Source organism: Ruditapes philippinarum, unplaced genomic scaffold (genome assembly GCF_026571515.1).
Source record: "Ruditapes philippinarum isolate M1 unplaced genomic scaffold, ASM2657151v2 ctg694_1_1_1_1, whole genome shotgun sequence".
NCBI lineage: Eukaryota > Metazoa > Mollusca > Bivalvia > Venerida > Veneridae > Ruditapes > Ruditapes philippinarum.
Window position 1 is genome coordinate 1 of NW_026854267.1, and position 59763 is coordinate 59763.

The window sequence follows — 59763 nt, forward strand, 5'->3', positions numbered from 1 at the left end:
TTTTTCTAGTTTTAACTGACCATTTACTTGACTTATTGTTTGTGAGGAAATTTTATGATCTCTCTGGGTGAAATTGTGAACATTGATAAGTCATGTATTTCACAAATCACTGAAAGTTTATCCCTGATGGAACACTTATTACTAGTATATACATATAAACAGAAAGATTTTTTCAACCATTTTTCTTTTCGAGTTGTTGAACTTGATAACTTGAATATCAGATTGATAATAACTATAATTCCCATATAATGAGCATGTTTTTTCATATGGCCTTATAAGTAGATGGAAATTATCAATGCTTAGTCATTGGTTTAATAGAGGACTTGTTATCTACTACCAGGCTTCTGCTTCTGTCAGTAGTGTACTCTTAAAATTTATTCAACTTTCAAATTATTATTTTAGGGATATAAAGCAGTTTTGGGGTTTTTCGATCTCAACTGAAAACCACTTGAGAAAAAAATACTGGTTTTTAGTACTTTTGATAAACCGTGTTGTAATTGTTCGATATCAATGATAAATCATCCTGAATTAAATCAAATGGCAAATATTGCTCTTTCCTTTGTACTCATCATTTCCACTTGAATATGACATGAACATTTTCAAAAAATTTGCAAAAAGGACATGATTTGGCCTTTCAAGTGATCACCAGCAATATAATGTCATATAAATTTGTCAGCGCAAGCGACCCTCCAGGTGCTTTCAGTGCTTTGATTCTTGTATTGTTTTGGGTTAGGCGCCGTTTTTTAAAAGTATCTCATGTAACGTTTTAATAAACATCCGTGCTCATATATATGTCACGATGCGGTTCTGGAAAAATCATCATATGGTGGCTGATTTTGTTTCCACTAGTGTTTTTTCGCCTCGCGACCCCCCACCCCCCCCCCCCCCCCAACCACTCCAAAGCGAAAAAGTTAATGGCGGGGCGGCGGAGCAAAAACACGCTAATTAGCGAGAGCGCGGGGCGTAATTTAATAAATAAAACTTCGCAATAAAACTTCATTTTATTAAATTGCGTTGCGTAATCATGTGATCTTTTATTAATTTGTCGTGTGTCATGGCTGAAAGGAAACTACATGACGTTATCAGGAGTCGTGTCGGAAACTTACAACGTGTGTTTATTTTTAAAATTAAAGCGTGACATAGAATTATAACGACACGATGGTTTGACATGAGCTGAAATAATACTACGACAGTACGACGTGTTTTCCCGTCATGGTCCTTCGCAAGGCAAAAACTCTATATATTGCTAATCAAAGGTCATATAGCATTTGTAGATTAAGATATAGACATGCTGAAATGGGTTAATTTGTTGTTATATGCCTAGAATCTATTTGTAAAAATGTCAAATTCGGAACACAGATAATGGAGATGGAATCTATTGAACATTTAATATGGGAATGTCAGTTAACACAATTTTCTGGAACAAAATTCAAACATTTTTATTCTCTAAAGGTTATGAAATACCTCTAAACTTAAGACAGGTGTGTTTCGGTATATTAGGTAAACATAACACTGTAAATGTTATCATAATTCTGTGTAAATACTTCATATTTAAAATGAAATATAGCAAAAATATACCCAATGCCATTTCTCTCTTACAGGATTAGAATTGAAAAAGAAATATCATTAATACAAGACAATCTACAAAATTTTGAAGAAAAATGGTCAAATTTCAATAAAACTTAACTTTTACAGACCCCAAAACCACACAATTTAGACATATCATTTGATTTATGCATATACAAATAGAAAAGGAAACGATCTTCAATTCTTATCTCCGTAAAAGGCGTTTAGTCCATTCCTTATATTTTCTCCATTTTTTAAATATATATTTTTTACTAAGTATTAGCTTTGTCAAATATCATTATGAATGTAATTTTTTTCAACTATCTTTTTAATAGGGACATAACTAATCTTTATCTTTTCTCTCTCTCTTTTTTCCTTCTCATTCTTCATTTATCTTTCCTTTCTTTATACACTTTCTTTTCTCTCTTTCATACTTACTTTGCACTTTATAGTACTATCAGTTTTTCTTAGCACTCATTTTCTTCTGTCAAAATCTTTTATAAAAAGATCTTAAGATACAAATATACTTGTCATAATTTGATAACATTGATTTGTACATCAATTATATGTACTATGATTTGAATGTTTGTATATTATGATTGAAAAATAAAAGAGAAAAAAAAAATTCGGAGCACAGGCGCTAGTCACATAATCAAATATTTTACATAACCGGTCTATATATGTATATATCTTATTTTAGTATAGGCCTATAGCCCATATAAAACTTTAAAAAGTTTGTTTCAAGCACCGGGAGAGTGTAGGACTAATTGAACGGGAAGCTTATTACTGTGACACCTATTGTAATCGTAAAAAAGATGGCGGCTGGTTAGATATATTTTCTCTGCAGTATTATTTGGTAAATAGGAGTATTTTGGGTGATTTAAAGATTATTTAAGAAATATTTATCTATGATATTCTTTTTGCTGTCTTTATTTTGACTTTGATTTTATATGCAATATAAAACAACTGAGTACAATTGCGAATAAACATAGTCGTTGCACAATATCAAAAGTTTATACAGGGGCGTAGAAGTGACATAGCGAAGCAGTGGGGTTGCTGGTGCAAGGTTCAATTAAACAGGTTTTTAAAAGGCATTTAAACATGAGTAATGGCGTATATAATCCGAGCAATAGGTGAATCAAAATGCAGTCATGTTACCCTGTACGTCAATGCCCCAGAGTGGGTTATGTAGAAGATGTTTACACATTAACTGATTAAAGCGAAACAAACGGCATTATAACTAGAAAGCGAAACAAAAGGCTTAATAATGCTTAGTGAAAGTTGTAATTACGCACATCATAACGCAAAATAAAAAGCATTTAATAAACATGAATAAAGGCGTTATAACGCGAATCGAAACAACGAAAGACATGACACAAACTAGTTAAATGATAGTAAATCGCAGATTTACTGATTAAAGCGAAACAAAACGCGTAATAATGCAAAATGAAAAGCATAATTATGCAAATTGGAAACCATTATAAAGCAAAACAAAAGGCATTTAAAATAAATAAATTATAACACTAACAAAACAGCGTAGTAACGTGATTCGTGATCAAAAGTCACAACACAAACCAGATTTAAAGCGAAACAAAATGCATTATACTGGTTGGGGACCATCAAAACCAGACGGCCCCGAAAATGCTTAATTTAGTAATTTCTTTGTTTAATGGTTGTCAATCACCTTTTTATCAACTGTGAACAGTAAATACATGTTTCTTTTAAAATTAAGTAAATAACTTTATTTCAACCTCCGTAAATGGTAATATTTTAATGTCTATTTCAAGAATGTTGATATTGAGATTTGGGGGTCATTAAAGCAATGCCTGACCTCATATACCAGCTATAATCATTTGCAGAGTAAACAAAAGAATATCCAAAACTTCAGCATTTGTTGTTGAAATATTGTATATCATGTTAAAAATCAAAAATCAAAACACCCAAGCTTTTATCTGAATTAAAACATGTCATGTACATATCTGTCCAGACACATGGTACTGTAGTGTAGACAATTTAGGTAATTTTGATACCTTCCTTATGGAGCCTTAGATATAAGTGTCTATACAATCAGAAATAAACAAACTAGTTTGTTAGTTAGGAGAAGAACCTAGCTGAACTGTGTCAAATTTGTTGGTCTCTAGGTTAAAAGTTATGTAATCTGTACAGAAAAATGTTCAAAAAGTGTCTGGTTGATGGTCCCCGACTAGTAGTGTAAAACAAAAGGTGTCGCAAAGAGAATCAAAAAGCTTGATAATGCAATTTGAAAGCAGGGCACTCCTTGGGTAGTTTTTGGGACCGTATATGGGTACCAACTACCATTCCCCTCTCAAAATCATAAAAATTATATATTTTTCCCCTATCTAAAAAAAAATCCCCTCCAAATTCTAAAATAAATCAATTTAAAGTAATTTGTTTGCTTTGTTAGTCTAAATTAAAAAAATATACTTGCTATAATTGATTTCAATGGTAGGAAAATTACAAACTATGGTAGGAAATATTGTAATGACTAAATGTGATAAAAATACACTACATACATCATAACATAAAATTTCGAATTTTCCTTTAAACAACACAAAATTCCCCTTCCTTAAGCCCTAGGTTAGGGTATGGGTACCTGTCCCCAAAAGGTGTCTAGTGCCCTGGAAAGGCAGAATTACACAAATCAGAAATCATTAATAAGATTATATTGCGAAACAAAAGGTGTTCTAATGTGAATAAAGGTTTTACAACCTGAATAAAAAGGCGTAATTAATTACTTGATACATAATGTGAAACATAAGGCAAAAAGCGTTATAATTAAAGGCATTTATAATGTGAACAAAAATATCAAGGCGTTATTACCATAAGGTGTTATATTGCTAACCAAATAATGTAATATTACCCAATTGCAAAACACAAGAAAGATGTAGCTTGTCCTCTGACAATCAAAGCCCTCTATTATTGAATGTTATTACTTAGTTATTTATAGACTTTTTCATACTAGGACAAAACAACACTTTAATATGATCAACACAGTTTATCACATAACTTAAGAGGTGTGCAATGAGTCATTCATTTCACTAAATTTGTAAATTGATCTTTTCTCAAAATATCATTTATATGTGTTGTCTAAATAGGCAAATTTTCAAGAAAAAGAGTTACCTACACAGCTAAACACCAACTCCCATTTTATCTTTACAGCATTTTCCTACATTCCTTTTCATTTCAGAATGTATTTTCTATCTACAGTTTATTCAGCTGGAAGAGTCACATGTATTATAAATTCTTATTGATATAAGTATGAATCAGGATCCAGCAATTTTAAGACTAATAAATACTAATAAATCCCTGACATTTGATAATTTAAGTAATCATTGCAGCCCTATTGCCAGTCCATCTGTACTTCATTACTTTGATTCCTTTTTTTGAAAGCAAAGTTAATAGGCACAGATGTTTATGGCTAAGAGCTGACTAAGTGTCTGGAAGATGTTGTACATGTGACTTACATTTTGTTTGAATCATGTTAAATTTGCTAAATGCATGTATGTTGCTCTTTGTATTTAGATTTAATTGTTTTTAATATTTGTGCAGGTAACTGTCATGAAAATGGAGATAATTGACGTTCCCTCCTACTCCATGCATCTACTTGAGCAGTTGAATCTTCTGCGACAAGATCAAATGTTCTGTGATGTCACAATTGCCTGCCAAAACAGCACAATGTTAGTCCACCAGGTTGTTCTAGAGGCCGCCAGCCCATACTTTCATCAATGCATTGAAAAATCTGCATCTGACCAATGCCACATAGACTTTACTCGTTTTGATGAGAAATTGTTAGGAATTGTAATTGATTTCCTATATTCAAGTAAGTTAAAAGTTTCTAGGGATACAGTAGGAAATGTTATGGAAATTTGTGATGAACTGCATCTACAGTCTGCTGTAGACGCATGTAACTTCTTCATAGAATTCGGAAATCAGAAACAACACACGGAAAACGATACTGAAACAGATGTTATTGAAAATGAAACTGCAAAAGGTACTGTCACTGAAAATCCTGTAAGGAAAAAACGTAAAGCAGCAACCATGCATGAAGAGATTTCCCCAAAACTTAATGCAAAAGCCAAAAAGGTAGCCACTGATAAGCCTAAAAGAACAAGGAAAGCATACAAACCAAAACAAAGGAAAGCATCTTCCAGAAAGGTAGTACCTGTTAAGATAACTAGAGCAGCTGAGAAAAATGTGAAAGATGAATTCAATCTTGTTAAAGAAGAAGAAAATAATCTTAATAATAATGGTGATGAAATGGATTCTAATGAAGTTGAAGAAACTTCTGAAGCTATTGTTAAGATAGAAAAAACTGGCTTTGAACCTGAAAATGTGCTGCAAGAAAATGAAGATAATGTTAATGATATAGATGATGAGGATGATGACGAAGATTGTAATGATGATGATAGTGATACTGATGATTATGATAGTAATATTGTTGATGAGTCACAAAATTCTTTGACCGCTGATGATGGTAATATAAAAAGAATTGATGCCGAAGGTAGAGTTTTGAAGAAAAAAGTTAGAAAGAAAAGAGATGATCCAACAGTAAAGAAATCCAAGAAGAGGAGAAGAAAACCTTTTCCATGTTCTATGTGTTCAAAAACTTTGACTAGCAAGAAGAGGCAAATTTTTCATGAGTACAGCAAGCATGGAACACCAATAGATTTCAAGAACATCACATTTGCTGTCAGTCCTTGCAGTGTTGAGGCAAGTTTGATTTCTCTTTATTTTCCTAAAGAAGTACAAGTACTTGTAGACAGTTTGAGGGATAGATTTAATATTGTGAAATTTATACACATAGTAAGGTATAGCCTTTTGTGATCGCTTTTCGTCCGACCGTCGTCCGTCCGTCCGTAAACTTTTGCTTTAAATGACATCTCCTCATAAACCACTGACCCAATTTCATCCAAACTTCACAGGAATGTTCCTTTGGTGGTCATCTTTAAAAATTGTTCAAAGAATTTAATTCCATGCAGAACTCTGGTTGCCATGGCAACCGAAAGAAAAATCTTTAAATATCTTCTTTTAAACAACCCTAAGAGCTAGAGCTTAGATATTTGGCATGAAACATCTTCTAGTGAGTGTCTACCAAGTTTGTTCAAATAAAAGCCCTGGGGTCAAAATCGGCCCCGCCCCAGGGGGTCATTGATTTTCCCTATATGCATATAGTAAAAACTTAAAAAATCTTCTTTTAAAGAACCCAAAGAGCTAGAGCTAAGATATTTGGCATGAAACATCTTCTAGTGAGTGTCTACCAAGTTTGTTCAAATAAAAGCCCTGGGGTCAAAATTGGCCCCACCCCGGGGGGTCATTGATTTTCCCCATATGCATATAGTAAAAACTTAAAAAATCTTCTTTTAAAGAACAGTAAGAGCTAGAGCTTAGATATTTGGCATGAAACATCTTCTAGTGAATCTCTACCAAGTTTGTTCAAATGAAAGCCCTGGGGTCAAAATTGGCCCCGCCCCAGGGGGTCATTGATTTTCCCTATATGCATATAGTAAAAACTTAAAAAATCTTCTTTTAAAGAACCCAAATAGCTAGAGCTAAGATATTAAGCATGAAACATCTTCTAGTGAGTGTCTACCAAGTTTGTTCAAATTAAAGCCCTTGGGTCAAAATTGGCCCCGCCCCGGGGGGTCATTGATTTTCCCTATATGCATATAGTAAAAACTTAAAAAATCTTCTTTTAAAGAACCATAAGAGCTAGAGCTTAGATATTTCGCATGAAACGTTTTCTAGTGAATGTCTACCAAGTTTGTTCAAATAAAAGCCATGGGGTCAAAATTGACCCCGCCCCAGGGGGTCATAGATTTTCCCTATATGCATATAGTAAAAACTTAAAAAATCTTCTTTTAAAGAACCCAAAGAGCAAGAGCTAAGATATTTAGCATGAAACATTTTTTAATGAGTGTCTACCAAGTTTGTTCAAATAAAAGCCCTGGGGTCAAAATTGGCCCCGCCCCAGGGGGTCATTGATTTTCCCTATATGCATATAGTAAAAACTTAAAAAATCTTCTTTTAAAGAACTCAAAGAGCTAGAGCTAAGATATTTAGCATGAAACATGTTCTAATGGGTGTCTACCAAGTATGTTCAAATAAACGCCCTGGGGTCAAAACTGGCCCAGCCTGGGGGGGGGGGTCATTGATTTTCCTTATATGTGTATAGCAAAAACTTAAAAATCTTCTTTGAAAAAACCCAAATAGCTAGAGTTTAGATATTAAGCATAAAACATCTTTTAGTAAATATCTACAAAGTTTGTTCAAATAAAAGCCCGGGGGTCAAAACTGGCCCTGCCCCATGGGTGTCATTGTTTTTAACTATATGTGTATAGTAAAATCTTTAAAAATCTTCTTTTAAAAAACCCAGTGAGCTAGAACTTAGATGTTTAGCATGAAACATCTTCTTATGGGTGTCTACCAAGTCTGTTCAAATAAACAAATAAAAGCCCTTGGGTAAAAATTGGCCCGGGGTTGGGGGGTGGGGGGGCCTATATACAGGTGAGCGACCTCAGGGCCATCATGGCCCTCTTGTTGTTTGATAAATATGAAAGTATATACATTGCATAGTCATATTCCTCTTGTGGCAGGGGTGTTGCCATCAATGGCTGAGGCATGAAAAATGCTGCCACCATTAATCCCTGTGCCATTGTTAGAGGAAACAAAATGTGTCCCAAAAACTGGATTCTAAGTATCTCTATGCTCCAGGAGTGGTTTTGACCCCTGGTTTTGCTTTATGTTTGCATCATCTGGCCAAAATTATCTTTCACAGCGCCATATGACCTACATGTATTCTATGTCGGTGCACATAAAACCACACAAGAGAACATAATCAAAGATGGAAAAATATGTACACAGGACTAAGCTCCTTGGCTGACCAATTGGTTAAAATAGAATAATGGCTCTCCCCTTACATTGACTTCTTTCATGTATGGAAGATATCTAACTCGCAGAAGGTCAGTGGTTCAACTTCTGCAAACAAATAATTTTGGAAGCTCAGTCTTCTATGAGATTGTGTGATGCATTGAGATGCCTGCTTAATGCCAGAATTTTAGTTCATTATGTAATCAATGCTTTTAAGACTTATTAAAATTGTAATATTTTGTTTTCTTGTCAAGAAATATATAATTTATTGAGGTACATACAATTTACTTCTGTGTAAACATGATTTAATCATTTTTATGCCACCGCAGCATCTGCGATGCGGTGGCATATAGCGATTCACCTGTGTGTGTGTGTGTGTGTTTGTGTGTGTGTTTGTGTGTGTGTTATATAGATTATATAGTGAACTTAAAAAATCTTCTTGTGAAAAACCACTAGTCCAATTTCAACCAAACTTGGCAGGATTGTTCCTTGGGTGAAGGGCTTCCAAAGTTGTTCAAAGAATTTCATTCCATGCAGAAATCTGGTTGCCATGGCAACCAAAAGGAATTATAAGAATAAATTTAAAAAATCTTCTTGTAAAGACCCAAAAGGCCTAGAGCTTAGATATTTTGCATAAGGCATTGTCTGGTAGACCTCTAACAAGATTGTTCAAATTATAGCCCTGGGGTCAAAATTGGCCCCGCCCCGGGGGTCATTGATTTTCACTATGTACATATAGTAAAATCTTAAAATACCTTCTTGTAAAAACCCAAAAGGATTAGAGCTTGGATATTTTGCATAAGGCATCGTCTGGTAGACCCTTACCAAGATTGTTCAAATTATAGCCCTTGGGTCAAAATCGGCCCCACCCCGGGGGTCATTGATTTTCACTATATGTACATATAGTAAAAACTTAAAACACCTTCTTGTAAAGAGTCCCAAAAGGCCTAGAGCTTAGATATTTTGCATAAGGCATTGTCTGGTAGACCTCTACCCAGATTGTTCAAATTATAGCCCTGGGGTCAAAATCCACCCGCCCCGGGGGTCATTGGTTTTCCTTATATGTATATATTAAAAACTTATAAAAAATTCTTCTAGCAATTGACAAATGCTAGAGGTTAGATATTTTGCATGAAACATTGTGTAGTAAACCTCTAGCAAGATTGTTCAAATTATAGCCCTGGGGTCAAAATTGCCCCGCCCTGGGGGTCATTGATTTCAATATAAACATATAGTTAAAAATAAAAAAATCTTATTGTCTGAAGGTACAAGGCTTAGAGCTTTAATATTTGTTAAATAATATCATCTTAAGGTACTCTACAAAAATTATTCAAATTTTGCCTCTTGTGTCAAAATTAGCCCCGCCCCCCGGGGGCCATAGGTTTTCCTTATATGTATATAGTAAAAACTTAAAAAATCATCTTCTCTAAATTTACAAAGGCTAGAGTTAAGATATTTTGCATGAAACATTGTGTAGTGAACCTCTTGCAAATTGTTCAAATTATAGCCCTGGGGTCAAAATTGGTTCCGCCCCGGGGGTCATTGATTTTCATTATGTACATATAGTGAAAAAATAAAAAATATTTTTGTCTGAAGGTACAAGGCATAGAGCTTTGATGTTTGATATATAATATCATTTATAGGTCCTCTACCAAAGTTTAAATTTTTCCCCTGGGTCAAAATTGGCCCTGCCCCGGGGCAGTGATTCTCATTATGTACACATATTAAAAACAGAAAATAAAACAAATGTTTTCTGAATGGGAGAAAGCTATAGCTTAGATATTTGACTTGAAATGTTGTTTGGTGGACCTGTATCAAAATTGTTATGAATTAAACCCTTGGGTCAAAATTATGCCTTGCCCAAGGGGACAATGCAGTGACCTACTTCCTTGTCCTTTGATGTACAGCAACGACATTTTGACCATGTGCACAGTTTTAGTTGTAAAATTGAACTTTGATATCAAGTGACCTAGATTTTGATGATGTGACCTACTTTCTTGTCCTTTGATGTACAGCTATGAAATTTGAACCATGCGGTGGCATAGCATTTTTCTCAAATGCAATCTTGTTCTTTTTGCTTTACTTGAGCAATATTCACATTTATGTATTTTGTGCTAATGTTATTATGTCTTATGGTGATTTTGTCACATGCTTGTTCAGACTGCATGGTTCAGTGGCTACATAGTTATAATCCAATCCTTACAGGGTAAAATAAATTTGAATTTGTAGACCAGTCTCCATCTTCTGAGTTTTTATTGGTTAATCTACCGGACACAGTCTATAAAATTGACCAATAGATATGTATTTAATTAATTGACTGGTTTTCAAATTCATTTGAATTAAAGAGAAATAATTTTCTTTTTTTTTTTTAATTGTCAAGTTAGATTAGATTATGTATCTTGAGTAATTTCAGTGGTCATGTTTATAAGCATAAAACGTAAAAAAGGGATAATTTCGTTGTTATGAGTTCCTTCATCTTTATATCAAAGACTGCAAGTTTGTTTGTTTAGGCTAACAAAAAAACTTTCAGGGTTTTTTTTCTTGAAAGGATTGTGTAACATACTTAAAAGTTTTCTATCATATTGATTGAGGGATATTGAACTTAAAGATTAAAATGCAAAGAATAATTCCTATCCATTTTCATGCAAAGTATAAAAATAAATCATGTAAATGACTAAATGAATATTGAGAGAAATTAAATTGTTATTTTCTTATTATTTGCATAAATTCCATAATGAACTTGCTATGGTTTAAGTTTGGACCAGTCCATTCTGATTTTTAAGGTTAATATAAACCCTGCAGCCAATAGCTGCCTTGAAATCTGAGAGTGCAAATATGTGTTAACTCATTTCTACATTTTAGATTAGGCAATAGGGTTGGAAAAGTTAAAAAAAACTTGCATACTGTCTATGTGGAATAACATAGAGTGATGTTAATTATAATTAACTAATTGAAATGAAAACTGCCATTTTCTTTGCATAGTTTTCTATGTAGGAGACAAATTACAATAAAATATTTAAAAAGTTTACTTCAAATTTTCTGGTATGGTATAATTTATGCAATTCCACAACAAATGCAGCCAGTTTACCATTGGGGAAAAAGCAATCTATTTGATATTGGGAATGCTTCTTTGACATGTATATATGTACATATACATTGTACATGTACAAGAAGTAACTTTGTGGGGGAGAAGATGTGTGTACCACTTTAGGGGCACCAAATTACATTAAGAATCCATTTATAATTATAGGGCTGTAACTATGTAGCTGCTAACCCACACAATCTCGACATGCATATGAAAAGTCGTCATGGTAATGCACGGCCACATATTTGTGAATTTTGTGGCAAAGCTTTTAAGTTACCAAACATTTTGGCGACCCATCTCAACATTCACACTGGCTCAAAGTCATGGAAGTGTGACTATTGTGGAGAAAGCTTTAACCAGCAGAGTGGACTGCAAGTAAGTGTTATAATAATTAATAACTTAAGATATTATGAAGATGAGTGCCCGTAAGCACTGTGCATTGTTTTTAGTCATATTATGTTTCTCTGTTGCGGAAATAGATCTATACTTGGGGAATAAAATTATGTTGGTGATAGTCATAGGGGTTTTATGAAACCAGACTGAAGATAAAGGAGTATCCTTATTTCCTGGTCCTGTGGCAGTAACTAGAGAGATTGTGTCCCTATGTCCCTGGACCTGTGACAGTAACCAAAAGTGTGTCCCTGATTCCCTGGGCCTGTGACAGTATTTAAAGGAATGTCCCTGAGCGCATGGACCTGTGGCAGTAACTAAAGGAATGTCCCTGATTCCCTGGGTCTGTGACAGTAACTTAGGGATTGTCCCTGATTCCCTGACATAGTGATAGTAACTTCAGGAATGTCCCTGATTGTAGTGATTCCCTCGCCCTATGACTGTAACTAAAGGAATAATTATCCCTGATTAATCTATGGGCCTAAGACAGTAACTAAAGGAATGTCCCTGATTCCCTGGTTCCATGACAGTAACTTAAGGAATGTCCCTGATTCCCTGGCCCTGTGACAGTAACTTATGGAATGTCTAAGATTTCCTAGCTCTGTTACTTTAACTAAAGGAATGTCTCTGATTGCCTGGTCATGTGACAGTAACTTAGTAATTTGTCCCTGATTCCTGGCCCTGTGACAGTAACTTAAGGAATGTCCATGATTGCCTGGCCCTGTGACAGTAGCTAAAGGAATGTCCCTGATTCCTGGCCCTGTGACAGTAACTTAAGGAATGTTCCTGATTCCCTGGCTCTGATACTCTTTACTAAAGGAATGTCCCTGATTCCCTGGCCCAGTGACAGTAACTTAAGGAATGTCTCAGATTTCCTAGCTCTGTTACTTTAACTAAAGGAATGTCTCTGATTGCCTGGTCATGAGACAGTAACTTAAGGAATGTCGCTGATTCCTGGCCCTGTGACATAAACTTAAGGAATGTCCCTGGTCATGTGGCAGTACCTGAAGGATTGTCCCTGATTCCCTGGTCATATGACAGTAACTGAAGGAATATCCCTGATTCCCAGTTCATGTGAATTTAACTAAAGGAATATACCACAGTTCCTCATTGTACATTGATCATAATAGTCTAAAACACATTTATATGTTTGTATTATACAAAATGTGTGGAAAAAAGTGCTGATTTGCAAGGAAACAAACTAATTTCATACAAACAGGGAATACTTGTAGTTGATTTTAAAATAAAGACTCATTTACAATTGCAGAAAATGTAACATCTTTAACTTTTAATATTGATAAAAAAAGGTAAATTGGTAAAATGACTAATGTAAGTTTGTGCTGAATGCTGTATTAACATCTTAAAAAATGATTTTGACGTAATATTTTATTGATAATTCTTAATTGTAAAATACTGGTAATATGATAGAAAACTGTTGTCTTTATTGTGTTAAAAACATTTAATTTCAGAGCTAAGAAATCCACCTTTTTGCCAAGTTTTGGTGTGAATTGGTGTAGAATTGATTCCTATTTTACATTGAGAAAAAAAGTTTAAAAAGAACATGTATTGTTAGTTTGTGGAATGCCTAGTTTTATTGGTAGTAAGTTAATTGTATTTAAATGTTTGTGAAAATATAGTAAAACACTATTTCATCATTTCTATTTTTAGGTACATGTAAAGCGGTATCACATGGGAGAGTCATCATGGACTGAGATGTGTCACATGTGCTCAGAGAAGTTTCTACAAAAAGCCGACCTGGCCTGGCATCTGTTTAAAGTTCATAAACAACCTCTACCGGACAATTATAAAATGTATGTTTAAAACATTTAAGTTTTTGAATGATACATATGCATTGTATATAGGCTTACTATGGCAACCTCAATGTATAGAACCAGGTCATGACTAACATTCAATCTACACAACTAGCACTGTCTGATACCTGATTCAGTGTTAATATGAATCATGGCTGTGATTGGTTATATTTATATTTGTAGTTAATGCTTTGTTTACTATATTACTGCTGGTATAGACACATAAATGAATCTGTGGAGATTCTATATTATCATACTATAAGGCTTTATTTAAATAAAGAAAGTTTTCTTATGTGTTTTAAACAATTTATACACCCAAGATATAGTAATCAAGAATTTTTTAAGGCTGTACGAACCTTGTCTTACATAAGAACCATGTGTCATAAAAATGTCAATCTGTAACAGAACTTGGGGCGTCCGTGGCCGAGTGGTTAAGGTCGTTGACTTCAAATCACTTGCCCCTCACCGCTGTGGGTTCAAATCCCGACAGGGACTTTGGATTCTTTCATGTGAGGAAGCTATCCAGCTAGCTTACGGAACGTCGGTGGTTCTACTCAGGTGCCCGTTCGTGCCTGAAATAATGCACGAAAGGGCACCTGAGGTCTTCCTCCACCAGTAAAGCTGGAACGTCACGATATGACCTATACTGTGTCGATGTGACGTAAAACCCAAAACAAACAAACAAACTGTAAGAGAACTTCAGTGGAGAATTTAATAGCATAAGATACTTTCCTGCTTAAGGCATGAGATAAAAGTGTAGTCAGAGCTCTGTCATTATGAGTTGTTTTTTTAGATCAAAACCATCCAGCTAGTTTGCAGAAGACTTTTAGTTCTCCTAAAGTTAACACTTTTGACTAAAAATAATGCAAGATGCATCAAGGTTCTTCTTTGTAAAAACTGGAAAGTCAGTTGCATTGAATTATAAAATCCAACAAAATCAAATTATCTAATATGATGATATTTTTCAAGTGATGAAGCTGTTTTGGTATTTAAGTTGACACTGTTTTGGCATGAGCCTATCTGAGAGATTGCTTAATCATTGTTTTTTTCTCTAAACAGATGTAGCCATTAAAGGTGCCATAATGCTCTGAATTAGATTTGATGTGACTTTAAGACAAAATTACATTTTGACTCTTTTTATTTTTAATATTATCTCAGGTATGTGTGTGATATTTGTGGATTTAGTACCATGAAGTCTCAACAGTTAAAACAACATAGAGAGCGACATGATGGTAGGAACTACTTATTTATATCTGATCATTTAACCCCTCACAGTCCTGGGTTCCAATCCTTTTAGGGATGTTTGAATTCTTTGGTTTATGCTAGCTGTCAAACTAGTTTAGTAAATTGGTTTCAAAGCAGTATTGTCGCCTTGTGGCTGAGGGGTTGCCTTTATCAGTTGAGGCGTCAGAATTGTAGCCAGAGTTAAACCCTGCGTGAATGCAAGAAGGGATTAAATGGGTTCGAATTATTCAAGTATATGCATGTCTTAGCTCCAGCCGGTGGGCTGGTTTTGACCGTCACCCCTGATGTTGTTTCAAGTTTGTAACATCCATAGTTAGGCAAAATCATCTTTCCAGTTTCGCATAGTATGGCCTAAACTGTGTTGGTTAGTGGTTCTTCTCAGGTGATTATTTGTGCCTGAAATAATGCACAGAAGGGCACATGAGGTCGTCCTCAACCCATAAAGCTAGAATGTCACCTTATGACCTTTGTTGTGTTGGTATGACATAAAAACCACACAACAAAAAAATGATAAGCAACAAAAAAATGATAACAATACTTACAAATTTTCAATATATTACTTGATTTATTTTGAAGGTATAAAGAATTTCATCTGCTCAATTTGCTCAAAAGGCTGCAGTACAAAGAGTGAACTTAGGAGACATGTTAGCTTTCATGGAGGTAAGTACAGTTTTAATATCATCTATTATAATAATAAACATTTTTCTTAAATTCTGATGTCATGCAGTTACAGGGTGCAGTTTTGAGTGTAATTTTAGGATTTCATATCACTGACTCCATGACAGTATGTGAGCAGTATCTGAGAAAGAACAGATTAATTTTGGCACAATGCCAATATTCATAGATTCTGTTGAGTATTTTTTGTTGGAGACGTTGGAGACATAATATTAACCATTTTTGTTGTCATCCGGTGGTTGTTCTTATTCATATGGAAATATTTACTGTACCTTATAAAATTATTAATAAAAACGATAGCCATTTTAAATAGAGAGTAAGCTATCACGTCTTACACATAGTATCCCTATCAGGGATTTATTATCCAGTCAAGTTCACATTTTTGCCGATACAATGTTTGACAAGACAAAATTTACCGAACTGTACGCAGCCATGTCATCTAAAATTTGTTACAAAAGAAGTTATAAAACAGAAGTCATGTTTAACAAATTATATAATAACAATGTATAATTTCAGAGAAGAAATACAAGTGCAATTTTGAGGGATGTGCCTATGCCTGTACAGACAATATAGGTCTTGATAAACATATTAAACTTATGCATACTCACAAGGTAAGTTGATGCGTATATTTTACACTTACTTATCTGAAAATATATATGGCAGTACTCATTGACCTGACCAGTCTTGAGTTTGGAATAGTTCATTAATAATTCAATAGATTGTGGTAGGGAATGTTATAATTGATCAGGCATGGTATTGAGCCCAATAAGACTGCAAAGATGTCCAGGCATTGGATAGTTCTTTTCTATTCACATTACTTACTAAGTGGGACCACCTGTCCCTTACTGCCTATATGTTTGAATTCTGTCTGGAATTTTGGAGTTTTTAATATTTTACTTGGAAATCGCAATATGACCTGAACCTTGCTGTGGTTTTTCCTTAAAACTCTGATGAGGACACTGTTTTGTCTTTCTTACATTTATAGCAAGATCACTATTTATTTGATTATGCTTGTAACATGTTACAAATAAAGGGGCTGACTCACTATTGCATATGACAATAACATATACTAGTCTATCAGAAAAAAAAATGAAAAATTGCTCTAATGCAGAATTACACATATGATTTGGACTTAAATGTACATTCAAACAAGAATAGACCAGAAACATTTTCTGAATATTTTCAAAATTTTTCTGTGTACACACCAGTATAAATCGTATGTTATACATACGCTCATATATGCTAGACATAAGCTGAATAGGCAAAACTTTTAAAGTTGTTACACACTAACTATATGCTGATATGAGCTTAACTACGATGAAATAAGTTAACATATGCAAATGTATTTTACACGCTGGCTATACATCAGTTGTACCTTACATACACACTATTCATACGTTATCAATAAGAACTTTATGGACAGCCTTCGAAAATGCTGTTCTTATGGCACAAATATTGTTAATTATAGAACTTTTAAGAAAACTTTGCATACACAGTGTTTTATACTAATTAATATATTATATTAATATTTGTATAAACTTGTTTTTTTTAATCTTCAGGATTTTAAGCCCTATGCCTGCCCAGTGTGTCAGTACAGGACTGGAGTTAAAGGAAACGTTGACAAACATATACGTACAGTTCACGACCTTATCGTTGTAACTAAACATACTGTCAATTTGAAAATGAAGTATTCCAATTTTGACTCCGGTGATGTCATTACCAAAGATGGCCGACTAGTAGCCTCATCAAAGGAACGGAAAGCCTTACAACAAGTTCCGACAATTGACAAGGAAATAGGTCAAGATGGGAATATGTCGATGAACAATGCCAATAATCTTACGTATGCCGATTACAAAGTGAAAGAAACTGCCGATAACACATACTCTTCAATAAAAAAATCGAAAAGGCATAAAAGTTACATGGATCCGCCCAATATTTCTGACCTCGATGACAAACATTCAATTCCGACGGTAGTAAACGATCAAACTGACACATCAAAAATGGAGACGATAATTCATGACTTACCTCCCTTGTCCAATTATGTGTACATTCACGGAGACCTTTCTCGTGCCCAAGATCTCACAGTCTCTGGAATTAATCCAGCAGATGCAGGGTCGCTTTATAACATAGGAAATGCTGAAATGTACTTGCAGAATAAATATTAGTGTCATAAAAGTTAACCTGTAACCTGCTGAATTCCTTAAACTGACTTGTCGAACTTCCTATTTGGAATTATCCGATATCATTTTAGGTTATCAAGGTGAAAAGGAAGTTAGTTTGTCGACAGTGTAGATGCTGGTCAGACTCTACAGAAGTTCAGGCTGCCCTGGCTGTATACTGATGGCAAAGGCTTATCACCTTGCTGGTTAAAATATTAAGCAAAGCTTTAGGTGTAAAAACTAACAACTTATTGAAGGTCACGTGAGATAAACAGTGCTATTATACATCATGTTTATCATCATTTTTGATACTTTCAGATTTGAATTTTTTTATGCTCACCAAAAACGTACGATGAAGCATATAATGGTCAGTTTGTCTTTCTGTCCCTCCATCCTTCCCTCTGTCAGCTTTTTATCCCTCCATTCTCCCATCATTCATTCATAATAATCATTCCCCAAAGTATCTTCCTGCGTTGATTCATATCTATAAATATTTGATGAGTAGGCACCCTTCAAAATCAGGGAGGGTTACAATGGTCATAAAGGCTAAAAATAGATTTTCCCATATATTTCCTCATAGTAAGGTCATTTTTTTACCTTTGTCATAATCAGAAAGCACCTCTTTGATAAAACTGATTTTTTTGTTTTTTAGTGCATTTTGATCAAGTCATAAAAAATGCAATGGTTAAGTGAAAATTGGGTTGTCATAACATACTTCTGTTGCCAATAGTCAACCATTCGCGCAACTAGATTTTGTTAACCTTCTTTTATACTTACTTTGTTAATGTTCATTTTTTCTTTGTTTTCATTTTATTCATTTAGTCTTATTTTGTTACATGATGTTTTTACAGTTTTAACACAGATTGTTAACTTTGCTTTCTAGCTTCACTTCTTTATTTCTGTGTTCATAAAATTTTTATGCAAAGCATTTTGCCATGTTTGTGTATAATGTCGGTTTTTAAAGTATTTTAGATAGTATTTATTAATATTTTAGTTATAATTTATGTAATTTTAGTTACGATCCATGCCAGATACACAGGCTGGCCTGATTTTATACCGGTTATATATTGTCACCTTAGTGCAGTATCGGGTTAAGTCCTTATAAATTTAATAAGAGTTAACCAGTTATTGCACCAAGGTGATGATATGTAACTCTATCTGCTGGTAGAATCCAAATAGTCCTATAGGATGTCTTAATATTTTAGAATACTATTTGTTATCCTTCTATAAAGTTTTAGCTAAATGAACATTTTTAGATGTTATTTACATATCATTTATTTTCTATTGCCCTATTAGTTAATGTTGTTTTTTTTTATCCAAAATGGAGAATCATGTGATCTGAAAAAGAGAGAAGAGTATTTCATAGGGATCAAAACTTTAAAAGAAAAGTTGGAAAACACCAAATAACTGGAATATTTGTATTATAATATTTCAAAATATACTATACTTTTACTGCAGAAACTGTTATTGAAATCTTGGAAATTTTTACTGAATATGTTTGAATAAGAAAATGCACAACCTATGTTTGGGAAGCTGCATTCCCTATTACAGATGAAGTTAGTTTGGTCCTTTCTTAAAAGACTGCCTTTTAATGATGCCATGTATTCATTTACTTAGTGTGTAGAGATAAAAAAACCCTCCTCTGTGTGTACTCAAAAGTTATTTATTTTACATTTAAAATGAGACTGCATTGAAATTATCATTATTTTCAAATATAAAATTTGAACACAATATAAAAGTTACCGTACATATCCTAATTATATGTAAATTGCTCCCTTTTTTACAGTTTTCTAATTTATTACAGCTAATTAGTTAGCACAAAATGGTTTTATAACCTGGAGAATTAGACAGGCCTGGATTATAATATAGATTTTATTACAATATTATCTTTACCTAGTTTGTGAGATATAGATCCGCATTTGCCTTTTTCTCTCCCTATGTTACTGTCATTTCAGGTCACTTGATTGTCCATATTTATTTTAGTCAGATTTTAGAAACTTACCATTTAAAGATTTTGAGATAAAATTTTTATTGATGATTTTTTTTTTGCAAGAAATGAAATATAATATATGTGATATAAATGAGGAATAAAAAAATGAAAAATTCACTTTTTGTCCTTTTTATTAGAATGTTTGAAATAGTGTTTGCATGATGGAAATGCCACTGACAGACAGGCAGGTGGCTTCAGCTTTGTCTGGTCCAAATCTTCTCAAGCATGATGAGATTGAAGTATTTCTTGATATAAATGGTAAGCACAATGAGACAGTGTTGCAAGCTTGAACCTGTACTCGAGGTCAAAGGTCAAGTTCGAAACTGAACATCAAGCTAAACTTATACAAATATACATAACATAGAGGGATTTTATATCACTTGGCACAAATGTTCATCATTGCGGGTTTGAGTAGTACAAACAAAATGCGTGTCCCTGTGGTCAATGTCACATTAAGAGGTGAAAGGATAGATGAAATGTGTGTATGGACAATGTAGTAGTTTCAAACTGACTGATTATAACTTGACATGCAGCATAATCTAGATCAATGACAAGGTGAAGGTCACCACTAAATAAATGTAAAGATTTTGTCCATGGTATAGCTTCTACAAACATGGAAGGATCTTACCTAATATTATTTGATGCAAATGACAAAGTGTTGCACAGGTAAACCAGGTCTCTATGTCAAAGGTCAAGGTCACATTTAAAGGTCAGAAGAACACCATCCAACTTGTACATGCATTGAGGAAATGTTAAATAACTTTTCACAAATGTTCACATTATTAAGCATAGAAATGAAGTGTTGTGGCAAAAGTAAGGTTCCTGTGGTCAAGGTCACATGCTCATATTCACTAAATGCTCACTATTCTGAGTCCTAGATGACTGGCATATTTTGTGACAATGGCGCTCATGTTTATTTTAAGAACCAGTTTGGCTAAAGAGTCGCCAGATTACACGGAAAGTATCTGTATAACCCGCCCATTAAGGCACAAGAAGATTTTATTTCGAGAAAGGACTCGGACTTGTCACCAGGCATATTTTGAAGAGCATAAAGTGGTGATAATTTGCCTCTGTGTAAATTCCACTGAGTATTAGTTAAATAAGATCTTGAACGAGTAGGTCACTGTTCAACGGCGAACGAGGCCAGGAACATACAGTGACATTTGGCAATAATGAAGTGGGTTGCCCTGAAAAAGGGCTGTTGGTACCAAGCAAAGGACGTCACTGCGTACAAGGACTCGTACACTTCCACTCCCCTCCAAATAAAGTCAAGACATTAGCAGCCGTTTCGATAAGAGTATCGTCTATGCTTGTGTTGTCTGCTTAACATCTGATTCGTCTCGTATTTGTCCGTATTGTCTCATTCGTTACTCCTACTGCCTTGTGAATTTCCGGCGTGCATTTTCCGAGGGTACGAGAGAGCAATTACTGAATAATGAATTTGACTTTTTATTTTAGCATCTTTCTGTGCATGACAAAAAATTATTATTTTTCAACCGATCGAACAAGATGACACAAAATGACGGTTAATATTAAGCATTTGCACTAGCAAATAATAAATTGAGAAACACTTATTTGAATTATAAGAACAAGTTCATATCTATTCACGCAACAGATTGATTATTGATTTAATTGATCCTGGAATTGTCTTTGGGGTTTTGTCAAAATAATTATGTTATAATTTCTTGCCCAGGTAACATTGAATTATGGTGATCGTCCATTTACAATATTTTTTTAAATTTTCTTTTGAAATATGTTTGTACTTGTATATTAAAGATTTAAAAGAGCCATTTTCAAGAGCCATTAATCATTATGAATAATTGGGAACTCGCACAAAAAACAAAGATTAATTGTCTGTGAATTAGCTAAACATATATTTGCATAATATATATTTCAAAAGATTGCGTTTTCAATGATGACCGACCAATAATTGATTATGAAAAATGTTAAAGATAGAATATGAAAAATGCCTCTAACATAAAAAGACTGCCCCGCTCTTTTTATCACTTTAAAAATGTATTCTAATTAATATGTATTATTGATGTATATTAAAAAAGGGCTTTTTGCAATAATAATCAGATTTTGCACAACGTCAATAAAGTCGCCAGAGGCTTCCGGAAGAAGGGTTGAAATGTACCTACACGTAGAGGCTCGCATACTATTATTTTATTCAGTATTGAACTTATACTCATTCATCCTCTAGATATTACCCCTTCTACAGGGAGATGAGATTTATTTGAAAACAATTATCAGGACAGTGTCTTTGGTTGTATTTTTGCTCGCGCTTATTTAAATTTCTGGTAGAAGTGCAAAAATGCAATTGCCACTCAAATGAATATACATGTATATAAAGAAAATTCTATTTGAAAGACCCTGATATAATTGAATTTTAAGTGCACGCAATGACCTGTAATGGATTTTGTTTATTCATTACCATGCGGTATACCTTACAACAAAAACCAAAAACAACAAATATAGGTAAAAATAAAAAATCATAATGTTACCATAATTAAGACAATATGACGATAATGACATAATTATTATGGTATACTTATGTTGTATAACTTTTACCCAGAGTGCATCACAAATGTTTCGTCACCTAGGATACCGTTGACAACTAGGCCGTCATGTACATTTCGTAAAACGCAAGTATATTAAATCATTAAAAACAGTGTTACATGTATAATACATATAAATATACATGTAAGATAATTGTTGTTTGTAATATACTGTCATGTTAATGTTAAATAATTATTGGTTTGTTTATTGTATGAATGTTACCTCTACTATTTGGAGTGGGCACTATATAAGCTAGTAAGTTCTGAATGTAGTTACCAGAGGTCCACTGAGTGGTGCATTGAAGGTATGGACAAATATTTTTGTAATAATATTTTTTTTTTGTTAAATATTTTTTTTCTTTTTTATTTCATTCTTTTTCGGATAACAAGAATTACTGCAATTTTGTTTCTTTTTTATTGAGTATTGTAAAAATAGTTACTTTTCATTTACAATGGTAAAAGATCGACATAAAATTATAAAATTATCGAGGACTTAACAAGCTCACCTTGAAATATATTTAACGCATAGATGAATTAAGTAACCATAATTATATAGATATTGGTAGACTTTTTTCAAATTGTATTTTGTTGTGTACCGTCAGTAAAGCATCTTTTTCTTTGGTTGTTGTTATTTTACAGTAAATATATTTACAATACAGTTATAACATACTTTTGCTTTCTCGTATAAATTAAGATACTAAATAGCGTTAAAAAAAGCTCAGCGACAGTGCGCAGTTACTTGACTCGGAAGCATTCACACATATATTCAACGCATCATTTTTCTTTATTTATCAAAAGCTAAAAAAAAACGCATCCGTATAGTAATTTTGCTTTGAAGTTTTATTTTTAATGGCGAAACTTAATAATATATGTATAATATTTTGCAGGATTTAGAGAGGTTTCACGGAGTGATACAATAAATAACAATGGGTGTTTATATGCTAATTTCTGTCGTAACAGTAGCTTGTTTCGTAATGGTCAAAGGTACGTGCATTTTATATTTTGAATTGTATTTAATTTTTGTTTATTTATTAACTTATTTTTAACCCTTAAACCTTAAACCGCCGGTAAAGTCATACAAGGCTCCATACTGACGTTAGCTTAATTTTGATTTTTTTTTTATCTAACGCACTGTTCAAAATTCAAAATTAACGAATCAATTACACAAATCATCATGAACCATTACGCAACGAAACAATGTACATAGAATGACCATCACCAGCATACGCTCGCCGGTTCATTTCATAATAATATAATAAGTTATACATGCACATTAATAATGTTGAGTTTACAAAAGAAAACTAAAGGTAAATAAATGTATTATTGTAATGTTTTACAACACATCGAGTTAACAAAATGATAACAAAAATCATCTTACAGAAGGTCACTTTCCGCCAAATTTTCTTGTATGTATTGCTCTTGTCCTTCGCCATATATTAAAAGAAAATATTGGAACATGCTTTTAAATATACATTGTAAATGTTTAAGCACTGCCTAACACATTTTCGAGTTGATTTTATTGCCTAATCTTATTTGAGTTGATGCTAACCGCTAAATACTGTATTAATAAAATTTGACAAACGAATATTTTGCATAATTTACTCCAAACATACTAGTATTTACAGAATTGTGTCCAAATACACTGGCAACTATGGATGATTCTTTTAAGGTTATTTGTAAATTAATAACAAGTATGTTTTAAAGTAATTCATTGCACGCTCTTGCAGGTTCCTTCGTAAATGGACGGTTTGACAGCAATTATGCAGATAATGGGTTTGACGACTCGGGGAGTTTTCTTGGAGGTATGGATTTTCTTTGGCTTTAAAAGTGCAAAAGTTGAAAGTAGATCTTAAGAAGGTATAACGTAACTATTATAATAATCCGAAGTTTGACGGAAAGAGCCGGGAAGATGCGATTGCAATAAGTTGTTGAAAGGGAATCGGGGTGCTTTAATCGTATGCTCTTAATACTTAGTCCGGGCGTCAAACTTTACATTACTTCTAATGTAATGCCTCTTCAGACTCAGTGGTTATTTATGAACAAGAAGGAGAATAACGTTTATTTATCACCTATACTGTTTATGCAGACAGTCAAGTCAATAACAAATACGCAAGACTTAGTGTGCAAACTGTAAGCTAATTAAGAATTAAATAATTGCTATGCAACTTATGTTGAACTTTTATTATATTACAGGCGGTAGCGGAGGAATTGGAGGAGGAATTGGGGGTGGACTCTCTGGTGGTATGATAGGAGGTGGAATGAGCCATAAATTCGGCGGAGGATCTGGTATCGGTGGAGGTATCGGTGGTGGTATTGGTAGCGGTATCGGTGGTGGTATCGGTAGCGGTATCGGTGGTGGTATCGGTGGAGGTATTGGAGGAATTCAACAAGGACGTGGAGGCGGTTTTGGTGGAATGCAAAAGGGATTTGGCGGCGGTATGGGCGGTATTGGCGGAATCCAGCAAGGATTTGGTGGCAGTTTAGGCGGTGCTGGTGGACTTCAGCAAGGAATTGGCGGCAGATTCGGTGGAATGCATAAAGGATTTAGCGGTGGCATCGGTGGAATGCAGCAAGGATTCGGTGGTATTGGTGGACTTCAGCAAGGAATTGGCGGTGGCATCGGAGGAATGCATAAAGGATTTGGAGGCAGTATGGGTGGTATTGGTGGCATCCAACAAGGCTTTGGTGGTATTGGTGGGCTTCAGCAAGGAATTGGTGGTGGTTTGGGTGGAGGATTAGGTGGAATGCATAAAGGATTCGGTGGTGGCATTGGCGGTATCGGTGGAATGCAGCAAGGATTATCTGGTAAGCATATGCTGTTTGTTGTCAAGATCTAAATTTTGTGATTTGAAGTCTGCAGTTGGTTCCTAAGGACTGGTGTTGAAAAAAAAGTTTTATTATTGGTAAATGTGGTCTAGTATTTATGACTGTCTTCAAGAAAACCGATTTACAATTATTTGCATGTCTTATTTAAAAGTACTTAAGGAATCAAAAATACTGAGTTTATATGTACATGTACATGTAATTATTTGAAAACGAATCTTATTTCACAATACAACTTATTTTCGAAATTGATTATCTTTCTACAACTAGGTGGCTTTATTGGAGGTCGACACGGAAAATTTGGCGGCGGACAAATGTCAGCAGGGCTCGGAGGATTTTCCATGGGAACTAGCAGTTTGGGCGGTATGGGTGGAATCATGGGTGGCGGAAGAAGGTCATGGAGTAAGTAATAATGCTTTATCGTGTTTTTGTTTTCTTTTTCACCCCACAAAGTTATCTCCCTTCTATCATTTGCAAATGGGGTAACTTAACTATAAGGGAAGTAATCGTTGTGTGCAGATTTACTCTAATTTCCAGAAAAGTTGGCGTGTAAACCAAACAACTTACATGGAATAATATTAAAACATTAACATTGAGTTAATAAAATATACGGTGTAATGGTCAAAATATATATAAATGAAGTATAAAAATGGTGCAATTGTCTGTGAACGATTTTGTTGCAAAATGTTAACAAAATGCCTTTTGTTGATTAAAATATTTTTGTTATTTTTCTTTTCAGAAATGTACTGAGATTGAGAGTAGACATTTTGACTGCGAGCAATTCGCATTTTTGATTTTTGGTTCGGCGTGAAGTCACGTGACATTTGCAGACGGTTTTATGACGGAAGCGGCAGACGACATTTTTAAATGATAACAACATCGTGTATTGAATTGTTTTATGTTTATATACTTATTACTGTAAAAATGACAACACTTAATGTTATCATTCTGCTCGATATTTGAATAAAGATAAATGCATTAAATAATTTTTTGTTTTTCGTTGCTTTTTCCTCATTCTTACTGTTGACAAAGAGGCAATCTTTAGTACATTAAACGAAGCAAATTTTTTACGCCCAAAGAAATAATTCCGCATCTTAATTCCTAAATAACAAATGCTAGTCTCGATTGACGATGTTATAGTTTATCGATATGCCACGTGTTTAAAGGCACATTATTCCTCAGAAATGAATATATTTTTCACTGTGTAGATAAATTGAGTTGTTCATAATTAGTTAATACATGAGAGATAATCATCAATCGAGTGCTGTAGAATTTTGTCAGAAATATAGCAAAATGTAAACAAAGTGGTATTTTGACTTCAATACAAAGTACTAATTCAGTACAACTGTACTAATTTCTTCATTTAAGTTACATTGTCTATCATGCAATCCCAACTGCAAAGTGGAACATCCTAGTTAAAGTCCTTTGTATATCTTAAATTTTCAACAAAAATTGCATGAAATAGAACATGATATAATACCCGGATACGTTCAAACACAAGGCAATGCATGAATGCAATATTTTCACAAGACCGTAACCCTAGGTGGTCGTAGTCCCCAGTAGTTATTACCCTTTCAACGTAAGGATCGATGGTTTGGGCCTATTCATCTAACTGAAGATAAACGAAATCACTGTACCCCATCTTGCAAGCCAATACAATTCAATGTGCATCCTGTCTTGCAATTACAAGCACATGTTACGTACTTTAATACCGCAAAATTCAAATTTTAAGAAATATACTGGTGGAAGAACTCCGTTATATAGATGCAGCATCTATAGGCTGACCTTTCATAGGCAATTCATTGCTCAACCAGTATATTTATAGTAAAGTTTAAATTTTAAAATTAACAGGAAGTATGATAGACAGCTGTTGGTGAAATACTTTTCTTGAAATAACTGGGATAATTTCAATGTCTTTCATTACCAGTGTAAGGAACAGGACTATTCAAAGCAGCGGACAGGGGCTTACTCAGCAACATACAATGTCCTCAACTTCCAAAAGAATATGCTCGTCAAAGGTTGTACCATATATTTGACATTAAAAAGTCTACCACCATCTTTTAATATAGCTTCTTTAAATAAAACAAAACAAAAAGTTATGTATTAAATAGTTTAATTGCTTAACAAAATGTGTATAATCTAAAACATTAGTTATTTGGGTGGCCATTTCAATGAGAGTTCTAAATGTTTAGATTCTGGTAACCATTCTTTCAATGCTGCCAAAAGATCTGAAACAAAAGACGAAAAGAAAAACTTATAAAATATAATATAATAATATGTATTCCATACTACATATGAAGCCCGCAGAATAATTTGCACAATACATTAACTGTGTATTAACTGTGTATTTCTCAGCTAAGTTCACACATTATAAATCATAGTAAAAACTTTACAGATTATACAAAAATAGCAGGTACCAACTTTATATTAACAATCCATAAAAGATAACATGGTAAAAGCTTTAAGTACTAACAATGTAGTACAGTATAGTCAATAGCAAGTACCAATGTATACACAATTTATGATATTTATCATTTCCACTTCCTTTATATTCATGATACATGTATATAAAGCAAGCACAAATGGCAATTGAATGCAAAAAACATTGCAAAGTATCAATCAACATGATTCTGTGACCATCTTCCTGCTCAAAACTGGGCAGATTTTAAAAGGTAGAACAATTTGTCAATCAGTGCAGTAGCAGGTTAACTCATATTAAATTATATAAGAAGTTAACCCATTACTGCACCAAGGTGACAAATTAACATCAATGAAAATAGAATAATCAGCACTTTAAAGCTAGTATAACAGTCCTATGCCGCCATTCAGAGCAAGGCAAAATCAACAAAACAGAAATCACTTGGTTACTCAGTTTAACTATTTATATTGGAAACCCTTAAACTTCTAATGGACTGGTCCAAATTTTAAAACAGGGCAAGTCCATTTCAAAAATTCAGTACAGTGAAGGTTACAGATAAAGTTACTCACAATCTGGTTGTTTCTTCCAAGTTTGAAGTAAAGTATCTTTAGAATCTACTCTTTCTGAGATCAAAGCTTTTAATAAGGTCTCTGTCCTCGGCTGAAGCCTGAAATTCATATCATACACTTATTAGTCAAAATATTACTTATTATATTACTTTATTTGTCTTTAATATTAATGTGTAGCTATATTTATAAAATGTTTTAACTTTTGAGCATTAAAAGACATATTACTAAACACAAAATTACAGAGTTTGACTTGTACTTTTATGCAAGAATAGTGCTAATGCACCTTTTTACATTATTTACTACACCTGCAGAAGCTGTCAGTCTTATCAAATTCCTCACACTGTCAGCTCAGGCTTTAAAAGCATCCCCTGTGGTTCTACAGAAGTTAATGTACAAATAAAGGTACATTTACCCTCTATGAATTAATGGAAACAAGAGGGCCATGATGGCCCTGAGGTCGCTCACCTGTATATAGTCCTCCCCCCACACACACCCATAAGAAGATTTTTCATGCTAAACATCTAAGCTCTGGCTCATTGGGCTTTTTAAAAGAAGAATTTTTTAAGTTTTTACTATACACATATAGTTAAAAACAATGACACCCCTGGGGCTGGGCCAGTTTTGACCCCAGGGCTTTTATTTGAACAAACTTTGTAGACACTTACTAGAAGATGTTTCATGCTTAAGATCTAAACTCTAGCTATTTGGGTTTTTTTAAAAGAAGATTTTAAGTTTTTGCTATACACATATAAGGAAAATCAATGACCCCCGGGGCGGGGCCAATTTTGACCCCAGGGCTTTTATTGGAACAAACTTTGTAGACACTCACTAGAAGATGTTTCATGCTTAATATCTAAACTCTAGCTAAAGAAGATTTTTTAAGTTTTTGATATACACATATAAGGAAAATCAATGACCCCGGGGCGGGGCCAATTTTAACCCCAGGGCTTTTATTTGAACAAACTTGGTAGACACCTATTAGAACATGTTTGATGCTAAATATCTTAGCTCTAGCTCTTTGAGTTCTTTAAAAGAAGATTTTTTAAGTTTTTACTATATGCATATAGGGAAAATCAATGACCCCCTGGGCGGGGCCAATTTTGACCCCAGGGGTTTTATTTGAACAAACTTGGTAGACACCCATAAGAAGATGTTTCATGCTAAACATCTAAGCTCTAGCTAATTGGGCTTTTTAAAGGAAGATTTTTAAGTTTTTACTATACATATATAGTTAAAAACAATGACACCCCTGGGGCGGGGCCAGTTTTGACCCCAGGGCTTTTATTTGAACAAACTTTGTAGACACTTACTAGAAAATGTTTCATGCTTAATATCTAAACTCTAGCTATTTGGGTTTTTTTCAAAGAAGATTTTAAGTTTTTGCTATACACATATAAGGAAAATCAATGACCCCCGGGGCGGGGCCAAATTTGAACCCAGGGCTTTCATTTGAACAAACTTTGTAGACACTCACTAGAAGATGTTTCATGCTTAATATCTAAACTCTAGCTATTTGGGTTTTTTCAAAGAAGATTTTTTAAGTTTTTGCTATACACATATAAGGAAAATCAATGACCCCCGGGGCAGGGCCAATTTAGACCCCAGGGCTTTTATTTGAACAAACTTGGTAGACACCTATTAGAACATGTTTGATGCTTAATATCTTAGCTCTAGCTCTTTGAGTTCTTTAAAAGAAGATTTTTTAAGTTTTTACTATATGCATATAGGGAAAATCAATGACCCCCTGGGGCAGGGCCAATTTTGACCCCAGGGCAAACTTGGTAGGCACTCATTAGAACATGTTTCATGCTAAATATCTTAGCTCTAGCTCTTTGGGTTCTTTTAAAGAAGATTTTTTAGGTTTTTACTATATGCATATAGGGAAAATCAATGACCCCCTGGGGCGGGGCCAATTTTGACCCAAGGGCTTTTATTTGAACAAACTTGGTAGACACTCACTAGAAGATGTTTCATGCCAAATATCTAAGCTCTAGCTCTTAGGGTTTTTTTAAAGAAGATATTTAAAGTTTTTTCTTTCGGTTGCCATGGCAACCAGAGTTCTGCATGGAATTAAATTCTTTGAACAATCTTTAAAGGTGACCACCAAAGGAACATTCCTGTGAAGTTTGGATGAAATTGGCCTAGTGGTTTATGAGGAGATGTCATTTAAAGTAAAAGTTTACGGACGACGGACGGACGGACGACAGACGAAAAGCGATCACAAAAGCTCACCCTGTCTTTTTGTGACAGGTGAGCTAAAAATTCAACATACCATTTTATTTGCAAAAAAATGAATTTACTATAAACATCAAACAAATATATATCAAACAGCTTCTTACTTTTTATTCATTTTTTTTTTTTTTTGCAAAAACATTTTTTTTTCATTAGTTTCATATATATCTTTATAAAATTGTCACCTTAGTGCAATAATGGAATAAGTCCTTCTACATTTAACAGGAGATAATCAATTATAACACTAAGGTGATGATATGAAGTAATAAATTCATACTTTGCCCATGTTTTAATCATTGTGGCAGGTGGTGACAACAGGTCAGGGGTGAATTTTTTCAGTTCGGCTATAACCTCGCCCTCGAGCACAAATCTTGCAAACCATTTCATTTTCTCTATACCCCTTGGATATTCCAGTTCCACTGGAGTAATCGGCCAGGCTCTGTTACCGAATGTTCCTGACATGTGGCACATGACCTGAAAAATATACATTGACCCTAAATCTAAACAAAATTGGTGAATTTTGCAAAAAGTACAAACATTGTCAGAAATCAATAAAAGATTCTGACTTTCATTTAGCATAAAAATACCTTATTCCAAACCCATTCATTAATAGATTTTCGTATAACAGTATCCAGAACCATCCTACTTATTCTGAGATAAACTTTGAAAGGTCAAACAAAAACATTTAACATATCACCAGTTTGACCATAACACATGGCACAAATGCATCTTTTATGCGTTCTTTTTAAAAAAAAAATTATTTCTATTGTAATTGAGAAAACATAAAACAACTGTTAACCATGATGACACAGTTATGATCAAGTAAACCCTCTGTCAAACAATTAATTCCTCAGCTGTAACAATGTAATGAAGTGAAAATAGTACTCACTTGACCTTTGACCTTATCATATCTTGGTGGTGGTTCTTCCATTGGCTTAGAGAGGGTCACATGACTTTCAGCAAACAAGGGCAACCACTCTGGCTCAATTGAAGTGATACCTGAAATATAAACATCATGTTTAAAATGGAATGTCTTTATTAGATTTAATTCATAAAGCAAATTCTTCTTTTTCACTGTCTATATTTCAATCCCATTTCTTGTTTGGTTTCAAAGCCAATTTCTTTTCGTATTTCTTTGGAAAAAGCTCTACTTTATTCTTTTTTAATGTTTGCTTTAATGACAGTCTTTCAATTTTTCAAAAACATTTTCTTGCTTTTTCTTTTCTTTAATCTTTTTCATTTCACCATACATAGCTTTACTGGTATTTACCAATTTCTGTACAAGTAACAGATTACTAGTTTCACATGACTTAAGAATCAGCTGTGAGAGACAAATGTTCATTAGGCTCAATGCCGATATTGACTGTCACAGAGAAATTTTACCTTGCAAGAGGATCAAACCAGCAACCTCGAGATTTAATAATTCAATAGTTCTGATGGTTTCTGTACAAGCTGGTGGACCATGTCCCTATTAAACATTGCATAAAGCTTTCTAGACTGTGTATTTCATTCATACAAACTCTCAAGATAACAAATGACCTCTATGTTTGGACACTTATGTCGTAATTTGAACAATCTTGTTAGAGATACAATCAGTAAAACTCACCTTTCATATATAATTTAGAGGTTTCTTCTATATGTTGATATACAACAAATTCTGGTCTCTCTCTGTAAAGAACTGATGTTGGATGTATAAAAACTGGCTCTTCTAAATTTGGACACTGCAAAACATAAATGGAGCCAATAATTAACTATCACTACCCCTTGGTGGTTGTTTAAACTGTTTCATATTTACCAAACTCATTTTATTACTTATTATATTACAACCATAAATTAAATCCCTTTAGAAAATTTATATATGATTTTAGGTTTAAAATTCAAACTGAGAAGTTCATATGCCATATTTCTTGTTTTACTTGTTTCCCCTACCTTGCACATTTAAAAGGCATAAGTGATTCAAAGTTACATTTAGCACTGAATAAGACTACATACCTGGTATGCATTTTTAAGTTTTTTAGCATCCGGATTTGTTGCAGGAAGCTCTGGCATCTTTCTGAAGTAAAAAAGGAAAATTGTAAGGAGTTTAAGTCACACATACAAGTTTAAGACTATCTGCCAACTTTTGTGAGGTTTGTAGTTCTAAAGTAAACCAATATTTTTTAATTCTGTCAGGGAATCCTTTTATAATTAGCACAATGGAAAAGTTGGGACAGTTATGATTTATCCTGCTACTGTCTACATTATCAGCTTGATAAAGCCATACCAGATAAACTTATCTATCTCTAGTCATAACGTCATAAGATATTGTCACATGGTTAGCCTATCATGACGTCACATGGTTAGCAGCAAAACAAACTACGTATAGATGCTGTTTCATTAGGGAAAAGTAGGAATGACACCAATTAAATAATCTAAAAACATGATTAAAGTAGACAAAAGCAGGATAAATCAAATACATGGTTGATGTCAGAATAGTAGAAGGTTTATCTGATTTGCTACGGAAATGAATCAACCATGTATTCTCTATTTCTCTTGGTCTCCACACAGAGGTACAGGATTAATTGTTTATCCTCATCCATGGAACAGTAGAGCCTGCACCTACCTTGCTACATGGTCACCCATCCCAGACAAGACAATCTGCCTCAATAGTTTAGCCTGGGTATCATTTGGAGGGGACATTTTGGGGTCCACACATACATTGGCATCAGGTATCACTGTATTCACTGAAATGTACATTTACACTCATATTACCAAACCACCAACAGTCTGTAAGCTTGCTACATAGCTTTTTCACATGAAAGAATCTGAACACAAAAGCACAGCTTGAACCTAGAGTGGTTAGAGGCAAGTGGTTTTAAGATAACCAAAAATCTGTACATTCACGTAAGATTACAATCCTTTTATGACATTGAAGGTCATTAAATACTGACAAGAATTACACCTTTTGATAAAATACAATTCATGAAAAACTGCAACAAATATGTCTTTCTCTATAAAAATTTTAAAAAAAATCTAAGTATTTCAAAATGGTTGAGATTAAAATAGAAATAAGAAATATTCATACCGGAGTTGGTCAGTTGTGTTCTCAATTTCCTAACCTCCCTCATGGCTTTATACCTTATACCATGAGCCTCACAGAACTTTGGTGACCCTCCCTCGTACTCACTTGACCCTACTGCTTTCAACATCACCATCAAATCTCCTAGTAATAGCGAATGACCCTAAAAATGTAAAATTACAATTTCAAAACTGTATATTGCTGACAGATTTTATAATAGTCTTTTAAATGACCAGGCAAGGTAAGCACTTGCTGAAAAACATTATTTTCTGGACAAATCCAGAATGCAAAGTTTGTCAATAATCTGACCAATTGTAAACTTGCATACTTTCAATAATGATGACTTTAAATGTATATGTACATATGAATGTAGTTTAACCTAAATACTAATTTCTTTACAGTCAAATCTTAAGAATTAAATAAAAATCTCACTTTAAGACTGAAAAAGCAAAGCTGATAACTTGATTGGATTAAGCCCTTACAAAAGAATTGAGACAAAATGGTCAGTTTCTTTAAATGTGTCTACTATTGAGATACATCTATATATGAGCCGTGTCATGACAAAATCAACATAATTCGTTTGCAACCAGCATGGATCCAGACCAGCCTGCGCATCCGTGCAGTCTGATCAGGATCCATGCTGTTCGCTTACCAACTCTATTACAAGTACAGAATCTGATAGCAAACAGCATGGATCCTGATCAGACTGCGCGGATGCGCAGGCTGGTCTGGATCCATGCTGGTCGCAAACCCACTATGTTGGTTTTGTCGTGACACGGCTCATATATGTTATAAATTACTAATAAAGTATACATACAGCACCCGCCCATCTCCTCTTGATCTCTGTCTGGTGTATCAATCTTTGTCTAAACTCTTCTTCCTGTAAAATCAATAATATCAAACATTATTTACAGCTGATACTTTTAATTGCAGGGAAATTACAGGCATTTTTCTCTATCATAGCAGCAGCCTGGTAGAAAAAAGGTGGGTTATTAAAATATGTTCAGTAAGGAAAATAAACAATATATGTACAATGTGTACTATGGTTTACAGATTTTAGAATTCATGATTTTAGAATTTTATTTGACACTCATAGAATATAGTGCGAGTAGTGTACGAAATCTAACAAATGCGGTATCCCAATATATGATCCATTTTTTTCACAAACCCAACTTAGTTAAAGGAATATTGTTTTTTTATTTTACTATTATTATTTTATCATTACTATAATAATTATCATTATCATTAATACTATCATTATCATTTTCATTATTATCATCATCATCATTAATATTATCATTCTTATTATCATAATAATAATCATTCATTTTATTATTATTATTATCATTTTATTATTATTATCATCATCTTTATCTTTTTATATCAGCCTGTACTTACAATGATTTCTTTACCAACTTTGTTAAATAATGATATAGGAATGCATGGGAGAATTTGGTAAATTTTAAGCTTACCTGACCTTCATCTTGTGGATTACTATAAACTTCCATAAATAATTCCTGCACGGACAGTGCGGACACAATCACCACTACATAAGGTAATAAATTCTGCTGGTGCCCCATGGCTAACATCTTAGAATATCGTGGTGAAACCGGGAAACAGGCCATAGCTCTACCTACTGGCGTGATTGTTGTGACAGACTCTGAAAAGTATAAATAAACAATTATTGTAATAATTTTCACCTCTTCTGTATGATTTTGTTTGTTTTGTTTGGTTATACAGAGCACCAATACAATTTAGGTCATATAGCACTAAAACAGGAAAGATGATTTGGACGAACCACTGGTGTTACAAAATTTAAGGTCAAAACCACCTCATGTGCTGGAGTAGAGATGCATGGATTCCTGTTTGAAATTCTTCTGTTCTACTTTGATTTAAGAATCATCAATTTGTGAAAAAGACAAAATTTTAAACAATTTTTAATATGTTTAATCTGATTTTTTTTGTACCAGACCTATTCTACTTTTACTTTGGAACAATCCACTTAAAGCTTTAGGAGTTTCAAGAAAAATATACTGTAGATATTCACCTATAAGACTGATCATTCATAAATCAGGGTCTATATTTTTACTTTAAAATCAGCAGTATTTTTCTTTAACAAATCTAAACAGTCTGACCACACTTCAAAGATTTGTAAGCTAGACAATCACTACAATTTCAACAACTAAATAGGTAAACTACAATGACCACTGCCCTCATTAATTAATTAATTAGACTATGCCTAATGATGAGCATAGTCTTTAAAACTTTCAAACATATTTTATTAAAGATGCAAAAAAAAAAAGATATAATCAACCCTGTCCCTATTTTAAACTGCCCAATAGTATTTACAGGGATTTCAATAACAAATATTTAACTCAGCAGTCAACAGTATATCATCTGCTCAGACTGGAAAGATATACAGGCTGACTTGACTCTATACTGGTGACATAGATCTGTAATTATCACTCAAGACTGCTAGAACACAATGAGTGAAAGCCTACCTTTCTTTGACTCCCTGAATGATCTGGGTGCTGCAGGTATTGTTAGTGCTCCCAAACTAATAAGAAGATTCTCTGCTGCCTAAAATAAAACACATCAGTTAGGGTCATATGATAACTTCTCCCATATTTTTTTAGGCAAAGGACCAAAGATTTCTTTCATGAAATATTTTCAAGCAAACACTTGGTAGAATTTTTCACTGTCTATGATTGGTTGGTTTGGCTTAAAGTCTTTTTGACCCTGTAAAGGTCATGGGCTGGCAACTTTCTAATAATGATGGTGAAATACCCTCCATGCATAATTTCAAGCACCTGAGTAGAACCACCAACATGAGTAGAACCACTGGACAGCTTTCTCACAAGAAAGAATTCAAAGTCCCTAGCAGGACTAAAAACCTAAAGCGGTGAGGGGCAAATGGTTTAAAGTCTTAAGTCTTAAGACCTTAACAGCTGTCAAAGATAACGTAATATGGCAATTCTCTAGTTGTAGTAGTGGAGGCTTCTTCATACATTATTTCAGGCACAAGCTTAAAACCTACAACCTGCATTAAGCTTTACTGTATCTGGATAGCTTCCTTGCATGAAATAATTTAACGCAACTCAGTGCATGTTAGTCAGTGTACTTACTAACTTCATTATAGAGGGCATTAAATAGTTTGAATTTTTAAATAAAAATAAGTTTATAACTACTAAGCTATATAGATCTACCTGTAACTGCTCTTTGTCAGGTGGGGTGGGGTATGGGAAATTGATCACCTTCTCTATATTCATGTCCTGAAAATATTACCAAAAGCAGTTGATATGATGCAATACTCAACAAATGATTATCATTTCAATGCTATTAAATATTCAATTTAGTAAAGAAATTAGAAAGTTAAAACAAAAATGTTATTTTTACAGTTTAAATTTAACATAATATTTCATTCAGTAAAGGAATTAGAAAGTGAAAGAAAATAAGATATTTTTGCAATTAAATACTAAATTATGATGCAATAAATGAATGGCAACTTCCTGATTCAATAACATTTGCTAAGTATCAGGCGATTTCGAAACTTCAACATAAAATATAATTTACATTAGCATTTTCATAATATTTGAGTAATGTTGCATAATTATGATGGTGGAAAATGACATCACATTGTTAATTCTCAATAAAAGTGGTGGCATAGCCGAGTGGTTTACACACAGATTATTGTTCTAATGATTGCTTTTAGCATGGGTTCAAACCCCATCAGGGGCAAATTGTTGTTTCCTTAAGCAAGAAAGTTTACACTTATTGCTCAGTACTGGTTGATTCCAGGAACGAATTTGTGTGTCTATAAGCTTTAAGCTTCCTATACAATCGAACTAAAAATAAAGTCAGTATGAACCAAACTCCCAACATGAATATAGATAAATCAATAGAATCAAATATAAAATGTGAAACAACAATAAACTGTTTTACCTTCATTTGCAGCACAAGATCATCTACAGGTCTTCTGGTGATTTCAGCCGGAGAAAATTTCTCAAATTCATCATTGAACACTGCTGATGAATATAACCTGAAAAACATAGAATGGAAATTAGGATTTTGATGTCTAAATATACCTTTTCATATTTTTAAATTGAATATTCTTTTTTTTCTAATATTCTTAAATTGAATATACCCTAATTGTCATTCATCATGTCAATGGTTTAAGTTTAATTCAACATACCTATAGCAGTGGCCTGGCCCCACTCTGCCTGCTCTACCAGCTCTCTGATTGGCTGATGCTTTAGATGTCCATGTGATTCTAAATGTTGACACCCCAGTTACCTTGTCATAAAACTTTGTCTTACTCTGAAAAGCACATACACTCCCAAGATAAAATTACAGTCAATTTTTTGACACCGCAATCTGATGTCACGCACATGCTTTAAAGGCAAATTATGCCTCAGAAACAAGTTTTCCATTTTTTAACAAAGGTCAGACATGGTGTAAGAGCATGTTACATACATAAGAAGTGCTGAATATATAATTATTTGTCATAAAAAGTAGCAAAATGTAAACAAAGTAGTATTTCGACTTCCATACAAAATACTAAATCAATATTACTTTACTTATTGCTAAAAAGCATCAAAAATATAAGATGGTTCAGGTAAATTGCCAATTACTTACTTTAAGAAATTAGGACAGGACAACAAAAATAAAACAATTTTAGAAGTAAAAACTAAAGCGTTTTCAAGGCCTAATAGGCCTTTAAAGTAAATGTAAATTAAACTAGAAATGTGTCAATAAAGGCCTAATGGGCCTTCAAAGTAAATGTCAATTAAACTAGAAATGTGTCAATCAGGCAAATCTCAAAACCTAATTCCCCCGCCCACCTCCTTCGTATATCAAAGTCCTTGGTAAAGAAGGTCACCTAAAAAAACAAAAACAAGTATTTCACATACCTTTCCAGTATCTACAACATATTTGATGCCTGGTATGGTGAGTGAAGTCTCCGCTACATTAGTGGCAACAACACAAAGCCTGCAACCTTCAGGTACTGGACCAAATACCTAAAGTTATAATGTTGATATCATTAAAATATAATTAAAATAACATTCAAAATAAACATTGAAACTATCAAACATTTACCCATAATTCAAGTAACAAACTTTTATCATATTAAGATTAACAAGCTTGTGTTTTGGACATATATCTATTCTCAGTTCAATTAACCAGCTTTCCTGGATATCAAACTTGTGTAAGAACTACAGAAATTACCAATGTGTTAAAAAAAATCAAGATAGTTAGTATTTTGTTATTTTGTTTATTATCTTTGATTTACTTTTTTTTTGCAAATTCAACACATATTCCATGTTACAACTAGAAAGAACAGTAACTAACCTTAGCTTGTTTCTGTGTAGATAGTAATGAGTATAGTGGCAATACATATAGTGGTTGTGAGCATTCGGTGACCTTAACATTTTCAATGCCAAGGTCATCATCATCCACATCATCATGGTTACCAAGGTCATTTTCATCATCACTAAGGTCAAGGTCAGAGCCGCCCTCCATTTCAGCTTCCTCATCTATTGGGGCCACTGAATAACTGTACAATAAAGAATACAGAATATATTACAACAGTTGTCCCATTATCAAGAAGAAAAAACAACAACATTATTTTACCAAATAGATAACACCTACTATAAGTCCATTTAGTCCAACAATCAATGACAAAATGAAACAGTGATTCAGTACCCTTTTGACTTTGTCAAATTTATCAATTATTTCGATGAAATTACAAGTCAATGAAATGTTAAACATTTTGAGCGAAGTATTTTTTTGAATACATTTCCATGAAAAAATCCAATTTAAGGCTCGACCCCTTGGTTGAGTGGAAGACTCCTTAACATTTGACCCCTTCTTTTCTAGACTGATACAGGGTCCTTTAAATACTTGGGGAAAAAAAACCCTGACTGATATTAAATAGTTATAAAGAAAGAAGAAAGTATTATATACTAACTTGTCTAGGTTAATTTTAGGTAACTCCACTTTCTCTACCTCTTTGTTCTTATCACCATGTTTATGTCTTTTCCTTTGATGTGATAATGTACCTGAAAACGAAAAAAATATGTTTGCTTTTTTATAAACAATGTTTATCATTAAGATCCCTCTGAAACACAGCAACAAAATTTCAAAAGTAAATAAATTTCTTTATATATTTATTTAATCTATTTTTAGCTCAACTAATTAAGGAATAGGGTGCAAGCTGGTATCTCCAAAACTTCTGAAGGTAAACGGTTGAAACTTCACTCTTATTCCCTTTGATTATCTTACTTGATGGGACCAGGGCCCATAACTTTTTTTTACATAGTTATGCCCCTTTTCTTACTGTCAAGCAAGATGAATAGCTGTATTGTATTCCTACCTGTTCCTGGGTTATTTTTATCCAATGGGAATGTCTGTTTTAATTTTCTGCATAGAGTATGCACTTCCTGTTGGCCTGTTACAAACAAAAGTATACCACCTTCTGGTAAAGTCTTGTGAATCTTACATGTCTGAAATATAAGATACAAATAATCGTGTCAGAAAGGTTTCTGAAATACCAAGCCATTGAAAGCCCCTCCCTCTATGATTTAGGGCACATTCAGGACATAAGGATAATAAACGGGTAAATATCAACTACCTAATGAGACAGTGTTTTTCACCATGACCGTTATTTGAGCATATACTAGTATGACTGCTTGCATACATGCTCATTCTGGTTAAGTCCTTAACCTGAAGACCAATGCCCTTATATAATCCTGTTGAAGAGCTTCCACACACAAACTCATTATTTTGAATTTGAATCAGCACATTCAAGATATTGATAAATTCCTACCATAAACATAGCACAATGAAGAGCTAATCTTCAGTTCAATGCATCAGTTCAAACAATGAATTCTGTCTAAAATAAATGATATTGATAGGCCTGTGCAGAGACCTAGTGGATCATCCATCTGCCTCACAATTGTAGAATCACAGGTTCGAGCCTTATGGCCTTATTCCCTCATACATGTATATCTAATTATACCGGGGTCTGATTTTGAATTTTTTAAAATTCTCTAGCACAAACTAAAAATCAAAGGTATTCAATTGGCAAAAAGCCATAAAAAAGACATGCCAATGAAAATTTTTAATTTGGGCGGATTAAAAGGGGAAAATTATAAAATTTCAAGTAAAACTGGTTACAAAGCAAAACCAAAAGCAATTCCAATAACTTTCAAATTTTCATCATACTAAATATAATATCAATGGTCATAACCAAGTGAAAATTTATTGTAAAATGTTATAAAATTATTAAATGAACAATATCATTCAGTAAATAATTACCTTCTTGTAAGCTTCGTTGAGGTAATTATCCAAGGGTGTTCTCTTGTTGTAGTGTATTGTTACAGGAAACTGCCTTGCATCAACCTAAATAAAACATTCATATTTCTTACTTACCATTCAAATTAATATTCAATACGAGCAAGAAATTATTTCTTATTTGAAAAAGGAATTATTTTTATTACATCTAATAGCCAGAAGATAAGCCAATTGTGTCTGAATCTGTATAATTTGTCTGCCACTATATATGTTTTTTTTTCCAAACTAAGTTCAGGTCTACGTATCCATATGCAATTTGCGACAACAATGACGACAACAACAACAACTTGTCAAAGAGATCTGTTCTTAATAAGATTCTAAAGTAATAGTAAAACGTTACTTTATATTACCCCTTTACAACTGGGGGTGTCACCGGAATAACCCGTTTCTCTGTGAAAACTTTACTCTCAATGTGGCTGACTAAATGACAAGCTTCAAAAGGATTTCCCCTCTATAAAAGAAAATACACAATTTTCTAATAAATGACCAGTAAAATTCACAAATTTGTTTTGAATTGTCTTCTTTTTCATAGGGGGGACACAGAAAACTGAGATTTATTTGCAACATTTAACACTTAAGGAAATTTTTGAAAGTTGAAATCAGAAATGACACTGATTTTAGTTATACCTGTCTTTTAAAAAATATTTTTTTTTATATATTTTTAAATCTCATTTATCACCAAAACTATTTCCTAAATAATTTCACAAGTTTCAATACGAAAATTACTTTAGAGGTTACAATTAATATTTACAACTTTTATTTTTCTGAAAAACAAAATCATAAGCAGGCAAACAAGTGGAACCACACTCCTACAATAAGTAACTCATCTAATGCTTCAGTGTAGCCAATAGCAGTGTGAGGCAAGCTATGTCAAAATCAGCACCTATTTTGAATTCATTTTATTTTATGGGCATGAAATTTCATGGTTTTGTTATACTGCACATTTTTGTGGGTTCTTAAATTTCGTGCTCTGTTTATTTTTCCCAAAGGGTAAAATGTAAATATTGTAATACAAAGTAATCTTACAGCAGACTAGAACTCCGCGTGTCGGATGTGTCGCCTTGTGAACAATGTAGTTTAGGAGAAATGGCCAGGACAAAAATGAAATATGAAAAATAACAAAGGGCAATAACTAAAATAATAATAAGTGCAGAGCAGCATATCTGTGCACTGCATTTCTTATCAATAAGATCTATCATTCTATGATGTTTCAAGTCCATAGCTTTCATACTTGAGGAGAAATGACCAGGACAATATAAAGTAAGAAAATCAACAAAGGGCAATAACTCAAAAAATAAGAAATGCAGAGTATCAGTTCTTATGCACTGCACTTTTTCTTAATGAGATCTATCATCCTATGAAGTTTCAAGTCCATAACTTTTATACTTTCCGAGAAATGGCCTGGACAAAAATTAAGTATGAAAATCAACAAAGGGCCATAACTCAAAATTAAGAAATGCAGAGTACCGATTCTTGTGCACTGCACTTCTTCTTAATGAGATCTATCATCCTATGAAGTTTCAAGTCCATAGCTTTTATACTTAAGGAGAAATGGCCCGGAAAAATTAAGTATGAAAATAAACAAAGGGCAATAACTCAAAAAAATAAGAAATGCAGAGTATCAGTTCTTGTGCACTGCACTTCTTCTTAATGAGACCTATCATCCTATGAAGTTTCAAAGTCCATGGCTTTTATACATTAGGAGAAATGGCCCGGACAAAAATAAAGTATGAAAATTAACAAAGGGCAATAAGTCAAAAATAAGGAGGTGCAGAGTACCGGTTCTTGTGCACTGCACTTCTTCTTAATGAGATCTATCATCCTATGAAGTTTCAAGTCCATATCTTTTTTAGTTTTAGAGAAATGGCCCGGACAAAATTAAAGTATGAAAATTAACAAAGGGCAATAACTCAAAAAATAAGAACTGCAGAGTACCGGTCCTTGTGCACTGCACTTCGGGTTATTGAAAGAAGCATGCATACCAAGTTTGAAGTCAATCAGACTTATAGTGACTGAGTTATGCTCCGGACAAGCTTTAGGGGGCGCCGACGACGACGCCGACACAGACGCCGCCAATGCCGCCGACAAAAGTAACCCCTATATGTCACCTTTTCAAGGCGACACAACAAAATGAAATTTCGTTGGATCTCTTAAATTCATGGATTGACCTATCCACGAAAACCACGAAATTGAGTGCCCCACAAATAATAATGATTTTGCAGTACTAGTATATCAAACAGACCTAATAGAGACCTAATAGCATGCAATAACTCACTTTGTGTCTTAGAGGAACTATTCTAGATAGTAAACCAATCAGTATATCAGTATATACACTCCTTTCATGAGCCTCGTCTATTATCACAACACTGTACTTTGTCAACAAAAAATCCTGAAAAATTAAAATTAAAATCATGTTTCTCCTAGCACAGCAAGTATGTGGCACTATATATGTTTTAATTCACATATCACTTCAAGCATTTATTATATACTTTTGATACTATAACCACTATTGACAATTACCACCCCTGGCTGCCATTTTTGGTGTCATACAACTACATGTATATCATATGCTTTAGATAAGATAAAAATCTCTCATAATTCTACCATCTTCATGAAAACTGGTAAAAATCTTTTACAAATTAGTGCTGTTATTATATTTTGCTGCATAGCTATGTATAAAAGAATTCGTTAATTCACAAAAATTGGCTGCTTATGTTGATTTTTTCATATTTTGTCAATTATATAGAATATTTACCAAAAAAAAATGGCTGCCACTTTTGGCAAGGAAGGTAAATGTTGTAAAAAAAGACAGAAACAATCGATTGTGAACTCAGTGCTAGGGGGTGTGGACTGTAGTTTGCACTCGACAGTTCCGTCCATGAACAGGCTCAATCAAACCGAGTCTGCAACATTTCTAATTTTGCCATTTTGGACTTTCTATAGGGATTCTTATCTTTTCTATTTTAGTATTTTTAATATTGAAATTTCTTAAAGCTACTATTAAATGATAAACTTTATACAAACTAAGTAGGGTATAGGTATATACCTGTTGTACTTCCTTCAGTAAAACACCATCTGTCATAAACTTGATCTTTGTATCTGGTGTTACATTTCCTTCATACCTTATCTGGTATGACACTTCTCTATAAAAACAAAATATTTATTTTAAATTATTAGTTAAAAAGATTTTTTTGCAGGTTATATGGCCCTTTATTAACGGTTGTTTACATATATAACCTGAGCCGCTAATTGACGGTTTTATTGCAAACAACTAGGTGTTTATTTACGACAATATGAACAGTCATGAATTTTCACAACAAATTTTTGATACAGCAAACTTCCTTTTTAGTGAAAAAATTTCGGATTTCACAATAAATTGACAGCAGTTGTGTATATAAAACTATATATACATCAAGATTGTCCAATGAAACGAGACGTTACAAACAAGCAGTATTATATATGTAAATTTATCACAAATCTTCTTGTAGAAACAGACATCTGGCATAGAAATATTGTGCAGGAATCAATAACAAATATACCTTTATTACAGATATTTGACTATAAATTTCATACACCTATGCAAGTATAATGTAACTGGCAAACTTCAAAGAACATTTCAAGTAGAGATATTTACCTGTTAGGCACCTATGCAAATGTAACTTAATTTGCAAATTTTCCCAAAAAAATTCTAGTTCAAAGAAACAATTTTTACACACTTAATATATAATTTCATACATCAAGAATAATTATTGTAAAGATTTTAGCCTAATAAAAGGAATTTTACTTGACTTATGCAAGTATATAATTGCAAATGCTTATTTGGCAGATTCGCCCCTATATGATATGTCCCTTACATGTACTTTTCCTCAGACCTGCATCCCCCTCTATATAACATTTGCAAAAACAAAAGAATGGATAGAATACCTATTTGAGAGAGACATTTCAGTGGCTACTCGATTTGACATACTGACAGCTGCCACCCTTCTAGGCTCTGTAACTGCGATAGTTCCTCCTCCACTGAAACCAAATGTAACATTTTCATAATTTAACAAATATCATCATATCTATGGTTACACAAAAACTAAAATACTTTTTGAAACATAAGATTATCCATTATAATGTTGTATCACAGAATGTGAACTTTGAACTTTACATGAATACACCTCAATGCATTTGTCACAAGGTGAGAAACAAGAACTGTCAGAGGACAGTAACGCTCGACTATTTGAAAAGTTGTCACAGGGTGTTTCATGGAGTATAATAATGCTTACCTATATGAATACATAAAATTGTCTAAAAAGGTACAAACCCTTCAGTAGTTATGGAGATACCAGCTTACAAGCATAAATTTAACCAAGAATTTCTAAGTCAATAAATTAATTTACCCCAAAACAATATGCTTTGTTTGTATACAACATTATCATACATAATTGTTATACTTATTATATGAAAATTGATTGAATGTTTGTATATAATGTATATTGTAATTATAATTATTATAGATGATGATTTTTATATTATGTAGATATCATGTAAGGTAACAGAGGGATGACCCCGACCCTCTCATACCTATTACGGGGTAAATAAATGGGGTTACCCAGTTGGGGCCTCAAAAAAAAAAAAAAAAGAAGAAAAAATAAGAAGAATTTCTAAGTCGAAAAAGGGGCATAATTATGCAAAAAAGTTAATCAGAGTTATGGAACTTGTGCCAATCATCTTAGATAATCACAGACAACAAGAGTGTGAAGTTTCAATCCATTCCCTTCAGTAGTTATGGAGATACCAGCTTACACGCAAAAACTTAACCAGGAATTTTTAAGTAAAAAAAGGGGCATAATTATGCAAAAAAGCAAATCAGAGTTATGGGACTTGTGCCAATCATCTTAGATAATCACAGAGAACAAGTGTGTGAAGTTTCAAATCCATTCCCTTCAGTAGTTATGGAGATACCAGCTTACACGCAAAAACTTAACCAAGAATTTCTAAGTCGAAAAAGGGGCATAATTATGTAAAAAAGCAAATCAGAGTTATGGGACTTGTGCCAATCATCTAAGATAATCACAGACAACAAGTGTGTGAAGTTTCAATCCATTCCCTTCAGTAGTTATGGAGATACCAGCTTACACGCAAAAACTTAACCAGGAATTTTTAAGTCAAAAAAGGGGCATAATTATGCAAAATAGCAAATCAGAGTTATGGGACTTGTGCCAATCATCTTAGATAATCACAGAGAACAAGTGTGTGAAGTTTCAATCCATTCCCTTCAGTAGTTATGGAGATAACAGCTTACACGCAAAAACTTAACCAAGAATTTCTAAGTCGAAAAAGGGACATAATTATGTAAAAAAGCAAATCAGTGTTATGGGACTTGTACCAATCATCTAAGATAATCACAGAGAACAAGTGTGTGAAGTTTCAATCCATTCCCTTCAGTAGTTATGGAGATACCAGCTTACATACAAAAACTTAACCACAAATTTCTAAGTCAAAAAGGGGCATAATTATGCAAAAAAGCAAATCAGAGTTATGGGACTTGTGCCAATCATCTTAGATAATCACAGAGAACAAGTGTGTGAAGTTTCAATCCATTCCCTTCAGTAGTTATGGAGATACCAGCTTACACGCAAAAACTTAACCAAGAATTTCCAAGTTGAAAAAGGGGCATAATTATGTAGAAAAGCAAATCAGAGTTATAGGACTTGTGCCAATCATCTTAGATAATCACAGAGAGCAAGTTCGTGAAGTTTCAATCCATTCCCTTCAGTAGTTATGGAGATACCAGCTTACACGCAAAAACTTAACCAAGAATTTCTAAGTCGAAAAAGGGGCATAATTATGTATAAAACAAGAACTGTCTGAGGGCAGTGTTGGCTCGACTATTCAAAAATTGTCACAAGGGTGTTTTATTGAGTATAATAATGCTAATTACCTAGTAATACATAAAATTGACCGAAATGGTACAAAGGCTTGTTATTAAGATGTTTTATCAAGTAAATCACTGCTTTATTATTATGAATGCATAAAAATGTCCAAAAAAGGCACAAACTCTTCAGTAGTTATGGAGATAACAGCTTACAAGCAAAACTTTACCATGAATTTCTAAGTTGTAAAAGGGGAGAAAAATCAGCCTAAAAATAAGTTGTAAAAGGGGAGAAAAATCAGCCTAAATGCAAGATAGAATTATGGATCTTGGTCAGTGACCTACAATTATGATTCTAAATGCATATATGAAGTTTTAAATAAATATCTTTAATAGTTATTGAGATATGTAAAACTTGCATGTAAACATTAACCAAGAGACTAAGTAGAAAAGGGGAGATGAATCAGCCTAAATGCGAGTAGATTTATGGAACTTGGTCAGTGACATACAATTATGACTCTCCAATTATGACCCTAAGTACATGTGTAAAGTTTCAAGTAAATATCTTTGAAGACCTTTAACCTTTAACCAAAATTTCTAAGTGATAAAGGGGCATAATTCTGTAAATATTACAGGCAGAGTTATCCAACTTGTCAATGTGATGTACATTGTTACTATAAATAAGTATTGTAAGTTTCAATTGAATATCTCAAGCAATAATTGAGATATTTGACTTAACAAAAAACTTTAACCAAAATTTCTAAGTTATAAAGGGGCATAATTCTGTAAATATTACAGGCAGAGTTATCCAACTTGTCAATCTGATGTAAATTGTTACTATAAATAAGTATTGTAAGTTTCAATTGAATATCTCAAGCAATAATTGAGATATTTGACTTTACAAAAAACTTTAACCAAAATTTCTAAGTTAAAAAGGGGCATAATTCTGTAAATATTGTAGGCAGAGTTATCCAACTTGTTAATCTGATGTACATTGTTACTACTAATAAGTATTGTAAGTTTCAATTGAATATCTCAAGCAGTAATTGAGATATTTGACTTTACAAAAAACTTTAACCAAAATTTCTAAGTTAAAAAGGGGCATAATTCTGTAAATATTGTAGACAGAGTTATCCAACTTGTCAATCTGATGTAAATTGTTACTATTAATAAGTATTGTAATTTTCAATTGCATCTTAAGCAGTACTTGAGATATTTGACTTTACAAAAAACTTTAACCAAAATTTCTAAGTTAAAAAGGGGGCATAATTCTGTAAATATTGTTGGCAGAGTTATCCAACTTGACAATCTGATGTACATTGTTACTATTAATAAGTATTTTAAATTTTGAATACCAACAATAATTTAAAAATTTTGAATTTTTCAAAAACTTTAAAAAAAAGCAAGACGCCAGCGGACGCGCGCCGAGCATAAATAGCCCCCAAAACTTTGAAAAGCAGCTAAAAACAATCAGATTTGGGGCTTGGCCCAAAATTTTGATAAACACAGAGAAAATGCGTGAAGTTTCAAATCCTTCCCTTCAGCAGTTTTGGAGATACCACTTCCCCCAAAACTTAAACCCCAGGGACCCGACGCCAAAAATGGTATGCTTAGCTCGATTATTCGGGGGAAAGTCGATAAAAAATTTTCCAGTCTAATCGAAAAATCAAAACCAAAATCAGAAAACCCCCCGGGTTCAGACTTTTCTTTTCCCCTTTTACAAAAGTTCTATCCCCAAAAAAAAAAGCACCAATTTTGCAAGATAAAAACAAAAGTACAAAAATGCCAAAGCTAAATGATTGAATCACCCTACAGATTGTTCACAGTTATTCTATGGACATTATAGGTATCATGTTTTACTTACTGAGCATAACCAGCTTCATATAGAAACTGCGGTACTTGAGTAGTTTTACCACTTCCTGTTTCACCACATATAATCACCACAGGATTTTCATTGATTGTTTCCATAATCACCTGCTCTTCTCCTAAAATAGGCAGCTTTAATCTTCCATCCTATAAAATTCAATAATCTCTTAGAATAATACTCTGGACAGTTTCCTTTTAAAAATGACTGTCTAATTATGATTTTAATATGTGTGTGTGCATGCATGTGTTTGTTTACCCTTGCCATCGGAATTAACCATATGGGCGGGCATATACTTCATTCAAAACTGACTTAATTTTAATACAGGAAACTAAATATATTTGTTTCAATATATATTTTTTTGTACACTTGTCTATGTGTCTACCATTATATCAGTCACAAAATCGTCACTAGGTATGTATATTGTGACAAGAATAAAATGGGATAACTCCCATACGAAGTTAAAAAAGTATTTTAAATAACAATCTTACTTGTATATGCTTTTCTCTTTCCACAGGGATATTGACAACTTTCTTTGTTACAGCCTCTTCTGATTTTACGACTGTTTCTACTGGTTTTATACTTTCCACTGTTTTGACTTTATCTTTAGATTTTTCTATGTCACTTTTATCAACTTTCGAATCTTTTTCAACCTTTTTATCATTTGTCACTTCATCTTTTTTAGGCCTTATTTCACTCACTGTCCATTTCCCAGAAGTCCCTCTGGCATGATGTTTTGTCTTCACAATTGTAACATTTTCTTTTGCACCACTATTCCCAACATTTGAATCAACAACTCTCCCACTTTTGTTGTTTTGTTTCTCTTTGGCTTCATTATCTGTGCCTCTGTTCAATTCACATTTATAACATGAATCATCTTCTTTCTTTATACCATCTGTCCCACTATTTTCAACTTTTACAGGAGTTCTCTCCCCTAAGTGCTCTTTTTCATCATCACTTATCACCCCTGAATCCTCTTCATCTGTAGACATATCAGAGGTATGAATAGACTCATCGTCACTCTCCTCAACTTCCTGTTCAGACATCATTTTCCTTCTTTTCTTGTTACTACCAGCAATAGTGTTTACACTTACGTCACTTTGCGTCTGTTCAATTTTTCTACAGAAATAAATGAAATCAAACTTAAATGCTCAAAATGAGTTTACAAATTTTCTAAATAAAATAAACCTTCATATGAAAGTAGGCAAAGCATGTCAGATAAAAAATTCCATACATTTTTTATGTAACATTTTTCATTTTAGAGGTGTCATTCAGTATTTTATGCACCACTTCTATTTTCAATTGGAACACTGCAATGATTATCCCTTAGTCGAAAAGTTGCAATTGTTTTGTTTTTGGAATACCTCGGCTATTATCATTGAGTTATATTAAAAATGTGCCGCACAAATGAATGAAAATTTTACTTATCTATATACTTTCTAAAAAAATTATATTTGATTTTCTTTTAAATATAGTAGTATTAAATTCTACTAGCAATTATGAAAGGACAAGCGGAATTTTCGATCTCTGAATTTCTAGAAATCAAATTAACCAACCTTTTTAATTTCCCAGTTTGCATCTCAGCTATACTAACAAACTGGTTCATCTCATCTGGACTGGCCTGATGTAGAGCCAGCGATTCCAGTACATCTGCTCTCTAAACAATACCAAATAAATATTGCCATTACAGTACAAATAAATGTTTAATCCATTATTTGAAAGGTTCAATAATTTGATAGAGAGGAAAAGCACCAAAAAAAATAAAGGTCATTGCCAATTGTATTGAGGGCAAGCCTGGACATTTGGGGAAGCTGACAGAAGTAGAACTATATAAATTTGTTTATTGATCATTTTCACCATTTTGTACATACAATGTACTAAATTTTCATAGCCCTTACAAATCTTAATATCTTAAAATAAATGGACTTGTCTGGATCTTTCAATCTGGACTTAATCTATTTATCATTTTATGGAACATTTCAAAATATATACTGACTGAATAGTGAACATGGCAGACCATGATTAAAAGGCATGGATGTGTCATCTGAATTTGGTCAGAACTGGTTGCATGGTTAGAATCAGTTTGCTTACAGCAGTCTAATGGTTAATATTTATTAATAATGAAGATACACTAACAGTAAACTTTCTGTTACACCCCCATGAACTGCCAATTTTTATCAGCAATATGAAGATGAAAAACAAGCAAACTGATTTAAAACCATTTAGTTCAGGATTTACATACATACCTTTGCTTTCTTTTCTTTCTGTTCAAGGACCTTCTCAAGCTTTCTTCTTTCTTTCTTTGTAAGTTTCTTTGGCATTTTTGTATTCTGCAGAATGGACTCAGATTCTCTCTTCTTTGAAGGGAGTGCCAAAATGTTGCTCTCATCATAACCTTTGTCAATTTGTACACCTTCAAGATCAACTTTCACCTAAAATATAATATCAAAATTGATGTAATGACACCTGGTAGAGTGGTTAATGCGTAGGACAGGTGATCAAGTAGGATTGGTTCAAACTCAGTGAGGGGTAGGCAGTTGTATCCTTAAGCAAGAAACTTGACACTCATTACTTACTGTTACATGTAATGCAGATTGGTTCCCGGAATAGATTCAATAATGTGTCTATAAGCTTATAGCTTCATGCACAATTGAACTAAAATAAATTCTGTATTAACTGAAATTGCAAATATAATTTTGCAGATTGGATTCTATCATTTTGCTGAAGTATCTGAGAATTCTTTTCAACTGTACTTTGACTTATATACTTATCAAACACAGAAAAGTAACATGAATTATCTTTGTACTGGAATCACTGGTCCCTGATGTCGACCTCTGTAATGTGTAATTGGCTCGAGCCAGTGGTTCCAATATGCTCTTTTGCAAATCTTATCTCTGCTTATTGCTAAATTCCACAGGGAAACAGCAATTTACCTAAAATTACCTAAAACTCTAAGGACTCAATGCCATATGCGACAGGTTATTATTTAGCATGTGTGTGAAAACTGTTGCATTGTCTGGTGCATACTAACACACCTCATTAGTCAGAATGAAGGGTTCTAACCAATGAGAAGTTTGTGCAGGAGCAGGAGTGTTCCCTTCAGGATTTGAATTTGCCATTTGAATTATGCATTAATCACAGCTAGACTAGTGTTTAGTTGTGACATTTTACAACAAGTTCCAGGGCTTCCATGCATTTAGTTCTAAAATTTGGAAGTCAGAGACTGAAAATGTCTAACATAGGATTAGGAAGTCACATTATTAGAAGGAAAAGCATTATAATAATTTATATTTTGAAAGTCACAAGTCAAATCAAGAAGTAAATGACTTCCAAACTTCACTGGACAAGGTGCAGAGTTAGATATCTTGTCATTTACACCGATTGACAGCTTCTGAACTAGCAGACGACAGGCTATTCTTATCAATAGAATTGCGAGTAAAGATAACCGCAGTGATTTTTTTACCTCTGCATCCTGAGTCCAGGACTCATTGAATTTGCTGTGGATGCAAAGTTTCAAATAATGTGCATCTTTTGGATGCATACTTTTTCTAAGTAGGGAGTCTGGTCTGACAGGAATTTGGTAATAAATACCAAATTGTGTTCAAGTTATGTCAATCATATTCTAGGTCTGCAATTCTTCTACAGATAAGAAATAATATTGTGCTATACTAATAGATAAGCATAAAAATATTAAGGAAAATGAAGTTTTGAACAATCTCAAACTAAATTAATGGAAATAAACTTAATAAATTTATTTGACAGTTTTGAATAATTTCAGTATCAGAAGCATTGAAATTATTATGTAGAAATCAAATTCACTTTTTTTTATTTCATATCACTAAAGCAATATTGTAACTTGGATTTGTCGGCTTAATTTTGGGACTCATAGATTTATAGCCCAGCGAGTCCTAGGACCCACACTAATGACTTTGTAAAAAAATCACTGTAACCGGTTGCGTATCTGACTGTATAAAACATATGTAGCATGGTCTGACATGTGGTAGGTTTAACCGTAAATTTAGATACCTTTAGTGTCAAACAATGTGTTCAGCTAAGATCACAAGCTTTTCATAGATGTAATAAATTTAAAATCGGACATTAACTCGCCCCAAATTAGCGGTTTAAAAACGTGTGCATTGTTCTAAGATAAGGGAAACAACTCGATATACCTCAGTTATGTACGTTGTTCCTTTAGAGACTGACAATGGGTGTTTTGTGTATAGACTATAGTATGTTTTAATCTCACATTGATCTGCAGGTGAAATTTATATATTTACGGTACGACCTGACTACAGTTCTAATCAGTTAAACATCCTCAAAAGAATAGGTCACAATTTAAATCAAACAAATAGGCTAACAATCTTTCATACTTTTATTTTGTCCAATTTTGATTTTTGTCCTATGGCATGGCATTTCTGTTCAGAAAATAATACTAACAAGATGGAAAAACTACAGGAAAGAGCACTTAGATTTGTCTATAATGATTTTAATTCAAGTTATGAAGATATGCTGATAAAAGTTAATATACCAACTCTAAAAATAAGAAGAATGAGGGCTATGGCCATTGAAACTTTTAAAAATTTTCATGATATGTCTCCTGCTGTTCTGTCTGACCTTATTGTCAAGAAAACTACTGGTATTAATTTTAAATATTCAAATATTTTGCAGATCCCGCAAGTAAGAACTACAACTACTTGTAAAATATCTTTCAGGTATGCTGCACCTGCTTTATGGAATACTCTACCCGAAAATTTTAGAAAATGTTCAAATTTTGCTCAGTTTAAAAAGTTAATTTCATCCTGGAATGATAAACAGTGTAAATGTATTGCTTGCAGCTAATTTCTATATCTTGATTTACTCCACTTGTTATTTATTTTTTTCTGGGTATGAACATTTTCTTTTGGGTCACATTTATCATTTAGCTTCTTTTTTCTTTGCTTGCTATAAATGTGTTTTTGCTATTCTTCCCTGCTTATGTTAATATTATCATTTAGTTTCTAGATATGATGTTGCTTTATTTTGTGATCTTTTGTTTTGATTTTGCTTTTTGTTTTGTTGTTTTTTGCTTATCTTTCCAGCATGACTCAAGCTAGCTGTTAAATAAGTTCAACTAATGACTTACATGTTTAATACCTTCTGTCTTTGTGTAGTCTGATAACCCATAGTCTTTCATATTTATATTTAAATTATATATAAAAATGTATGTTTTTTTGGGGGTTTTTTTTAGTATTTTTATTTATTTATTTATTTAAATAATTCATTAAATTTTTAATTGTTTACTTGGTATATTATTGAACTTTAAGTAAATTTTTAGATACTAGACATTGCTATATAGTGATGTAGATTTGGGTAAACTATCATTTTTAGTTTTTTAGCATATGATTCGTTTTTATAAATATATCCTAAAAGGACTATTTTATTGCATGTGATGTATCATGTCTAATCATTTTTTATTGTAGCTGTTTTATCTTTGTTGATCTTATACTTTATGTTATTTACAGTCGGTTATAAAAGCTCCTAGAGCTTATGTTGTACTGTTGAAAACTTGCCGACTTGAAATAAAACTTATCTTATCTTATCTTACACTGCACCTGTGGCTGAGACATAGAAAAATTAAATTCAGACTGAAAATCAATATATAAGACAAAGTGTCAAGTCAGAATGCTAAGTGAGTCAGTCAACAAGACTTACATTTTTTTTAATCTTTTTTACCCATAAACATGATTATCATTTATGAGGGGTGAATTGTCTTATCTATTTTGGGGGGTGAACTGTCTTGAGGGGTGAGTTGTCTTGCTTTTTTGAGGGGTGAATCGTCTGGGGGGTGAGTTGTCTTGTTACCACAGTAACACTAGAGTAGTGACAGAAATGAAAATTCACTGTAATTTATCAGATATTTTTTCGATTTTTATTTTCATGGCCATGCATACCTCCTTTTCAGAAGATCTGTCAATAGTTACATCTGGCTGTTGTCTCGCTTTCCAATTAAAACCCTTTTTAATCTTCCCCATCGTGTTTGTTAACACAGAGAGTTATTAAAAATTTAGAAATTCGACTGATCTACACATGTGTTTTTGCTTTACAACATGTAACGGAAGTTACTACGCCCACAACCTAATCCTTGTGTTTTCAGAAACTATTTTCTTATATCTGCCGAGAAAGAAACAAATAATTTACTGTTTTTGATTATTCATTTTTATTTTTCATTATTAAACAAAGTTAAAGTGTTTAAAATATGAATATAACAACATTTTATGATTTTAGTTGTTTGTTATTGTATTCAGTCGCGTGTGTAGATAAACGCATTAATCGCGAAAGAAATATTTCAGTCGAAAAGAACTGAAAAGAACTATTTTTTGAAAATGGGACGGTATAGAACAGTTCACATAGACCACAAATCTTTCTACTTTGGGAAAAAATGTGTATGCTCAGTTGGTATAGCAGCGGAACATTATTTCTAGGGCGTATTTTCTGACCCTGTGCCAAAATAATTCACAAAGTTAAATGTAGTTCATTTAGTATTCAGGCTGGAACATCATCAAGGATGCTAAGCTGAGCTTCTTAGGCCGACTAATTTGGGAGCGTTTTGCCTTCTTGTTATTTTCATCCATATGAAAGGGTTCATATACAAAATACAAAGTGATATTTTCGCATAAAAAAGAATCAATAAAAAAAACTAACAAATTTATCATTTTTAAACACTCGTAATATAAAACACAGAACTACATAATAATAATAATAATAATAATAATAATAATAATAATAATAATAATATCTTTATTTAAAGAAGGTTACACATTAAGAACATACAATAACAATCATATATATCTTATTTCCAATGTGGCCTTCTGAAATAGAAAACAACAACAACAACAACAACAACAGGACATGCATAGGTAGAAAAATGAATGTATAATATGTAATATTTAGAATATTACAACTCATATACTTTCGACAGACACTCAACAATTTGTTTTAACATATACGTATATTGCATCATTCGTTCGTTCGTTCATTCGTTCGTTCATTTATTAATTAATTAATTAATTAATTAATTAATTCATTCATTCATTCATTCATTCATTCATTCACTCACTCATTCATATGAACATCAAGATATGCTTTGTATTTTTTTCTTTAAAACATTTTAAGGTTATTAACATTACGAATATTTAAAGGTATATTGTTCCAAATGTTCATGCCATAATAAGAAAATGTGTCTTTAATATAGTTTGTTTAGGTCTTGTCCATAATACAATATCTTTTCGTGACCTAGATCTTAAGTTATATATTTTGTTGTCGGATAAAGTCATCAGTTCTGTCATATAAGTCGGTGCCATGTTATTTAAAGTTTTAAAAACAAGCACCGCCGTGTGGTATTTACATCTGTTCAAGGAAAACGGTAACCAGTTAAGAGTTTCGAATAGATTTATTGACGGAGATCTTTGTGGTTGCTGTAAAATGATTTTAGCAATTCGTTTTTGTAATTTACAAACATTATTTATGTAGTTTGTGTTTCCTTTACCCCATATAATACAACAATAAATCCATAATGGGCAATATATATGCATTGTAAAACAATAATTCATATCAAAGTGCAAAAAATACGATAATCTTTTTCAATAAGGCAATTTTTCCGTTAAGTTTTTTTTACAAACATTGTCAATTTGCAAAGTGCCATTTTAAGTTGTTATCTATGCAGATACCCAAGACTTTTGATCATTACATTTTCAAGAGCTATTTCATTTATCTTTAAGATACAATTTTTTCATAATATTTACTTTTTGTCTTGTTCCTATTACCATACATTTTGATTTATCTGGATTTAAGGCCATATTATTTATTTTGCACCATTTGTCAATGTTATTTAAATGATCTTGAAGTTTTATTTCTACTTTTTGATATATTTTCTCCGGACTCATAAAGAGTAGAATCGTCTGCGTATAAATCAATTTTTATATCATTACCAATGAAAGCTATGTCATTTATGTATATATAAGAAATAATAAAGGTCCTAATATTGAGCCTTGTGGAAACACCGAAAATTATTTTCATTGTCTGAGATGAAGATTACCTATCTTAACCAGTTGTATTCTGTTAGAAAGATATGACTTAAAAAACTTAACGGCATTTTCAGAAAAATGATAAAGTTTAAGTTTATGCAAAAGTAATTTCATGGTCAACCAAATCAAAGGCTTTCTTTAAGTCTAAGAATACAGTCCCGATAATTTTTTTCCACTGTCAACATCTTTTAACCAAGTATCTATTAAACTAATGAGTGCAGTATTACATGAATGATTTTTACGAAATCCTGATTGTTTATTATGAATTATGTTCGTTTTTTTCAAAAAAATGAGTGTACTTGTTTGGCAATATGGCGCCTTCAAATATTTTGGATATAGTTGACAAAATTGATATCGGTCGATAGTTTTTTGCTTCATTCTTATCCCCCGATTTAAAAATTAGGTATAACTCTAGCTCTTTTTAAATCATCTCTGGAAAATATTAGATTTAATACTATTATTGATAATTGAAATGCAATTATTGGTGTAATATAATCTCCACAATATTTAATGATGTTTGGTCCCAATTCCATCTAATCCTGTAGATTTTTTTAATATTCAGTTTTTCAATAATAAGTTTTACTTCAAACGGTGTAATTAATTCAATATTAAATTCATGATATATTAGCTTTTTGGTCTAAAGTTTCTTTCAAGTTTGAAAAATTTGTATTTGAAAACTTTGTTTTATGTATGACATTCGAAGATATTGACAAAATACTTTGTTTAATTTCATTTATAATATTTACATTTCCGTAAATTTCTTTATTACCTGTCACTAGTCTGTCTGGCATTGTAATACAACTTTTTTTATTTAGATTTGAAACGTCCTTTAAATTTTTTTCCATAAAAATGCCGGGTCTTTGTTATTTTTAATAAGCATTGTTAAAGAAATCTCTTTTACTTTTTTTAATCATTGATGATATTTTATTTCTGAGCATTTTGTATTGTTCATGTTTCCTACTTTAAGATAGTAATCGCGTTCATGTATTAGATATTTTATCTCATCAGTAAACCATTCCGGCCGGTGTTCACGTTTGATACGTTTTTCTTTTATTGGTGCATGCTTTTTCAATATTGTATTTAAAATGGAGTAAAATAAGCTAAGAGATTCATTCGGATTAATTATGTGCTCGACTAATTCAAGATCGGATAAAGCAAGGTCTACCTGAAAATCAATTTCATTGAAGTTTTTAAAACATCTATATTTAATCGAATTATGTTCATTTATCAATCGGGTACATGCTTTCGTTGATCTTGAAATACATATCGGATAATGATCACTTAATGAGGTATCAGAAACAAACGATTCAATAATATATCTGCTACTGTTTGTATAAACATGATCTATAGTTTTTTGGGTACGTTTTGTTATCCTAGTAGGATCTGTGATAAGTTGTTTCAAACCATATTTCGTTATCAAATCACCCCATTTTGTATTGTCATACTTTTTCTTTTTATTCATTGGATAAAAGTTTATATTGACATCTCCTAGAATATGATATTCTATATTTGATATTATCTATTATACTTAGTTGTTTTTCATAATCGTCAATCCAAGATTGGTGTACATTTGGTGGGCGATATATAAAATTTAAAAGAAAAGGTTTGCAATTTGGGTAAATAATTTCCAACCAAACAGATTCTAATTCGTCCGTTTCTATATCGTAACGGCGCCGATATGGCACCTTGTCAGCAAATATATATTACAATTCCCCCGCCTTTATGACAACTTTTACGGTCCTTTCTTTCGTGTGTGAACTTGTTTTATATTTAATTCATCATCTGTTGTATCATCACCAAGAAATGTCTCAGTAAAGCCGAAAATATCTGGCGAATTTAATTTGTTTAATAGATTGTATTTTATTTCGTCTATTTTCGGCATTAAATGATTAACGTTAAGGTGTGCAATATGTAACCTCGTTTTTCAAACTTAGAATTGAACAATTTATTATCTGGAAAATTTGATTTATGGAGCGTAACATTATTTAGTACTTTGCAATTATATTCATCATTTCCGTATTTATTGTATGGCACTGATTGTTCAAAAGAAACAATTTGATTATCAGATGCATTAGTGTCTATAAATTTTTCCGTTCTTTTACTATCAAATCGATAATTTTTTGCGTATTTAAACATATGTGTAAAATATATCAATTGTAAAGTACAACATAAAATCGTAACATACATTATAAACAATAGTAAAAAGAAGGAGTGTACATGCCTCCTATCATAAAACAAGTTTTCCTGCAACCATTTTGTAGGAACATATCGAAAACTGACTTTTTTTATTTATCGGAATTAATTGAAAAGTTCTTGTGTGTTGACTGAAATATTACTATATAGTTATTTCTTATTTGAGATATACCAGATATGTTAATGTAATATATATAAGAGAAAATCAAATTCAAATTATCTACATTTGTAAAACTATTTGTTTTACTCTCACATACCCTCGATCCAGTAATCTGTTAGAATACACATGTTACTGTTATTTGATGAAATCTCATTTTTGGATTCTTTTTCTATAACAAAGTAGTCTTATTACGTTCACTTACATTGTTTATGTATTCATTGTTAAATTTATTAAACGTTTGTAATTTGTCTTTGCTATAATAGCTTTTAGAGTGTCTGTCCGCATTATCCTAGTTCAGATACCAACAGTCTTTTAGACTTGTGATTTATTCTTCCGCAGATAAAACACTGATCATAGCATTTCCTTCTTCGGTTCCGCCATATCGCATTTCACTGGAAAAGTCGTACCCATTGCTCCGCTTCGAAGAATGTTGCCACCTTCTTGTCAAGTTTTTGTTCATGCCTCTGGTTCTGTCTGTTACAGTTGCGCGCATATCGGAATTTGAGGAGGATTGTTGTTTGATTATACGTAGCCTTTTATTCATTGCCAGGACTAACGCAGACGCACCCCTCGGGCTTAAATGGATACCATCCCTTACAAATTGGTGTTTCGCTACACTGCCGTCACCATAGACAAATCCGCTGTATACATCAATCAGTGTAGCATTATTGTCTAAACACAGCTGTGACAGTTCTTCATTCAGTTGAGTTTAACATTTGCATCTGATCTTGGGCATACAGTACATATATATATTGAACAGTCCTTGTGTTTTTCAAGTGACGTCAAGGCAGTTTTTAATTCT

At 32.9% G+C, this 59763-nt stretch overlaps 3 protein-coding genes across 3 annotated transcripts; 2 read left to right on the top strand and 1 right to left on the bottom strand.

Annotated features, from left to right (window-relative positions):
• The first annotated feature begins 2365 nt into the window (after positions 1-2365).
• Positions 2366-19924, top strand: LOC132739588 (zinc finger protein 62-like). Its single transcript, XM_060727322.1, has 8 exons — positions 2366-2422; positions 5137-6297; positions 11705-11914; positions 13598-13740; positions 14899-14972; positions 15562-15645; positions 16177-16271; positions 17220-19924. Exons 2-8 carry the CDS (start codon positions 5146-5148, stop codon positions 17823-17825), a joined length of 2364 nt encoding a protein of 787 aa, XP_060583305.1. The 5' UTR covers positions 2366-2422; positions 5137-5145; the 3' UTR covers positions 17826-19924.
• Positions 19925-23248: 3324 nt separating this feature from the next.
• LOC132739586 (uncharacterized) lies at positions 23249-26159 on the top strand. The gene is made up of 5 exons (XM_060727321.1): positions 23249-23351; positions 24095-24169; positions 24561-25172; positions 25461-25592; positions 25930-26159. The coding sequence occupies exons 1-5, from the start codon at positions 23294-23296 to the stop codon at positions 25938-25940; spliced, it is 888 nt and encodes a 295-aa protein (XP_060583304.1). The 5' UTR covers positions 23249-23293; the 3' UTR covers positions 25941-26159.
• Positions 26160-27333: 1174 nt separating this feature from the next.
• Positions 27334-54616, bottom strand: LOC132739589 (probable ATP-dependent RNA helicase DHX37). The gene is given in 28 exon segments (XM_060727323.1): positions 27334-27418; positions 28179-28276; positions 30688-30884; positions 31300-31409; positions 32017-32131; positions 32403-32463; positions 33013-33133; positions 33475-33631; positions 34286-34348; positions 34941-35128; positions 35970-36048; positions 36675-36740; positions 37411-37507; positions 37661-37785; positions 38379-38486; positions 38818-39022; positions 39437-39527; positions 39842-39971; positions 40786-40869; positions 41162-41272; positions 43097-43210; positions 43868-43964; positions 44746-44838; positions 48546-48694; positions 49037-49664; positions 50102-50202; positions 50792-50977; positions 54476-54616. Coding segments are annotated over 28 exon segments (3732 nt in total). The 5' UTR covers positions 54557-54616; the 3' UTR covers positions 27334-27341.
• Between the last annotated feature and the right edge of the window lie 5147 nt (positions 54617-59763).

Coding starts and splice junctions, on each gene's coding strand:
- LOC132739588 (XM_060727322.1), top strand. CDS start 5,146: ATGAAAATGGAGATAATTGACGTTCCCTCCTACTCCATGCATCTACTT. Junction 13,741..14,898: donor CTACCGGACAATTATAAAAT/GTATGTTTAAAA, acceptor ATATTATCTCAG/GTATGTGTGTGATATTTGTG. Junction 16,272..17,219: donor AACTTATGCATACTCACAAG/GTAAGTTGATGC, acceptor TTTAATCTTCAG/GATTTTAAGCCCTATGCCTG.
- LOC132739586 (XM_060727321.1), top strand. CDS start 23,294: ATGGGTGTTTATATGCTAATTTCTGTCGTAACAGTAGCTTGTTTCGTA. Junction 23,352..24,094: donor TTGTTTCGTAATGGTCAAAG/GTACGTGCATTT, acceptor ACGCTCTTGCAG/GTTCCTTCGTAAATGGACGG. Junction 24,170..24,560: donor CTCGGGGAGTTTTCTTGGAG/GTATGGATTTTC, acceptor ATTATATTACAG/GCGGTAGCGGAGGAATTGGA.